This window comes from Protomyctophum parallelum (assembly GCF_964188405.1).
Source record: "Protomyctophum parallelum genome assembly, chromosome: 7".
In the NCBI taxonomy this organism is placed as follows: Eukaryota; Metazoa; Chordata; class Actinopteri; order Myctophiformes; family Myctophidae; genus Protomyctophum; species Protomyctophum parallelum.
Window position 1 is genome coordinate 32606345 of NC_139705.1, and position 60948 is coordinate 32667292.

At 41.5% G+C, this 60948-nt stretch overlaps 5 protein-coding genes across 7 annotated transcripts in view; 2 read left to right on the forward strand and 3 right to left on the reverse strand.

The window, feature by feature from the left end:
- ddost (dolichyl-diphosphooligosaccharide--protein glycosyltransferase subunit (non-catalytic)) overlaps positions 1–2436 on the reverse strand; it is a 17205-nt gene extending 14769 nt beyond the window's left edge. The window contains exons 1-6 of the mRNA XM_083768472.1: positions 2121–2436; positions 1353–1463; positions 1153–1239; positions 909–1012; positions 659–753; positions 146–239 (exon numbers count right to left, since the gene is read on the reverse strand). Of these exons, the coding sequence (XP_083624598.1) occupies positions 146–239; positions 659–753; positions 909–1012; positions 1153–1239; positions 1353–1463; positions 2121–2379 (750 nt within the window). The 5' untranslated portion in view covers positions 2380–2436. The remainder of the gene's footprint in view (positions 1–145; positions 240–658; positions 754–908; positions 1013–1152; positions 1240–1352; positions 1464–2120) is intronic.
- Positions 2437–3260: 824 nt separating this feature from the next.
- On the reverse strand, positions 3261–18245 carry zbtb17 (zinc finger and BTB domain containing 17). 3 transcript variants are annotated; one of them, XM_083768786.1, is made up of 15 exons: positions 18102–18245; positions 16525–16773; positions 15662–15847; positions 14009–14326; positions 13714–13800; positions 12907–13190; positions 12150–12292; positions 11392–11692; positions 11182–11269; positions 10568–10684; positions 10324–10444; positions 8843–8973; positions 6984–7250; positions 6658–6741; positions 3261–5707 (listed from the first exon to the last, which is right to left on the reverse strand). In XM_083768786.1, the coding sequence occupies exons 2-15, from the start codon at positions 16727–16729 to the stop codon at positions 5262–5264; spliced, it is 2778 nt and encodes a 925-aa protein (XP_083624912.1). In that variant the 5' UTR covers positions 16730–16773; positions 18102–18245; the 3' UTR covers positions 3261–5261. The 3 variants fall into 3 exon arrangements, with proteins under 3 accessions (XP_083624912.1, XP_083624911.1, XP_083624913.1); XM_083768785.1 differs by having other exon boundaries at positions 16525–16790; XM_083768787.1 differs by having other exon boundaries at positions 16525–16816.
- Positions 18246–18997: 752 nt separating this feature from the next.
- On the reverse strand, positions 18998–25306 carry hspb7 (heat shock protein family, member 7 (cardiovascular)). The gene is made up of 3 exons (XM_083768837.1): positions 24756–25306; positions 21259–21383; positions 18998–20240 (listed from the first exon to the last, which is right to left on the reverse strand). The coding sequence occupies exons 1-3, from the start codon at positions 24919–24921 to the stop codon at positions 20061–20063; spliced, it is 471 nt and encodes a 156-aa protein (XP_083624963.1). The 5' UTR covers positions 24922–25306; the 3' UTR covers positions 18998–20060.
- A 13967-nt stretch (positions 25307–39273) lies between these two features.
- clcnk (chloride channel K) lies at positions 39274–59526 on the forward strand (the record flags this gene model as incomplete). Its single annotated transcript, XM_083769774.1, has 18 exons — positions 39274–39433; positions 39822–39953; positions 40188–40316; positions 41492–41631; positions 43938–44012; positions 44392–44473; positions 49342–49467; positions 49808–49892; positions 50312–50413; positions 51229–51313; positions 52508–52666; positions 53254–53323; positions 54137–54244; positions 54363–54579; positions 56034–56167; positions 58101–58171; positions 59098–59184; positions 59488–59526. The coding sequence occupies 18 exons, from the start codon at positions 39274–39276 to the stop codon at positions 59524–59526; spliced, it is 2001 nt and encodes a 666-aa protein (XP_083625900.1).
- LOC310861175 (peptidyl-prolyl cis-trans isomerase NIMA-interacting 4-like) lies at positions 55050–55436 on the forward strand (the record flags this gene model as incomplete). Its single annotated transcript, XM_083768519.1, has 1 exon — positions 55050–55436. One exon carries the CDS (start codon positions 55050–55052, stop codon positions 55434–55436), a length of 387 nt encoding a protein of 128 aa, XP_083624645.1.
- Positions 59527–60948: the final 1422 nt, after the last annotated feature.

The following is a 60948-nucleotide window of genomic DNA, read 5'->3' on the forward strand; positions in this document are numbered from 1 at the left end:
CGTGGAACAGTTCTACATAGACATACAATTGGTCTTCGTTTATGTACGGAACCGTGAATAGACAATGACGTGATTTGACGCCAGCATGGTTTATTTGCACAAGCTGTAGTTTTAATGAAGATAAAGTGTAGTGTAGTGTTACTACCTGAGAGATAGGTCTGTCGGGGAAGAAGGAGTAGGAGGTAGAGGAGCCAGTGAGGATGTCAAGAACAAGAGGGTTCTCTGGGTCTGCCACCATGCTGGAAAAAAGGGAGGGGGGGGGGGTAACATTTATACATACATTTATTGTGAGTAAATCAATAACACTGCTCATTTCTAGTTTCTACACAGCAAAATCCTCTCCGTTTATTTCTTCTCCCTGGTTTTTAACTCTGAATGATCGTCAAAAGCCTGAGTCATAAAATAATTTGCCTATTCAATCTGTCTTCCCGTATGCTTGTTTTTAAATCAGACCTTGTAAAGCACTTTGGTTGACCCCTGGTCATTGTAAATGTGCTTTATAAATAAAGTTTGAGTTGAGTTGAACTCCGAGTGTACAAATGTAATCAAATAGAAACCCTTTAACCGTTTGTTAATTTATCCTTTTGTCGAGTCTGAGAGAGTGTAAAAATGTAACCAGTCAGGATTACACTGTGTAATCTTTTAGCGATACACTTACCCAACGCCCTTGAAAAGAATTGGCTTCTCGGTGGGCGTGCCTACAATGGTGGGAGCTTTCAACAGGTTCTCTGGGTCAGCAACAACCAGGGTGTGCTGCAGAGAGGGAGACGTTTGAGTCAGTCCTTTGGTACAGACCATTAAAGCAGAACTCTTTTAAATACATCATCCAAGACAAATCTAGGGCCTTCATGTTGTCTCAGGATCAATCTTGTGGCAGCAGAGCATAACGCACGCCACATTCTACGCACCTCGCCGGGATCAGACACGTCGTAGTTGTGATGGTCGATGACGGCGGTCTTCTCTTCGTCAAACTCAATGCCGCACTCACTGCCCAGCTCTCTCAGAGGATCACCTACAGATGCCAGGATGAGCATTATATTACTGTACAGAACCAAAGATTTAACTAAATGTGCAATACAAGCACACACACACACACACACACACACAGGATCTTGAAGGGCCTTAAATTGGCCAAAGCAACAGGAAACTGACCAATATCTGAGTTGGCAGCGACCAGGACATTACCACCACCATCGATGAAGGATGTGATGGTCTCTACATTGATGTTGCCGCCAAAGTCTGAAAAGAATAAAGTGGAATACGGTCTTAAATGAACCCTTGTATTAACATCTGTCGCTATATATACAAATAGAAGCTCAGAACAGTTGATTTAGGGGTCTAAGGACATTTACCTTCAACTGATGGTGAGAAGATGACCAAATGGTCATAAAGAAACTGGCCATATTTGATAAGAGACAGGGTGGGGTCGTCTGCTGTCTTGAATGATATGTCAAATCCACGGTCTGAAAAGGAAGACAAGATTTCAGCTGTACTGTACTTGACATCTCATCTACATTTTGTACGGCACCGGTCAAAGCTTTGAAAACATACGTATTCTTGTGCCTTTTTATTTAAGCAAAAATATATAGAGAGTACTTAAAGAGTACTTATTATAAATGCAAGATAAATATGGGCACTTTTGGCAAAGTGGGAGAAATGGGCATGTTTGCAAAGTGTAAATCTGTATCGAGCTCAGGGCAACATGCACAATTGCACATGCTGTAAACATTGTACAGTGTACACAGAATGCTAGCAAGCAACACATACGTCTCATCGTTTTTCCATCAGTTGATTAGAAATAGAAACGGGGGGGATAGGCCCAGTTTCCACCTAAAACAGTGCCTAGTTGTCCTCCCCAAAACACAGGACCAGACAGTTATAGTTCTCCCTTTTCTTATTCCTGCCACTGTTGAAGTTACAGATGCATTGAGACGGGTAGATACTAGACTTCCTGGACCCCGACAGTCTTGGAATGGATGCATTGGGGAAGTTTACGGTGGTAGCCTGATGATGATTTATCATTTATAATAGGTAATCGTTGCCGTACATAGCCATACAGTTAACTGTAACTGTTACAGTTATTGTGTTATATAAAACGACAGTTTATAGGCAACAGCTACCTGCCAGGCTTCGGAAGAAGATTGAATGGGTGTCTCGGATGTTCATGTTGTCCAGCAGGACGAGCGTCCTCCCGTCGGCCGCCGCTGAGCGCACCATGGCCGCCAGCACCACCAGCAACACCCCGCTGCTAAACATTGCGGACCTCCGTGCGCGCACAGCCATGGTTCCTGTGCGTTTTCTGGACGGTGATAATAATGATGCAGCAGAACTGGACCGGCCCGTCTGCGAGACTGCTGCTGTCAGTGTAAACGACGCCATTTTGCTGCAGACAGAACAGAAGTCGACGTCAGCGTTAGCAGCGGGCTACACGCACACTTTGACCCCGGCGATCCAGCCAATGGCGTACGAGAACGCGGCAGTCGCCCTGGGCTGCCGTTCAACCAATCAAATGAAAGCTTTATTCTAACAATGTAGTATCGAGTGGTCCTTGGAATAAAGACATACACTAGTCTACTCTAAATATATGAATATATTCATCTACATGTTGAATTCCTGATTAATTCCTGTTCTGTTCTTTGGCTATATAGAACTTGAAGTGTATATTTGTACGTCTCTAAATGTTTTGATGAATTGAACAAGGTGTGGACCCTCTTGTAAACAAGTGCAATGCTTTATTGGTCGTCCACTCACAGTTAACAGTCTTTGTATTGAGTTGTGCTTGAAATGTACTGTAATTCTGCAAATGGTTCAATAAATATTTCAATCAATAAAAATACCAGTGGTGGAAAATGTCTGTTACAAGTAGAAATTCCTGAAGTACAAAAGTATTGGTATCAAAATGTAATAAAGTACCAAAAGTAAAAAGTACTCATTGTGCAGAATGTCCCATTTCAAGTTTTCTAATATTTTCTAATAATATTTCTAATATTCAAATCATTTGAAAATAGCAGATCTACTATGGTACAAGGTCACAGCATTGTGAGCGTGTAGATCAGGGGTAGATCGTGATCTACCAGTAGACTATTATACAATAAGTATTATACAAAAGTAAGTTGTTTTGAGAGTAAAGAATAATGGCAACATTTTCCATACTATCGCAAAGTATGTGTTTGGAACAAATACATGTGATAAATGTAATATGTAATGCAGTAATACAATGCAATAAAAATGTAATTTGAGAGGAAAAGTTCATGGCAAAATATGTTTTATTTGCATTTCAAATATGTAGCCTACAAACAGGGCTATAAGTACATGATTCTGCCCATCTGTGGATTATAGTAGGTGTGGTATAATTTTCACAATCATGAAATCATGATTGCAGGAAGGAATCAATATGTAAATACATCTTTGCTATAGACACTTGGTTGAACATAAATAAATACATTATCAATACAATACAATAAGTTCCATAGAGGGAAAAGTAATTTATTCTGGACAAGAGTTGGAGTGAACGTATGTTAGCAAATGTTATGTTAAGCTTACTACGTTAAGAGCTCTTTGAAGGACACATAACAAAAACAATCAACATGCACAGCATTTAAAATGTCTGCCAGCAGCACATGACATGCTCATGACAAGACATCTGGAGGCTGTCCTACTAGTAATGTACAGTACATGGCCTCTCTGTACACTTTGATTTCCATGAAAAATACTTTCAACTGAGTATTTTAGTATTTGGACCATTTGAAGAAAATAACACAGGACAATGTTTCTTCGTGATTCGATTTACCCATTTATATTGTTGAATTAGTTATATCCAGGAAGGATTATGTCAAAGTCTGTATTTCAATATACAAAATAAATACACTAAGTTATAGGCCATTTTCTGATTCCCATAGAGATTTCCAAAAACATTTATATCAATTATTAATATTTTATAGAATCCTGGATGGTTTGATTCTAGGCTTAAAATTATTTATATAAATATTTTTGGCAATCTCTATGGGGTCGACGAATGGGGTCTGGATCGATGGAGCCAGAAAATGGCCGCCACTGCTATGCCCTATAACATGTCCTATAACAACTAACCTAGTAAATAATCTAGAATTATGTGCCACCATGAATCAATATATATTATGTATATATATTTTGTATGTGTTTTTGTCAATTTTATGTTTTTCTTTTTTAGATAGGTCAGTGCAGACAGGAAACCAAGGGTAGAGAGGAGAGACATGTGTGATGGGGTCAGATTCGAACTAAGGTTATTGAAATAATGAAAACGAAATACAAAAATAAATAAATAAAGGGTTTCCCAAAAACTACAGTATATCTAACTGGAACAGCATTGTTTTTACAAAACTAAAATAATTGAGAAAACATCTAGTTTTAATCTGGCACTAGTATTTTTGGGTGGATATACAATATACTTTTTCTGACCTATTTGGATCTCACCCCGACAAATAAACACTAATGAAAAAAAGAAACCCTTTACAAACAAACAAAACTAGCAAACCCACTTTAAAAACGAATTAAAACAAACCCTCAAATTGAAAAGAAAAAAACAAAAAAAAACAAATAAATTGTATAATAATAACCTTGATTCAAACTTGGATCCTGACGCTCAAAATGGGTAATAATGGTCTGTGCATATGAGCCACCAGGCAGGCACCCCTTAATCAATTATATTTGCCAAACCACAGACAGAAATATAAATGTACAATACATTTCATGGCTGAATAATGTAATGTAAATGTAAATTACCCTGTAGGTAAAAAAAAACAAAAAACCACTGACTTCTGACGGTATACTGGGCATTAACTTAAGATATAATATAACAAAATACATACATAAATGGATGCACCTGGGACGTATCCTCAGTGATGTATCCCAAGGTCATCAGGGTTTCGGGTCTCGCAACATCATACCCCTCACTCAGGTGACCCAGCCGGGAGTGATCAAGTCCCGACTTACGTCCCAGTAGCTACCCTCGATAAGTCCCATTAGGGAAAAACCAGGGCCACACAATCCGTTCCTCCTGAACTACTCTGCCGGGACTGGGAGGTACCATTCTGGCACATGGAAGGACTAGGCTCTGTGGGTTGACACCTGTCCGGGCCCCTCCTACGTCTCACCAGGTCCACTCCTAAGACAATTATTATAATTATTTGCTTTACAAATGCTGCAACTCATTCCATTTACTACTCCAGTTTTAAGTTTGAATTGGCTCTTTTCTCATATTAATTCCTAAAAGTGCTGCTACTCTATGACTCGCTCTCACACTCCATCCCCTCTTCTCTTTGCTGCTCCTCCTCAGTGACAGCAGTGTCGTCTTCCCCTCCCGATCTGGACTCAGTTCCCATTGCCTCCGTTTCCTCCTCCTGGGGCTCTCCCTCCTCTCTCCCTTTTCCTTGGGCCTCCGCATCCACTGCCACTCCCTCGCCTTCCACTTCCCCCTCGGCTTCCTGGGTGCGGAAGATTAGTTCCCCTCCTTGTATGACCTGTGCGGTGGTGGGTTGCCAGGTTGCGGCGGTATCCCCCAGGGCAGTCGTAGCAACAGCTGCCGTTGTGTACTGGTAAAAGTCAGAGTCCGCCTGGAACATGACCAAGGCCTGAGCTGTGTGGATGCGTACGTGTTGAGCCAGAGAGCTGGCATCCAGGAATTTGTCGCCACACGAGTCACAAGCAAGCAGGATATGAGTGTTGGGGTCTGTGTGGAGAAAAATATGCAACGATAGAAAGAAAATCATCAATTACTATTAGATAATGTACATCTATAGAGCTCATTTGGTGGTGGGGGTTATTTATTGTTATGTGAAGATTTAATGATTTCATGCTTGAGTCCATACGGACACTATGACTTTTGATGTGCATTTTCAGTTAACGGTTGATAATTATGAAAATGATCAACCGTTTTACTGTTTTCTCCATTATTTCCATATGTAAATGCCATCCTCTCCATGCCATCCTCTCAATACAATTCAGACAAATTCAGACAAAATGTATTGTATTTGTATGTAATGTATTTGTACATATATTGTTGTACAAAATGTACAACAATATTTATGATTCAACCGACCAACTGTTTCAGCATTTCTCTGTGGTCCAACAATTCCCATGATGCATTTTGTGGGCAAGCACAAGCATAGCACACCCCACACAGCAATGAAATCAACCCGATTCATATTTGGGTTGATACAATGACAATATCACGGTTTGTAGTTTTCACATTCACAGATTATACTCCAGTGTCATTACTCGCCCGTCTGTGTGACTGCTGTCAACGACACCATTTTGCTGCAGACAGAAGTCGACGTCAGCGTTAGCAGCAGGCTACACTTTGACCCCGGCGATCCAGTGAATGACGTGCAAGAACTTTTCCACGCAACGTGCAGCGTTTCTGAGACTCTCAGAAGATGCTCAGTTTTATGAATACTAATGGGACATTATTCCAACAAGAAATAATGTAGAAAATGAGGATAACCAGTGTTAATTGGAAAAAGGAGATCGGAATCTGCTCTGTACCGTCTACACTCTAGAGTCTAGACCAAATCTCTTCGCCAAAATAGCCGAAATACAAGCTCAAAACATGAGCTTGTAGAGGCCCAGAATAGGATTCAAGTCGTTGAGGTGGAGACATGTTGTCTCTCTACGACTCACCTGCTTCTTGCACCTTCTCCACAGCCTTAGTGATTTCGGCTTTCAAAGCCTCCGTTTCGTCTGCAGACACAGTCACCGGAACCACTGTGTATGGACAGATTACAAGAGTAAGTAAAACTGCACACGCACGCATGCACACGCATGTCATCACCCAAAAGTACAGGATGGGTGTTGTCTCCCGCAACACGTCGCAGCGCGAAAGCATGCTTTCACAGAAGACATGCACACGGGCTTCTATGGAATCCAAATGACTGAAATCCATGCGCAAGCGCGTGCATGCACACACACACACACACACACACACACACACACGCACACAATCTGACCTGTAAGCTGTGTTACAGCGCTGGCAGCCAGGGCCTCCGTTGCCAGGGTGACGATGTCTTCCGTGGTCACCGTGACAATGTTTATCTCGTTGTCAGAGGTGCAGGACGCGCCGGCGTAGTCGTCGACACACTCGTCCATCTCGCTCCCGGCGACCACCAGCCGCTTCATGCCCGCCTTGCCCTGGTGCACCGTCTTCACGTGGGAGCGCAGGTTGTCCACGCGGTTGAACCCACGGCCGCATTTGTCACAGAGAAAGGGTTTCTCTCCTGAGTGTGGTGGAGAATAGAGGGCATTCATTTCCATAAAATATGTGAGCAGTTTATACATTTTAAATGTCGTTTTATAAAGTATAAAGTGTCTAAAGGTATAGCCCATGAAAACTATGTGTATGAATATGTAAGTACCGTTTGCGCCGGGTACTTAAAGGGTCATTCCACTCGTTTTCAACATTTTACTATGTCATTAATATACCATAGAGCTGTTGTGTGGAAATAATAAAAAAGGTCCCCCCCTTCTGTGGTATGTAACAAATCATTAACATGGTGAATCACATCTTGATCATCAAGATGTGATTCACCATGTTAATGATTTTCTTCAGACCTCCAGTTCTAGGAAACACAGAATGGGGGGACCTTTTTATTATTATTTCCACACAACAGCTCCAAGGTATATTAATAACATAGTAAAATGTTGAAAATGAGTGGAATGCCCCTTCAATTAAGTACCCTGTGCAAACGGTACCTACATACTGATATATTTAAGTACAGGGATACATCCTCAATGTTTACTGACAGGATCAGATATAATCAAGCGTCGCAGTCCCGCCCCCTCGAGAGACCCGGAAAAGAAATCCCTGTTCATTTTCCTCAGACTTTTCAAAAAGTATTTATTTAAAGACGTTTACACCGTGGACAAAGCCAACTCTTGTCGTGACAAATCATGACAATAAACAATTGGGCCAAACAAAGAATTAGAAAGTAGAAAAAAACGGCAGGTTACAACACTTTTTTGTTGTTATTCTTCTTTGTAATTATTTGTTTGGTCCAAAATATTGTTTGTTGTCATGATTTGTCACGACTCGAGTTGGCTTTGTACAACGCTTAAAAGGTCTTTAAATAAATACTTTTTGAAATGTATATGGGAAAAATGCATTGGGAATTTTTTCCTGGGCCTGGCGTCGTCATGAAAGGGGGCGGAACTGCGACGCTCTATAGGGGTGAATATTTGCCCCCTTCCCTCCAATTTCAGCGCAATTAGAAATGTCATGGTCATATTTGCCCTTAGCTACTGTACGTACAGTATACAGAAGAATCAGGGGTCATCTTAAAACATTTCTTTCCACCCTAAAACATGATCATCAGGTATTATTATAGTATAAGGAGGAAGAACTTTTTCCAAAAAGTGTACAGTATTTGTTAAAATAATGCTTTTATGTGGACACGCCCACCAGTTCATTAAGTATGCCTGGTGGGTGGTGATGGGTGGTGATCCACCTGAACTGAAGCCGCACCCACAGCTGTAGTTGTATGATAAAGGGGGAGGGGTTAGGAGAGGGGTTGATAGTGTTACTACTGTTTATTTCATTGGCCCGTTTGACTGTCAAGGGTTCAGCCTCCAGGAAAAAACCCTAAATACAAAGTTAATACACCATTGCACATAAAAACGACTCCAGGGTGTCTAATGAAGTACTGTCACCTCATAGACACATGAAAAACCGGAAAAATACAAGAATTGTGGCACCCCATCTTTAAATGTTCACAGTCGTATGCATGTCTAGGTCTCAGGTAATTTCCCCAGAGTATAATACCAGAAGCAACATTTAAAATGATCCATACGACTGTAAACATGTCTGCAGTACCTGTGTGAATAATGATGTGCTTGGAGAGGTCTCCCACGTTGACGAATGCCTTGTTACACATCTGGCACTTGTGTGGACGGATGTTGTCATGATGTCGAATATGATTGGCAAGTTGACTAGACTGGACAAACCTGTCCAATGAGAGAAGAAGAGGCGTCTCACTATTGGTCTACTTCATTTGTACAGAGACATGACTGGGTAAGCAAAACTCTTGGAACATAGCCAAAATAGCCAATCTTTACGCGTCATTACGCGTCGACTTGCCATCTGACACCACATTTTTTGCCATGCCCAAAATAGGGCATAGTAGTGGCAGCCACCATAAAACATTTGATTGTGTGTCAAAAAAGATTTGAATGTTTAATTACATTATATATTATATTTAATAAATACCCTTTTCTTTGCAGTTTTCATATATTCTGCGGCAGAATCCATTTTCTTATGGCCATGATTCACCAGGAGCCTGAATGGCTTCGTTCCAGCCTGGAATTTCCAGGCTTAAAATAATTTATATAAATACTTTTGAAAATCTCTATGGGAAAGATGAATGGGGTTTATATCTGTGGATATATATCTGTATATGCCCTATACCAGAGAGGATGCCAGGGGTAAAGGGGTTAACTGCCATACTCCGGTTTGGAAAGCCTCATGACACGTGTTCTATTATTATCACAACCTCAAAATTCTGTGAAATTCTCTAGAACTAACCCTAACCCTCTCTTCGAGGAATTTTTAGGTCATTTGTCACTGTAAATCTCAGTGATTTCCGTGGGTAAAACCTCAGCTTTACAGAGTGGCCAAAGACGAATCCATCTAGCTCAGGGCTTAATTGTAACATATCTTTGTCTCCTCAAAAGTAGACCAATCACAACTCATCCGTGACATTACAAAATAGACAAACCCATTATGACAGTTTGAAACATAGCTCATAATCTGTGCATGCAAATCCTGTTAATCTCTTAATCAACATCGTTCTTGTGAAGCACTTTATCTGCTTCTAGATGAAGTATTTATAATGCTCACTACTTCAATTTGGCTAAATGCACTGCATGCCCATGAGGACTGCATTTGTGTGGCTTTGTTCACAAACAGTACACACACGCACACTTATTGATAGCTAAAGACTGGAGGCCAAACAATCATAGACACACACACACATATATATATATATGAGGCCTGTCCCCTCAATGCTAATTTAAACCCTATTTGGATACAATAATTGCTATCTGTGGTTCTGTATGGGCTGTGGCAATATGTTTGACAAATAGCTGGCAGCAACGTATTGGGGGGACGGGGGACGGGGACTAAAAATAACTAAAATTGTTCATTTTCTGGAACAATGAACTTTAGTTCAAAATGTTGAATTATGAACTATGAACGGAACTATTTCATTAAAAAAAAAAAAGAACTGTGAACTGAACTATCCCAACACTGTATGTATGGCCATTCATACAGCACTTTCCATCTGTGAAGAAACTGACCTTTTGCCGCAGCGATCGCAAACGTAGGGTTTCTCTCCGGTGTGCTGGCGGACATGGGCAATAAGCGAGCTGGCCTGGGTGAAGGCCTTGCCACAGATAACACACAAACAGGGCTTCTCTCCTGCAAAGATGAATTAGATGCGATCATGCGACAGAGTGGAATGCAGACCCTTGTTGATACTGAATGCAAAACGTGACTGGAATGGATACCTTTTTTTCTTGACAAATGACAAATTTGAAGTACCTGTGTGGATGCGTTCATGTCTTTGCAGGGCCCCGGGGTCAGCAAAAGCTCTCTGACAGTGCATGCAGGTATAGGGCTTCTCTCCACTGTGAACGCGCAAGTGTCTTTTCAAGTTTCCTATAAAATAAAAAATATAAACAAAATGGTTAAGTACGACTGCTTTTCTTATCCTTCTGCAGGTGCCTCTTTCTTCTCCCTTTCTTTTAGTTCTTGGTTTCCCAAACACTGGGTCGGGACCCATTTGTGGGTCGTGGACACATTTTTATGGGTCCCTTTTATTTTGTGTTACCAAAATTTAGTTTTTGATCAGAACATTTTCGTGCACAAACGTGCACAAAAAAGGAAACATTTTCATGAATTAAAAACAAAATTCAATTATGTTTGTAAAAAAATCCATACATTTGAAAACAAATGTTTAAGAAGTAATGAAAATAGCTGATCTACAAGTTCACAACCCGGTGGGAAGGGACATGTTGTGAGCTTGTAGATCTGCTATTTTCACTAGTAGTTTGGGTCCTGGGCAAACGTCTAATCTATCTTTTGGGTCTCGACCTGAAAAGTTTGGGAACCACTGATATAATGTACTCTATTCTGTTCTTTCCATCAAATCGTACCTGAAGTGGTAAACTGTTTCCCACACTCTTTGCATTTGAGAGGACCGTCTGCTATATGAATTTTCAAGTGAGCCTTCAAATTCCCCATCTGCAAAACAAAAACAATGCATAAATAACCAGATAATGGAATATATTAACTTGAAAAGGCACAGACAATTAACTAAATGTTAAGCTCTAATGGCACAGTGAGCTCCATCAGTTTGAGTTCACCTGGTTGAAGCGCTTGTCACAGTGCGGGCACTTGTTCCCCTTGTTGGTGTCGTGGGTCTCCAGGTGTCGCATCTTGGCCGTGGGGTCGGAGAAGGCCCTGTCGCAGAAGTCACAGATATATGGCTTCTCGCCGCTGTGCACCAGCTGGTGCCGCTTCAGATTGCCGGACGTGGTGAAGAGCTTGCCGCACTCTTCGCAGCTGTAACGCGCTTCGCCCGTGTGGCGCTTGCGGTGCAGATTGAGCAGGCTGATCTGGCGGTAGCTCTTGCCGCAGGTGGAGCAGCAGAATGGTTTCAGTGGACTAGGAGGCAACGACAAGTGGAAATTATGATTATTATTTAAATAAACTTTTCTATGGCTACACTAAAACAGATGCTATAGAAAAAGGGACTTAAGTCCTCCGCTATGCTTCCGTCTTGGAACCATAGCGCCCAAGACTGCCTGTTGGCAGGAGGTGGGGAACTTATGTTATTTTGCATGTGTTACTGTATGACATCTCCTGGTGAAACTAAGCAGGTGAAAAGAAGCGGCTAGCAATGTCACAGGTATCGAAGGTAACATGTGTTTGCCTCCCAAACAAACAAATCAAGTGGGGGTCAGTAGCTGCAAGAGACTGCAGTACAAGTGGATGTGGGAGATGGCAGAATGACTTTACTGGGAGGAAAACATGGGATTAAATTCCCAAAACTAACATTCTGTGTAAATCATAATTTTAGGTATGCCTATGAATTGGAAGGCTGATTAAAACAAGGACACACCTGTGTGTCTTTTCATGCGCTTTGCAGGCAGCAGGGTCCGAGAAAGCCTTGTGACAGTCACGGCAGCTGAACGGCTTCTCCCCCGTGTGAATGCGGATGTGCCTCTTGAAATTGCCTGTGTGAGTGAACTTCTTGCCGCAGTCCTGGAAAAGAAGCCAGCGTTAGCATGGCCAGGTTATTTATTTACCATAACAATTATCTGTCTCTAAAACCATTGTCTGACAACAAATCAGAGAGTCATCATTACCACAGTGCTTTGGTGGAAAAAGTACTCACATTATTTACTTAAGTAAAAGTATCTATACTGCAATGTCGAAGTACTTTGTTACTAGTAAAAGTCCAGAATTCAAAATAAATAAGAGTAAAAGTACAAAAGTATTGGTATCAAAATGCACTTAAAGTACAAAAGTATTCAAAAGTTTTCAAATGGTTCGAATGTGTAAAATAATCTTTAGGAAATAGCAGATCTACAAGCTCACAATGCGTCGCAAAATGTATATAGCCCTTATAGGGCTTTAGTGGTTAATGTATGTTTTGTAATAATAAAGTAATAACAAAGTAACTCCTAGTACCTAAAGTCGTCAAATAATTATAGTGGAGTAAAAGTACAATATTTGGAACCGAGATGTAGTGGAGTAAAAGTATTGGAAATTGATAATACTTCAGTACAGTAGAAATACAAAATGCTACTTAAGCAAAATGTAAATGTTACTTTCCACCACTGATCACATGCATACGTTATACATGCAGTCCTCACATCGCATTTGTGCGTCACGGAGCTATAAGGCTTGGACTCGGACCGGCTACTGATGGCGCCTGGCTGTCCCTGCCGCTGCTCTCGTCCGCTACCCGAATCCTCCGTCTCCGTCAGGTCGTCGAGGTCGTCGTCTTCCTCGCCGTCCATCTCCTCGTCGTCGGCCTCGTCGTCGGCCGCGTCCTCCGCGACACCGTCCTCTCCTTCCGTCGACGCTGCCTCCCCGAGGGCCTCCGCCGCTTTCCTTTCCTCCTTATTCGGAGCCATTTCCTCGTCTGAGTCGTTGTCTATATGACAAGGTGAGCACATGGATATAAAACTGACTCAAATGTTTCAATACTGCAATGTAGAAATACTCCGTTACAAGTAGAAGTCCAGAGTTTTCCAGGGTATCAAAATGCACCAAAAGTAGAAAGTAGTCATTATGCAGAATCTCATTTCTCAAGTCTTTTGAAAATAGCAGATCCACAAGCTCACAATGCGCCGCAATGCGAAGCAATTGTGAGCTTGTAGATCGGCTATTTTCAAATGGCCGAAATGTATATACAGTAGGGCTGAAGTGGTTACTGTATGTTTTGTCATAATAATCAAAATCTACAAAGTAACTAGTACGTTTAAAAAAAAATGCAGTGGAGTAAAAGTACAATATTTGCCTCTGAGATGTAGTGGAGTGTCTACTGGAAATTGGTAATACTCAAAAACCACTGAAAACTGACAAACCCCCCCCCCCCCCCCGGCTCCTCCAATGAAATCACCTTCTCATTGAAATGCTGTTCAAGGGCTTTGAATAGTTACTAATGGCAGTCTCACCGGGTGGGAAGTTTCGCCGAGGAGCCCTTCTAATTCTCCTCCCTCGAGAGCTCATGTAGGACGACCTGCCTGCCTTAACGGGTGATTCTGGTATAAAATACAAAATAAAATAAAGAAAGTTTAGTTTGTCATACAAACATAATTATGATTGCTACGAGATAATATAATATTCATGAGCGTACATACAAATCTCTCTCTTTCTCTGTGCGTGCGTGCGTGCGTGTGTGCACACACATCTCACTTAATGAAAACGGGTAGTAAAATGATGTCTAAATGGAAATGACAGAATACTGACTGGGTGTGTAGTCGGTGTCTGAGGGGTCATCCTGAAATTCAGGAACATCTTTTGCCACGGTTTCTTCCGTGTTCTCTGTGGTGGTTTTGTTTTGCGCAGCGGGGGTGGCACTTTTCGGGGGTCGTCCTCGTACCGAGTGCGTTTTCACGGGGCTGCTGGGAGCAGTGGGAGCAGTTTGCGGTGAATCACGAACAGGCTCCTCTTTCAAGCTTTCTTGGATGACTTTGGATGCTTCGTTCTCTGTGACCGGAGTCTCATCCACTCGCGTGGCCTCCTCCGACAGCTCAGGCGCCGGGTTAAACTCGCCCTCCAAGTTCTCTTTTGTCGTGAAAAGAAAGTGAAAAAAAAAGAAAAGAAAAAACAGTGCCATGGAATTAAAGCCTTCTCTTTTCCATTTTTTGTTAATAAGAAATAGACGATAAAACGATAAACGATCCTGTATTTTAATACATGGGATGAAAAGGGCTACATATTACAGCCTGCCGAATACCAGATGAGTCGCCCCTTTACCAACTCGCCTCGGGCATACAGCCAGCGGAACTGTGCGGCCTGGTATTCCTAAAGTAACCTAAGTAAATTATGCTTAAACGGTTAAACCTAACCTGATGGTTTAGGGGCGACCGTACCTGATACCAGCCTGACAGATCAATGCATTTACAAACTTAGACCATTACGATTTTACAGCTAAATCCATGGATTGTATGGCCCAAATGGCATTCAGTGTAGCCCTGCTGTGTTATAATCAATGACTTTGAAATTAGCAGGATGCCAAGTAAATTACCAATATCAATATGCTTTGGCGTGGAATCTGTAGATCTGATGGCGTAGCCTAAACTAAACAGTAAAATCATCAGTGTTCATTGTAGATTTGCTACTCTTAGAGAATAGTATATAAATGTAGCCAAATTAATAGTGATGCACGATATAATCGGTAGCATATTGAAATCGGACATAAAAACTCCATATCGGTTTTGGATCGGTCTCAATATAATCCAGATTATTTTTACAGATATTGATGACGCAGTAATAATGTGACCGTCAATTTGTTTTGTGTATTTCTAATGTTTGAAGGCAGCGTAATCCGTATAATATCGGAATTCGTCAGAATCGGTATCAGCAGATATATGACCCTGCAAATAATCGGAGATTGGTCATAAATAATTTCATAATCGTGCACCCCTACAAATTAACCATTTGAAATAATGGTTGTTATCAAAGGCATAACTCAATGTATAAATGCTGTTTTTTTGTTGAAGCAGAAGCGCTGGACGGAGATAATTATTAGGGACAAGCAATATCGGGCATTCCGTGCATGCAACGCAGTTGCAGCTAATACGTTTAAATACAGGGTGTGTTCGATTTAGGTGTGCCAATGTGCTATCATAGACAATACTGCTGACTACTGTCTATCCATGCTTCAATGTTTTTGTACATTGGCACACCCATGACTCTGGGCACACCTACTGTAAATCTCTAACACGCCCATTATTAATTTTATTAGCTGCAGCTGTGTTATTTACTAGCCTGCCATGTCTTTGTCCTTCTGGATGTTTTTAACCTGTACAGGCACCACAAAATCAGCCATGGTTTCATGCCCCTGGGGATTTTACTGTGTGTGTGTAATGGCCAAAGAATGTTGAAGCCTCCACTCACCAGCAGTAGCGTCCGGTGCTGCCAAGGGAGGGGGGGCTGTGGGCACCGCTATAGACTGGTAGGCAGAACAAGCATTTACGATCTCGTGCATCTGGAGAAAGTGGGCAACAGCCACCACATCGTCCACGTTCTGCAGACTTAGACTCAACTTGGCGGTGTACATGAACTCTAGAACTTGGCCCAAACCTTCAATAATAACACGAGACACGCGCACATGTGCACGCACGCACACGCACACGCACGCACACGCACACACACACACACACACACACACACACACACACACACACACACACACACACACACACACACACACACACACACAAAGGTTGAGAACCACTGCTGTACATATACAACCTAATCCAAGGTCCTTACTAGGGATGTACCAATGAGACATTTTGGCCGATATTGATATCCAATAGGCTATAATGAATTGATGTTATAGCCGATAATCAATATAATCGATGTCGATATGATCTAATTCTGTATAAATACTTTTGGCCATTCTGAAAAAGGCTTTTAAACACAGAATTTGAAGAAAAAAAACAAAAAAAAACAATGCCTCTTTATTCTAAAACTAGGGATGCACCGTTTCTTTTTAAATGTTGGCCCATATCCCAACAACATAAACAGCTTGAATGTATAGTTTTTATTTAAAAATGTTAACTTGTTGACTCTTGGAAAACACCGACAGAATCATCCTTGATCATCACAAAATGCTTTTTCAGGCTTTTTCAACATAATTATTATAAAATAAACAATATATTATTTTGATATAGATTCAATACCGATATTGCATTTTAAGGCCAATATCGTCCGATACCGATGTGTTGACCGAATAATTGCCCATCCCTTGTCCTTACCTGCTGCGTTGCTGATGTCCAAATGCACCACATCTTTCTGGTCCAGAAAGAGTGTGCGGAAGTAAGCGCTGCAGGCTGCCAGCACCGCCTTGTGGGCCTTGAAGTCCACTCCGTCAACCACAAAGGTACAGTCACACAGCAGGCCCAGCTGTCGCTGCTGGTTGAGCTGCTCCAGAACCTTCCCGCTGTGCCACGGAAAGTCCATCCTCCTGCAGGGGGTTTTGGACTAGTCTGATCGGCAAGATGGTTCTGGAAACATGTTGACACTTGACAGTCAAGAAGTGGGATGTTACTGTTGTGTTCAGAAGGTGGGGACATTAACAGAATGTTAATGTCATTAACATGAATAACATTATGACATTAACAGAATGACATTAACTTAATGTTAATGTATGTCATTATAACTCTATGATTAGAATGGACAATTCCAGTGATGTAAATACTAGGTTTTCAATGCAATGGGTCCAGGGACCCAGGGGTGGTCTTTTAGAATGGATCCCAGTGACATTTTATGAGTTCTACTTCAATGACGTTAGAGTACAGTAGCCTACTGTGTGAGTACACTCAGCACAGTATTGCATCCCAGGACCAGTGTGACATGATTGCGTCCTTTCTGAATTTAGTGGGTCTAAGGATGCAGGCTATTTGCATCATTGCAATTCACCATTACTTTCTCAGAAATATATGGCCCATTTCCAAGATCCAAAGAACTCATATTTATGTATGAATGTATTTATGGAGAATCTATGCATCTCTTTACAAGTATGTTGCTGTGTTTTAGTACTACTAAGCTATGCAAATTGTTCTCAAACGCTTTCCTCCAAACTCCAATCCATGTATTTGGCTGCAGAGTAGCCTTGATCCAGCTGTGACATTAATTTCATTTTAAAATAGATGCAATGCATAACAGCCATTCTAGGGCTAGACTAGCCCTCCAAGCAGAACCCAAATGCTACTGAAGTTTCTGACATTTGTTCGACCCAGTGCATCAACAAAATATCAAAAAAGTTTTACGTAGGGTCCCGAAAGGGGCTAGGGCTAGACCAAGGCGTGATCAATATTACAGAAATATCACCAACAATTTAGCTAAGCTTTATGTAAGAATCAAGATGGAAGTAAGTAAAATACCAGAAAAAAGAGAGCATTCAATTGTAGGCAATGGCAATGATGATTGATGATCACAGTCTAATGTGATTGTGATAATAATCATGGTCTTGGTTTAAGACAACTAATGTCAACAAGGCGACACGCGTCGTGGGCAGAGAACGTAATGGGTTTTTTTACACTGTAATATCGAATAGGAAACATTAATTTCTTGATATTTCAGGTTGTAATGTTCCTAAACTTTGAACACTTTGGTTTGACAATGCAACTGATTGATTACAATTCCTCAATCCTTGTGCCTTTTCTATCAGGGATTAATTTAGTGTGCCTGGACTCTGCATGCAGTGAGTGGAGCAACAAGATGGCGCGTTCTTCTAACACAGGGCCTTTTTTATTATCCCCGTCATTGTAACAGCCTCGTTCTCCTAGTCGGTTTAAAACGCCATTTTAATCGAGACGAGCGACAGAATTACCTCTTTATAATCGTAGCTTTCACGGCTTCGGATGCTCTAGCACACGTTGTTAAGAGCTGTTTTCTCCCACAGTTGTTGTTGGAATAAAGTCAATCGAGTTTTTCGGCGATCGATCTTGCCCCACAGAAGCAATCCACCGCCATCTTCCACTCTCTGATCGATTGATAGTGGCCGAATGGATATTGGTGGTAGGATTTAAACCCCATAGCTCGGAGGGACGGACGTGTCGCCATTGGCTAGTTGGTTGTCTGGGAGACAATATTATTTTCTCCCAAAACAACTTCGGACAGTAATGTAAAGTTTCAAGTAGTCTTGAAACTTACTGTAATACATTGACTGGTAAAATATATACCGGTAATACGTTATCACATACGACCATTTACAGCTAAAATGTATTAATATAATATATAACTGTTATGTCTGTGACGAGCCAAGACAGCAACCAAACTAGCCAATAATAGCGCGACCGGCTCTCCGGTCTATGGGGTCGATTCGGTTTATTATAATTTTTTGCACGGGTGATGCAAACAATAACCACGTGATGGCGCAGTAGACAAGGCCTTTATAATCAACACTGCGACAAACACAGACAGCCTGGGTTTAAAACAAACAAAACATATCCACAGATAAATATCTGAAATATATTAAAGTAATATATTATTAATCACCCATTTTCAACCCATCTTATTAACCTATCTCTTCTAATGTTCATTATGGTACTATTTCTCTCCACACTCACTCTGTGTTTCAGTTTCAGATAAACAGGTGTCTGATAAAACAGAAGTTCTAGTTTTATGATCAAATGTACCAACCTAACTCCCATTCCCTGAAATAGGAATGTGATAACAATGTTACTCTCAGCTAGGCCTACTAATATGTTCAGAGAAGACCACAGGTTCGGTTCAATCCAAAAAGGAAACATTTATTTATTCACACAACTAATATACAATCCATTATTAAACAACCATATTTTTGTGGAAGTGAGTCCTATAAAGATGAGATACATTTTTCTAAATCAGAAGTAGAGTAAGTTAACTTTGTACCAAGTGTTTGAAGTATACTGACAGCTAAGCTTAATACATTTGTTGTGTGTGTGTGTGTGTGTGTGTGTGTGTGTGTGTGTGTGTGTGTGTGTGTGTGTGCGTGTGTGCGTGTGTGCGTGCGTGCGTGCGTGCGTGCGTGCGTGCGTGCATGCGTCTATCTAAATGCTGCATGATAGGCCCTATATATGTTTTGCATGATGAAAATGCAATAGGCTATGCTCCCATGGTGAGCGACAATTTACAATCAGTTGAACAATAATCTTGATTATTTAGGTGCCATGTTCCCAAGACAAAATATAAACAAGATGTCTGAACCGATTGCCAATTTCACAATTACATAAATGAGACATTTTAGATGTTTTTATTCATTGTGCGGACATAGAACCTTTTACATAGAGGTGGGCACTCTCATAAACCAGTGTTTCCTAAACTTTAGCTCGATAAATCCTGTCTCTGGAGTCAGGACACTGAGGACACAAACTTGCAAAAATGCATTATGAACTAACCACTAAAGCCCTATTTAATAGTGAAAATAGACGATCTACAAGCTCACACCACGAGAGATCAGCTATTTTATTTTCACTATTTCTTATGTTGTTTTTTTGGTGGAAAATTTCTGAAATGATTTTGGAAAAAATGTGGGCATTTGTTTAAAAAAAATCAGATTTTCTTTTTTAGAAAATCATTTGAAATAATGAAAAAAACAAAAAAGATATATAGCAAATTCTCAAAAATGACATACCATTCACGACACATAAATGTGACCACGATGGGTCCTGACCCACTGTTTGGGAAACACCGTCATGAAGCACAGGGCCAACACCACAGCAGAATGTACAGCAGTGTTGTTGGAGAAGAATAGGAAGTAGCATACAAAACACAGGAAGTGAAGGATTAGGGAGCTTGTGGTGGTCTTTTATATCTTGATCTCTGTTCGGAAGGTCTGCGTGAGCTCATGTTTGGCCGGGTGTCTGCGTGCTGTGACTGTCAGCGTCCCCTCAGTGCCCAGGGAGGATGTCACCGAGGTGGGGTCCACGTCCTCGGGCAGTTGACACTTGTGAGTGAAAGTGTTCATCACTGTGCCATCCTGAGCCAGCTGTCAAGAAGCAGACATGATGCTATTATATCACATATATCGACACTGCTCGCTGGACTTGTGTGAGGCCGGGCTTTCCCCTTAAGGCCTATCCTATTCATAGTCCAGTTTTCGGTGAAGAGGTGACCACCGAAAACTACAGCATGACGTCAAGCCGCGGTGGTCACGGCTCACACAACACATCTCTCTGTTTCAGGGACAAATTAGCCATTGGGCCAGTGGGGCCGTGGGCCAGGGACCCTTCAGGGAAATTGGACCGCACAGTATAGGTTTGACACCCTGATAAGGGCTCATTAGCCATTGATTTTGTAAAATTTAGGTAAAAAAGATGATAAAAACACGAAAATGTCACACGCACCTGCTATGGGGACCCTGCAAAAATTCCCGGCCCAGGGGCCATCGTGGGGGTTAATCCGTCCCTGCTCTGTTTTGACTAACCTCTTTTTCGGTGGTCACCTCTTTACCGAAAACTGGACTATGAATAGGCCTTTATTCTTTGAGGTGCTGCAGTTAATCAAACTAATCAATTGAATTGATTATAAATATGATCAATATTTGACTTTAATAAACATAATCAATTTAGTTCTTTTCACTTCTCAGTAGAATAAGGAAATCATTTATAGTTGTAGCCCTACATACTTATTTTGTGTGTTCAGTTATTTGTGCATAGCAGCCCATTGCCATCAACACACACTTGTTTAGTTTCACTGCTGACCCCTACTGTTTGGTCTGGTCCTAGGGATCTTTCAGCACCACTGCTATAGGTGACCTTGACCAACCTGTAGGAGTTGCTACCACAGTGATAAAGACTTTGAACCCCTATGGTGAGCAGAAACTTTACCAATGTGCCACCCAAGTCCCATTTTTTACTTTTTCTTGTTCAAAGATGCAAACACCTGCAGCTTTGACAGTAACATCAATTCACAGTGATTTAAATAATGAATGTAAGGGTAAATTCAGTGGGCCTATCACAAGAAAGCCATGGATTGGGATCATTAAAAATTATGGGGTGGCCTACCTTTTCTGCACGGACTTCTATCTGGTTATTGGAGGTGGTAACGATGACATCTTCAGGGGAGAAGTCTCGGACATCCACTGTGAACTGGTAAGAGTCTCCCAGAGTCTTGATGTTCCCAGCTGGGCCTGGAAAGAAAGATGGGAAAACGTATGAAAATTCCCATGCAATTATATGTGATTCATTATTGTTTTGTTCTGTATTTGAAGGGCACTAGCCCCTCCTGTTCCCAGCTTTGTGTGTTTGTGTACTGTGTACCCCATAGCGATGATTTGATTGGCTGAGCACCCCATAGCGATGATTTGATTGGCTGAGCAAAGTAGTATTGAGGATAAAAGGTGAGGACGGAAAAGTGAGGACTTCACATGTGTGTGATTTCTTTTTGCATAAAACAATGCCCACATTACCTGGCATCCACATTTTTGAGGGGCGCCAGCCCCTCCTATAACAATACGACACAAACACAAACATTAAATGCCATTGACAATGAATGGAGAATTTACGTCATGTAGACAACACAAATATGAAATTTACGTCATATTAAATTCCCATTAACAAAGCAATAGATCAAATAAAATCACGTTTATTTATAAAGCCCATTTAAAAACCATTTTCATTGTACCAAAGTGCTGTACAGAACATCTCATCAGCATGACAAGCACAGACAGACAATAGATGATAAAAGCGCCCCTTACTGCACACGGGTGTGATTCTTATTTGGCTATTTCAAGATTTGTCTAAAATCTTCACACATTTTCAAAAATAGCAAATTTACAAGCTCACCACCTGACTTGAAGAGCTTGTAGAATTGATCTGCTATTTTCAAATAGCCAAAGTATGAAATTGGGCTTAAGTGGTTAACTACCATTTACATTCTGTCCAAATAGGAAAAGATAACAAAAAAAACTACAGGTTAGTTAAAAGTTCAACCGCAGGCACACCTGAGTGTCACGAAGATGCCAAAAGCCGCTCATGGCCGGTGTCTCTTCCGGGTTTTTAGACAGCTGGTGGATGGAAATGAAGCTCCGCCCACAGCGGCAAGCTTTTCCGGGAATCTGGCCGACGCTGCATTCTGCCGCGTGGGTGGAGCTTCATTTCCATCCAATGGGGTTGCCGCAACGAGCGGCTTTTGGCCGCGCATGGAATCCCAAGTGTGTTTACACCCAGTCCGCGTGTTGTTGCATTATAGCCTGATTATCAGACTGTATAGCTTTCTTGATGCAGTCCACTCAGAGAGTGGGCGGGGTCTTTGGGCTGGATCCAGGCTAGTATTATGCATTATGGATGAGGTCTTGTTACAGGCATGCATAGTCGCACACATGACTGTTAGTTAAACCTCCAATGGAGTGAAACGTCTCTCTCAAGGTTAATGATAAAGGGGTGTGCCTGTAGCAGCTGACCACATGCTGAGACTTGTGTTGTACTGTATGTGTGTGTCCCTGCACTCATGCCTCTATTGTCCTATAAGCAAAAGATACATTATTTATTTTACAATGTGTCTTAGGAGAGTAAAACTATTTTTAACGTCTTTGAACATTTTCAAAGGTTCCCCCATATCATAATATGTGTGGCTCTTTAATTAACTTTGCGTCATCGCATAGCTTGCTCACGGAAACAATACATTCAAATAGTTAATTTCAAAGTGTTGCCTGCAGGCCATTGACGTCTGTTTAGTAACCAGTGACAGAGAGAGCTAAAGAAGAAAAATGATTTCAGGCACACATACCACCAAAACTAGACATGAGTGTGTGTGTCTGTTCAGCGGTCACCAAGCAACCATCTGGTTTACGTATGCAGTAATCATCCCAGTCATTCTCAGTGTGTGAAGTCACCTCACTGGCAATGAGTCCAGCATTCCCCGGTTCCTCTGTGTGTGTGTGTGTGTGTGTGTGTGTGTGTGTGTGTGTGTGTGTGTGTGTGTGTGTGTGTGTGTGTGTGTGTGTGTGTGTGTGTGTGTGTGTGTGTGTGTGTGTGTGTGTGTGTGTGTGTGTGTGTGTGTGTGTGTGTGCGCGCACATGTAGCTTTTCCCCCTACTCACCCTTCTCTTTTCTCCCCAGCACCTAAGGGCATGCCACGAGGGCCAGTGGTGGAAAAAGTACTCAATTGTTTTACTTACTTTAAGTAAAAGTATCAATACTGCAATATAGAAGTACTCCATTACAAGTAAAAGTCTGGAATTCAAAATGTACTTGAGTAAAAGTACTAAAGTATTGGTATCAAAATGTACTTAAAGTACTAAAGTATTGGTATCAAAATGTACTTAAAGTACCAAAGGTAGAATGTACTGTACTCGTTATGCAGAATGTCCCTAAAGTTTTTGAATGTATAATAATCTTTTGAAAATAGCAGATCTACAAGCTCACAATGCGTCGCATCACAACGCATTGTGCGACGCATTGTGAGCTTGCAGATCGGAAATTTCAAATGGCCAAAATGTATAGGGCTGCCTGAAGTGTTAATGTATGTTTTGTAGCCTAATAATAATCAAATCTACAAAGTAACTAGTAACTAAAGTTTTCAAATAAATGCAGTGGAGTAAAAGTACAATAATTGCCTCTGAGATGTAGTGGAGTAGAAGTAAAAGTATTGGAAATTAGAAGTAAAAATACCTCAAAATTACAGTACAGTACTTGTACAGAAAATGTACTTACAAATTAAATGTTACTTTACACCACTGCTGAAGGCACTAAAATATCCTGTTCTGCCTCACTGCTACCGAACCCAAACCAAGCCAACCCCTCCCCTCCCCTCCCCTCCCCTCCTTTTTGTGCCTTTTCCAACCCCTGCGGAGAAACCACAACATCATACACTTGGCAAGAGAGGCCCTCAGCTCTATTGAAAGTTCAAATGTCACACTATTATGAATTCATAAGTGGCTGCCCACAGAGTGCACACAGAGTCACCACACTGGCTGCTTCACATTAACCACAAACCACTATTTCAAATAGTTTATCTACGAGCTCACAACACATGTTAAACGGTGACACTTTGTGAGCTTGTAAATCTGCTATTTTTGAACATTTTGAAATAGACCTATAGCCTATATCTCCATACTGTAGACCTATATTTAGTTTTAAATCATATCCTTTATTTGAATATATTTAAACTTTTGAATATGACATGCCTAAAATCGGGAGGCCAAAACGTGGTTTAAAGCCACAGTTATGGATCACATACAGTGCACTGATTTGTTATTTTAAATATGTACAGTAAAAACATCACTTCACTTTGGACATATTTTGTTCCATGACTGCACAGAACAATCCTGAGTGTTAAATGATTCTAAAAGTGGAAAAAATAGACCATAATGCAGTCAGTTGACAGCAAACAGTGTCCCATTGTGCTATAACCAACATCTTATGTGTGCCAGAAACAGCTGTCTTCTCTACAGGCAATATGCCTTTAAGCTGTCACTTCAGTCTGCAGTTCCCATCACTTTTTAACACAGTTTTATGCGTGCGATCACAGTGTGTGCCAGAAGAATCAGTGGCCGGACTTACTGGAGAATCCCAGGGCGTCGGTCCCGGGCCTCAAGAAGGACCCAAAGTCGTCGGCAAACAGTCCTCTGCTCTTCTCCATGTGGGGGTTGCACGAGGACGAGGACGAAGAAGAGGTCTGGTGGAAACTGCGCTCCGATCGGTAGGCAGAGGAGTTGGTCCCACTCATGGATGGCTGCGAGTGAAGGTGAGCGCTTCTCAGAGTGTCCCACTAGGAGGAGGAAGGAGAGCGCTCAGAGAGACAGGCGGGGGTGAACCGGACGACTGTTCTTGATGCTGCTCCAGAAAGTCTCACTCTCTTCAGCCTCGATGATGGATATGGGGCCTAACGCTGGACGTGTCCCGTCTCCTCCTAACTCACTCACAAGCTGCTCTTTTAGTAGTCAAGTGTTCTTTTTCAACCTATTTGTGTTGTGTGTTATCCAATTTGCTTTTATCGTTCCACTTTGTGTGTGCTTGCTGTGTGTGTGTGTGTGTGTGTGTGTGTGTGTGTGTGTGTGTGTGTGTGTGTGTGTGTGTTTTCTCTGTGTGTGTGACTGCATCTGCTGCATCCAGCACTCTATATATTGTATTGTTTTTTTCCCTTTTTTAGCTGTGTGCTGGTGACTTGTGGGCAGGGTCGTGGGCACGTGTGCATGTTGTTCAGTGTTTAGGAAGGGTAACAGTGAGCTATATTTATCATGGGAGAGAGAGGGTCTGTGGTCGGAAAAGTTCTCGGCAATGAAGGGCTTGAGGTTAAGAGAGAGGGAGCGAGAGAGAGTGAGAGAGAGAGAGAGAGAGAGGGTGAGTCAACAGTTGGCATTCCAGACACACACCAGCCCTGAAATAGCTCACCCATTCTTGAGATAAGGGACAAAACTTTTTTCAAACTAGATTTTTTTTTTTTTTAAGATACATTCAAATCAAATAGATGTATTTGTAGACACAGGTCTCAACTACCAATCTTGAGAAGGAACAGGTTTTTCACATAACATTTCTTTCTAAAATGGGACATTTATGCACTTAATACCTGATTCTTGTCAACTCCGTCAGACACACTAAAATCCCTTTTAATTGAATTTGATAATTTCAACAATAATATAAAGTCCTCAGTTATCTTATAATGGCTTTCAGTAATCAAGTTAAGTAATACAATTATTTTAATATTGTTTTGTTCCAATATCACACTATTATGAAATATCCAATTTCTCAAATCCGTCATTTCAACCTTTATTTTCAATATTATAACATGAAAACCATGTAAAAAAAAAAAAAAAACATCATTACGTATCATTTCAGTTGGTGTTTCAATACATAAGCACAAAAGATTTAACATTGTATTTTCTATTTCTTTGGAAATTAACAAAAACATCACGGGACGAACGTCTGACGGAGTTGACGAACATCTGACGGAGTTGACAAGTTTAACTGATTTAGGTTCTAGACCACCTAGGATCTTGATTCTGGTGACTAATCCCACATTTTCAAGGATGAGGAATACAGTGGTACTATTTATATTGGCCCTGTGACCATGGCAGCCATTTTCAAAATGGCCGCCACCTGCTGTTATTTTACAATAACTCAAGTTCTACACCACCTAGGATCTTGATTCTGGTGACTAATCATACATTTTCAAGGATGTGGGATACATTGGTACTATTTAGATTTGTCCTGTGACCATGGTAGACATTTTTCAAAATGGCCGCCAACTTTCTGTTATTTCCCAATAACTCAAGTTCTACACCACCTAGGATCTTGATTCTGGTGACTAATCCTACATTTTCAAGGAGGAGGAATACAGTTGTACTATTTAGATTTATCCTGTGACAATGGCAGCCATTTAAAAAAATGGTGGACCTGCTATTATTTTACCAATTTAGTCAGGGAATATTATCAGAATAATGTTAAATCTGTGAATACATTTCTTACCAAGAATTTTTTCACCAATGTGTTTGTAAAGGTGTCTACTAACATATCCCACATTGGTTTCTATTGAAATTTTTTGACAGCTGCTGAAAGCTGGGTACCATACCAAGTGGCTATGGCCAAACTAGGGGTCAAACCCCTTGGGCTAAATTCGGCCATATATCCACTTGCCCAAATGTGCTGACCTCATTTTGTGATGACGGCTATGGCCGTTTTCAGCCCAAGGAGTGTTCTTCGTGCATAGCTAATGTTTGGAATGCATTCAGAATCATGAAAACTCCCTAGTTTGACATGTCACATGCTACTTAAAGCATAATGAACATTTTGCCTTATATAGGTTGTTGATGGTACCCCAACTTTCAGCAGCTGTCAAAAGTTCCCCTAGGGTGGTTGAATATAAAGCAATGTGGGATATGTTAGTAGACACCCTTCCAAACACATTGGTGAAGAAAATTCTTGATAAGGAATGTATTACCAGATTGTATTAATATCCCCTGACTAACTCATCTTCTAGACCACCTAGACCCGACTTCACCAACAGAGACCCGATTGACAACTAAACAACAAGTTTGGACAGCCCCACCAATTAGTGTTACGGAAAATAGCAAGTGTCTACCCTAGGCCCAGAGGGAGACACAGAACTTAGATGCGGCTCACATGTTGCACGACTCCTCAACAAGCTGCCACCAGAGATGAGAGCTGAATTCTGCCGCACAATGCTCTGCGGCCCAGGAGCAACCAACACCATGTTGGAGTTCTCTGAGTGGTTGAAGCACGAGTCCTAGCCATATAGCCTGTGCAAAGGCAAACACCTTGAAGACCTGCTTGAGGTGAACAGTGAGCAGTGAACAGTGAGCGAAAGACTGAAGACAGAAGATCTGCCTTCAGGACTATCAGGCAGGATGTGCAGACACTGAAGGCATCAGTGTCGTTCTGTGTCCCCAGCATGTCAACCAAAGCAATGTTACCAAATCAAAGGAGCCTTCACCTCAAGTCACCTGGGGCTGGGTGAGAAATCGTATCCTGTATCTAGCCTCACAACTAAATACAGACACTTGGCCAGACTGCCGTTTGAAAGGGTTAAACCCTTCATCCTGATTGGGGAAGACCACCCCACCTAATCACACCAACCGAACAAGTGAGGTTGGGGCCTCCAGGTGGGCCAGCAGCCATCTGCACAAGACTGGGCTGGACCCTGCAGGAAAGCAATCTCCAGCCAAGACAATGTAAGTTGACTATAACAGAGCCCCAGAACATAGAGGTCATGAGAAGGATGGAGAAACACTGGCAGGAGGCCACCAAGATCAACACCACACTGCAGTGGCCAGTGAAGTCAAACTGTGCATCTGTACCTGAAAGGGACAAGTCAAAGGCCAGAAAGCCCACCTCCTTTTAATGTCCTGTCAGTAGCAACTCAACCTGCACCTGAAATAAGCCCTGACCCCTCCCAGAGAAAGTTCATCCTTGAAAATGTAATGATTAGTCACCAGAATCAAGATCCTTGGTGGTCTAAAACTTGAGTTATTGGTAAAATAACAGCAGGTTGGTGGTCATTTTGAAAAACAATGGCTGCCATGGTCACAGGACAAATCTAAATAGTACCACTGTATTCCTCATCTTTTAAAATGTATTATTAGTCGCCAGAATCAAGATCCTAGGTGGTCTAAAACTTGAGTTAATGTAAAATAACAGCAGGTGGCGGCCATTTTGAAAAACAATGGCTGCCATAGTCACAGGACAAATCTAAATAGTACCAATGTATCCCACATCCTTGAAAATGTATGATTAGTCACCAGAATCAAGATCCTAGATGGTGTAGAACTTGAGTTATTGTAAAATAACAGCAGGTGGCGGCCATTTTGAAATATGGCTGCCATGGTCACAGGGAAAATCTAAATTGTACCACTGTATCCCTCATCCTTGAAAATGTAGTCTTAGTCACCATAATCAAGATCCTAGGTGGTGTAGAACTTGAGTTATTGTAAAATAACATCAGGTGGCGGCAATTTTGGAAAATGGCTGCCATGGTCACCACGAGACAAATCTGTGATGGCCCTATAGCCAAATTTTTTCCTTAAGGCATGCTCTAACTGTGTGCCAAATTAGAATATGTCCCATTATTCAAAAACTATAATTGTATTGTTTTAGGAACACTTTTGTCAACTCCGTCAGATACATGTCAACTCCGTCAGACACAAAACCTGACGGAGTTGACGTCTGACGGAGTTGACAAAATGTCATTTGTTTTCATCTTAACCCTCTGTAGTACAATGTAGCCATTTTGTTTTTGCTTCATTTGTTAGCTAAACCTAACCCTAAACTTTTATAATAAACATTATTTTGGAATTCTTAACAAAGATCATAATAATGTCCTGACGGAGTTGACATGTAAAAGCTGTGACCTCATTGATATCAACATTGTTTGTTTAAAATATCAAACAATTGAATGCTTGTCAGACCAGGTGCTCCACTGTTGCAACAAATACAAACGGGACTTGGAAAAGGAGTCTTCAGGCTAAATCTGTCGACAATATTTTCTGATTAATTTAAGACTTTTAAAAAACCTGACGGAGTTGACGGGAGACGTGGGACACACATTTGATATGAGATATCTAATGGAAAATATAAATTAAAATTATTGTGTACATTGTTTGCTATGTTGTTGACAATCTACTTTAATTTAGTATGTATATTTATGTGATTGTGACAGTATTAGACACTTTTTTAGCAGTTTGAAATTATGACCACTTGCTGGGGACAGGCTAAATACAGGCGTTTTTGGGTACAGTGCCTGCTTTTAACTAATTCAGATGGCATATGAAAACAATTATAATGAAATTAATGGCATAATAATACACAACTGTATTACATTTAACTTTGCAAGTGCTTTTATTTTTATTAAATTAATTTATTTTTAACAATAATAAGGCTCTTATGTGTGGGACATGTTTTTTCCACTTTTGTCCCTCATCTCAAGAATGAGTGATATCTTCTCGTCTCTTTCTGTCCCTCTTAACTCTGCTGTGCTCTTAACTTAGCATTTTACTGCCAACCTTCTTGTCCATATTAATGAATACTGTCTGTTGTCATTGCAGAACCACATATGATGGTCCCAGACCTCTCTTCGCGCGGTGCGTGCGCGCACACACACACACACACACACACACACACACACACACACACACACACACACACACACACACACACACACACACACACACACACACACACACACACACACACACACACACACACACACACACACACACACACACACACACACACACACACACACACACACACACACACACACACACAAAACAAGCATGACAAAAAAATAGGAAAACATTTCATATAAAATGGTAAAATCAACCCGGCCTTTAATGTCACTCCAACACCAGCATCTGTCCCTCCCTGCGTACTTTTCTTTCATTTGATTTCAGATGATAAGATGAAGTAAAAACAAAGGTGGAAAGAATGCTTTTCAAAACAAAAGGCATCACCGGGTAATGACGTCCTCGGGATTTGGTGGCATAGCTTTGAGAGAGGATATATTAGCTATTTATATCTGTATAGGAACCACAGCGCATTATGACCGGTCTCCACTTTTTCCATTTGTGATGCAGTGCTGCAGATAAACAATACAATCCATTTATGTAAATAAGTGCCCATTAGCGATTACTTATGTACAAGTACGTGGAAGGCATGACAAATTTAAGACCCCACCTCCACTGTAGAAGTCAGAACCAATATGTGAATCAATGAATAATTTAACAAATTATCTGTCGTAGACAGTAATGTCTATACGGCAGCAATGTTCCATCACCATAATCGAGGCATTTGAATCCAAGGCGTTTAAAAATGGCAATGAAGTCTTGTTTGCTCGCTCCCTTTGAAACCATGGATGAAAGGGCATCCAATTTTTATAATTGACGGCACACAGTGTCACATCCTTCTATCCCCATCAGCCTAAACCCTCCAGCTCCCTGTTGCCGTTCTAAATCGAGCGCTAGCAACTCACCACCTCACGCTGCACGCCCCCGCCCCCACCTCCCAACACACCTTACCACCCCACCCCGTGGGTTAATCAAGAGCCCTGGCTGCTATTCTGGAAGGGGAGGGAGGGAGTGTGTGTGTGTGTGTGTGTGTGTGTGTGTGTGTGTGTGTGTGTGTGTGTGTGTGTGTGTGTGTGTGTGTGTGTGTGTGTGTGTGTGTGTGTGTGTGTGTGTGTGTGTGTGTGTGTGTGTGTGTGTGTGTGTGTGTGTGTGTGTGTTGGAGGTTGATCGGGCTGAGCTGAGAGGGTGTCAGGGCAGAGAGTGTTCCAGTACGACAGCTGAGAGAAAGTTAAAGGAGCGATGGAAAATGTGAGAGTTGGGGGGGTTAATGGAAGATGACGAGATTGTCGACGTAAAGGAAAGCAGTAGATATTCATGCTCTCATACGATGTGTATCTCTACCAGGAAATGTAGCCAGTCAATGACATCAGTCAGTCACATACTGTACTGTATATGGCGTAAGAGTTTATATTTCAGCCCAATCCAACCGCCAATGACTTCCGTTACACAGTTAAAGAAATAAGGCGCTGATACTGTAGGTCCAGCAGTTTGCAGGATTAGCTGAGGATAATCACATAGATAGACTCGCACACGGTAGAAAACACCACCTTGCCTTTGGCTGGGTGGAGATAACAAGATAACAGGCCTGCAGCATTTAAAGTAAACCCCTCTAAAACAGCCAACAAAGCTAATACTGAGCCATTTTGAAATGGGGTGAAAATGGCTTGCGATCATAAAATGACTGTATGATCAAATGTAGGGTGAAACCAAACTCTCATGTTATATTCTGAAACAGCTATTTTCTGAATAATATCATCCTGGAAGGTGTATTATGAACTTGTATTATGCAAGGTCTGCAAAACTGTGCTAACAGAACACCACATAACATAACAATAATAAGGTATACTGCATATGTGTAGCCATGTGTCAGTGTAAAAACAGGTGAACAGAACTTGGTTGGATTTACGTACAGTAGCAACTCTCTACTCCATCCCTGAACGTATTGTTCAGGCAGTACAACCTCCCTCATGAAAACCAAAGTTTGTCGTACGACGGTGTAGGCTACTAGGCTTTCAATTAAGTTATACATAGGCCTCTAGTACACTGCAGTCCATTGGTAACCTGCCCAGGCAGCACCGCTGAGCCTAGACTATAGAGCTTTGAATCGACTATGGTGCGTCAGGCATTGTCCAGTGTCTATATACGAACACAATGAGCAATATGCACACACGCCATTTTGGAAAGAACTTGGGGCCACTTCCCTACTTCCTTCACAGGTGTTACAGATGATGATACTAATGAAGGCTCTGTTCCATTATGGTCAAACAGAGTCAGGGTGCTGCTATTGTGCATGTTGGCTCACTGGAAACACTCTGCTACACCAGTGGGTCTCAAAGTGTTCTTGAGTGGGTTCCGATTTGCCACTCGATCTGCCATTCACTTTATGCATGCGCATACCCTCTCTATAACTTGCACGGAAGTAGGAAGATTTATTCTGTGTTCATAGATCCCATTGGCCCATGGTCGAGGGAGAAACCCGGCGGTCGAGGGCGGCACCTGTCAGCAGGGAGTGTTGGGTGGGAGGAGTAGGACGGAGGTGCTACGTCCTCCAGGTGGGGGCTCGATCCTCACTGGAGCCAGGTGTGTACAACAGAAGTGACAACACACAGTAGTGTGTGGGGAGGAATTCATTGGCATAATGACTATTAAAATTGGGGAGAAAAAGGGCTAAAAAAAATAATTGGATACTATTGGTAGAAAAAAAATAGTATATAGTACATTTCTCCTGCCCAGATAAAAAACCAATTTGTAGCTGTCTTCAGCGCTTATGTTGGAAATAGGAGAGGTGTGAGTGCAGGGGGTATAGTGACAGGGGTTCGTAATAAGGTTAGGGAATTTGGGAGCAGATCAGGAATGTAGAAATTCGTAGAACAGCGGTTGAGACGAGAGAAAAACAGACCGGGGGATTTGTGTGTGTGTGTGGGGGGGGGGGGGTCTGGGGGACTACTAAAAGTGAATCTGACCAGCTGTCTGTAATCCCTGTGTCTCACTGGTGACATTGAGTCACTTCCGCAAAGGTCACAGATGCCATTTTGTGTTATGTGTATATACGCACATGCACGCAAACAGAGTCACACACACCTCCTATTCTTGTGTTGTGTTGGTCTCAGCTGCCATGTATTGCATAATGTTGCTGGGCACAGGCAGAAGTACGTGCCACAGTCCATGGTCTGAGCCTGGGTTCCAACACGTTGACCAGATATCCCAGTTTGTCCAAGATTGTCCCAGTTTCAAGCTGGATGTCCTGTTAAAAAATCCCGGTGCTATGGGCTGTTAGTAGGGCGATCTTCTGGACTCTTCTGGTTGATGTCTATTATTATTACTATATTATTATTATTATTATTATTATTAGTAGTAGTAGTAGTAGTAGTAGTAGTAGTAGTAGCGACTCTAGGACGCAGTTTACTATGAAAACCTGCAAAACCTGTCAGTCAGTCCGTCACGCCATGTGACACGCTCCATATATGGCCAATGCAGAATTAATTCCATATGTTAATCTGACCTCATCTGACCCTGTACGCTCAAGACACTGCCCCCACTGCCACCCTTAGACCTCCATATGTGGAGCTGACCTGTTATGACATTCCATTATTTTGATCTGACCTCCTCCAACCCTGTACACTCAATACATGCTCCATATATGGCCAGACCTCATCAAACCCTGTACACTCAAGAAACTGCCCCCGCTGCCACCCTTAGATCTCCATATTTGGAGCTGACCTGTTCTGACATTCAATATGTTGATCTGACCAAATCTACACTCAAGACACGCTCCATATATGGCCAGTACATAATTCATTCCATATGTTGATCTGACCCCTCGCCCAGCAGTCTGCTGCCACCCAGACGGATGAATGCAAAAGGGTGAGCTCGCTTCTCGCCTTCAGGACGTCTTACTGGTAGTAGTAGTAGTACTAGTTTTTAATGATTATATAGATATTTATCATGTTCTGTTATACTCAATATTACCTATCCACCATCCGTAGTGATGAAAGGTGCAAGGTGTGCAGTGCACTAAAGTAATTGAAAATGCTATGCCTGTGTGTGTGTGTGTGTGTGTGTGTGTGTGTGTGTGTGTGTGTGTGTGTGTGTGTGTGTGTGTGTGTGTGTGTGTGTGTGTGTGTGTGTGTGTGTGTGTGTGTGTGTGTGTGTAAATGTGCATACGTGTCTGGGGGTTTGGAAATATAAAGGCCAGTCCACACCATTGCAACCAGTCGCAACTCCTTGCAACATGCAACTACTTAAAGGGACACGTCACCCCTTTTGCAACCAATCTTATTTTAATGATGTTTGAGAGACAAGAAACACTTTCCTGGGGTTTTTATGTTGTTGGTAATATTTAGATATTTTAGTATTTCAAAGTGTCCATGATTGAATTGAAAACGGAGGACCTTTATGTAAACAAGCCTAATAGTGCTTTTGGTTTTATCCTCTTAGCAGATTGTGTATATGTATCAATCAAAGTTGCAAGGATTGCATTGGTGTGGACTGGCCTTTAGTTACAGGCAACAGCTCTAAGACAACCTAACTACTTGAACCCATATCCTTATCTGGAGCTAACATACAGCAGGAATAGCCACTCTACAAGCTCACAACATGCACTGTTTGCTTGTAGATCATCTATTTTCAGCGAAGATATTTAGCGAATAGCGAAAACAACAGGGGGGCCTATCAGAGCCCATAAGTGGTTTTTAAGTACTGTAGCTTGTTGGCTCACTGTTACTGACTTATTAACCTGCCACTAATGAGGCATGGCAAATGTATAATTATTAAATTATCATAATGTGCCTTTCTTAAAAGTTGGTGGGAATGATCAGTGAGCTAATATATTTTTAGCAACGATCTTTTTGTATTAAATTATGAAATAGGATTTTAGTGGTAAAGGTTATTCAGTTGCATACAAATACAAATATATATGTACAGAATTTCTTCTGAATCCATCCCTGTGGGTCTGTTTTCACCACATTGTGCTGTATCCATGGAAACTATAAAAGTTGTGAAAACCCAGAGGTGTTTCTTTCTGTGCGTGTGCGCGAGTGTGTGCATGTGCATGTGTGTGCACTCGCATATAAGGCCAATGATTGCCTTCACCTTGGAGAGGTGACCCACAGTGCTTTGGCTGCCACTATTATTTTGTTCTTGGGCAGGCTGCTCTTTCAAATTGTCACTCGAAGGGTCTGAGCACTCCGTGATCTTTTCAACTGAATCAATCTGAGAGCGTCATTGTTATGAGTGACATTCTGGTCATACCCATCTATTGTAGCAGACTTTCGGTAAATTGTCCATTCTCTATTTGTTTACCACAATGTCCAGTAGGCTCACCAATCCAATTTTCACCTTTTGATTAAATTGGCTTTTTGTATAGAAATAAAGCTATAGCTTTCCTGTCATTAGCAGAAAGAGGGTAGTTGAGGCAGTGTTCCTGTCATTAGACGAGAACTGCAATTGGCACCTGTTCTTGTATAAAGCTATGCTTGGATATTGTCCTAAATAATCTCACCTTTTCTGAAATGGGACTCTGAACCCTACCACACCTGGTCAAGTCATTTCCCAAAATTCAAGGTACCAAAAGTTAACTCTGAACTTGGTATCTGCCTTTAGCTGCTGTGGCCCTAATACATGGGATGACCTGCAAATGACATTACAATTGACCACATTGGTACCCTTGAGTCGTTTTAAAACCTTGGTGAGCATACAGACCCCCACAACATGTAACAGTTTTTAGATCATTTTGAATTTTGTCTTAGCTTTCTATTTGTAAACCTATGTAATTCACATGTATACCTTTTGGTTTTTCTTTTCCTGATCCTGATTCTGATGTATTGTGTGATGTTTTTCTATGTGATTGTATTACTCAACGACACTGACAATGAGTTTGACAATGATTACTCAGTGTAATTCGAGAATAAATAAAACTTGAATGAATAAAGCAAACTCACTGATTGAAATGCTATAGCCGGATATGGCCCATAGCGCTTACCCTACCCCCTTAGATAGCATTTCTGTAGACTTAGATAGCATCTGATACAGACTTATAGCATGTTATGTAGACGGCACTATAATTGCATTGTATATAGTCATAGCACGCCATAGTACATATGTACTGTATAGCATAGTAGTATATATATAGCTTATATGTATAGTCTCATAATATAGATATTCCACTGTTACTTTCTTAGCTTACGCATGTTTTATGATAAATGCTTTTGTGATGTATTCCCATGCTTTTGTTCCTGATTATTGTAAGTCGCTCTGGATTAAGAGCGTCTGCTAAATGCCTAAATTGTAAATTGTAAATTGTAAATTGATATGCTTACATGAGCAGCTCACAACGCATCACCGCACAAGGCATTCTGTGCGGTGTAGATGTAGATCTGCAATTTTTTGTGCGTGACATGTATGCAATAGACCATATTCACAAGGTGGCCATGTTGGCATTTTGCATTGAAAAAGCAGCGTGGCAACGGGGTGGCATGTCATTAACTTAATGGCAGGATGGCAGCCTATTAAGTATAGGCTATAGATTTCTCAGTTTGAATTACATTGCGCTCACCCCAGAGTTGTGGGTGACCAATCAGAGCCCACTAGTCAAAGTGAGACTTTTTTGCTGTTGGAATCGGTTTGTACCCGCTCCTTGGAGATAAATCATCTGCACCGGAAGTTCCAGACTATCTCGTTTTAGATATATTTAACATTTATTTTAAATATAAAAGGAATGGTTTTGGACGTGCAAGGTTTCCACCCGACAGCAACGATATGTCAAATATTACCATTAGATAATAATTACAACATCAAATAAAAGTTCTTGGCAAGCACTATAGAATGTGATATCTGGAATATAACTGCCTATAGAGCCATATGCCCTGATAGGCCAGCAGTATGTAATCATAGATGCAGTGTCAGTGTGTCAAGCTGTGCTTAATTTGACACTGCAGCTATGATTGACTCCTTTAGGCTTGTTCACCATTAGCCTGGGAAGCTTTTTCGCGTTTATGATCCGGTCGGGAGCGGATTATATTTTACGTCATGTTGTAATCACTGGTTTGTAGTCATCAGGCTGGAACCACAACCGAATTAAGAGTACATGTACCCTAAATAATTCCCTGCGATCATAATTTTATACGGCCTATACCCAGTGACCACAACATGACGTAATGATATCATCCGTTCCAGGAATGTCTAATCGCCACTTTTAAACAATTACACTGTGAAGTGAGGGGTGCTCTTTTCATCATACATCATAGGTCATCATATATCAAATTCCGTGCTCAGCCAATCAAATCATCACATCACATTCCGTGCTCATACACACAAACAAAGATGTGAAAACCAGACCCATATACTGTCCACACAGTCTGTTTCAGACATTCACCAATGTTCCTTCAAAGAGTTAAAATAATATGCCCTCCCATAATGTCTATATGCTAATTCCTTCAGAGAGGTCAGTTCTGGCAATAGAAAGCAGCCACATGCACACACACACAGCACACAAAAGCAACTTCAAGGTGAGTCCCCATAGTTATTTGATAATGGTTATAGCACTGCTTTATTTGGAAAAGATGCAGAATTACATAAAAATGAACAGTAGCTATATAAATTACGACTTTCAATCTTGCATCTGTTTTTTTCCGCAGTGTGACACCACCATGCATAAAATAGTGCTAAAGTGGTTGAAGGTGTGATTGTTTTGGGTTAAAATAACTGTTACTTCGGGTCTCCCCGTCTGCCCAGCTCGTTAACAAAAATCACACCCGTGTGAATTAAGTGAGGGGCGCTAATATATTAAATTCTAACTCATGTTGATTAGGTGATGTAATGGTTATGTAAAACAAATGGTGCCAACACAAACATTAAACGCCATTAACAATAAAGAGACAATATGACGTAATGAGGCACATTATGACGTAAATTTTCCCTTCATTGTCAATGGTGTTTACAAAACAAACATTTAACTAAAGACAAACATTAAACCTGTATCCCTCAAAAACAAAAAAAGAGCTCTTGAACTGGAGCACTATAAAATTGACACTGATAAATGGGTTCTCTTTCCTGATTGGATGAAATTGGTGTCCCACCTGAACAGGTATTTTCTGTTTACCAAAGAGCATATTAGTTTAGACTAGTCATTGGTTAGACATGGGTTAAGATTAGGTTTAGGTGAGCTGCCCCGTGGAAGGTTAGGGTTAGGGTGATGACAGGCCTGAGGCTGTTACTGAACAAACACTCTATAGTCTATATTGTATACTATATCACTGATTACGCTATCAGAGCATAGAGCTTGATCCTTTTAACATATAAATGCGCCACGTCTCTGTCTGCATGCATGTGTGCGTCTGTGTAATGCACGTACTCGAGAACCGTTTGACCCACTGACTTCACATTCGAGTCTTCGACACACGCAATCCACACCCCCGCAGGGAGTGCAGTGCCCAGTATAGCGTCGGTCGGACCCACAGTTCTCCAGAACCACCACAAAAGGCTCTGGTCAGGCTCTGCCAGTGGGCCTAATGAGGCCAACTCCTTTCACCTGGGCCAGGCTCTACCAGTGGGCCTAATGAGTCCAACTCGATCCTTTCACCTGTGCAATTTGCAGCCTCTGCCTCAGCCAATTGAGGCTCAACCAATCAGGCTCTGCCAGTGGGCCGAATTGATTGCCAAGTACACTTTTCAGTTTGCCCACTTCTCACAGCCACCTGCCAATTGATTACTTAACCACTTTTCACAGTCAGTTTGCAGTCTTCAAACACAGGCACATACACAGATCACCATGTGGGACACCGACTGACAGTTAAAACGGGTGCTATGACAACATATATCATTAGGTTCCCAAGTTGCATCGTTCCCAAGTAGGCCGGTGGCCGACTGAGAGTCTGCGATGGGCACGTACAGGTCTATTCACTTAAAGATGGGGTGCCGTGATTTTTGTTCTTTTTCTGTTGTGTCTATAGAGTTGTGTCTATAGAGTTAACATTAGCCTACTCTAATAGACCCCCAGGTGTGGTTATAATATTGAAATATGTCTTCCCTGTGTATTTTTGGTTTCTTCCTGAAAGCTGAAAGCCTTTGAGTCAAACGGCCCAATAGAAATAACACCATTTTAGTGACGTCATAACCCCTCCCACATTATCATACAACAACAGATGTGGGCGAGGCTTAAGTTCAGGTGGGTGGTGCTAAGGTCCAGACCATACTTAATGAACTGGTGGGTGTGGCCACATAACATAATTTTACACTTTCTGTAGCCTACACTATTTTGAAATAAATCTTCCTCCTAGTATAACCATAGTACCTGATGATCATGTTTTAGGGAGGGAAAGAAATCACAACACTCCATCTTTAGTACCTTTAGTTCAATACTGTTGCACAACACAATTAAGAAAGCTTTTAATAGGCTACAATGAATAAACATAGTATATGTGCTGTGTGCGTGTGTGCGTGCGTGCGTGTCTGTCTGCACATACATGATGTTATTAACGTGGTCGTAAACAGTTCAAGGCCAAATGAAGAGCGTCGAGGTGGTTTCTGGACCTGAAAGCAGTGTGAATGTGAACCTCTTGAAGCGGGACAATCTAAGCCAGACAACACGTAATGACCGCCCTCACCTCATTGATCCATGGAAAGCACAGAAACCATGGCAATGGACCCGCACGCTTGTCAAAGGTACAGATTAGTTACATTCGAGAAAACCTTCGCCATTATTGTGTCTTCTAAACATGTGCACCGGTTCTCACCTTTCATCATGTTATTTTGACCTTGAACAACTAAAGCAAGACATGAAACAACTTGAGCCTTTTACATGACTGAGATGTCAAATCATTTAGATATAGTCCTCGTCATTGTTATCAGATCTGAACCAAATCTTTAAAACACAAAACAAAATTCTAGCCGAGAAATAAAATCATTATTCAGATCTATAAAAGCTCATGTAGATCTGACATTTTAGCTATGAGTACAAGTGGGCCTTGAAATTGTGACCAATGGTGTGGTAACTAACTAAGTTAACTAACTAACTAACTAACACTAACAATGTGTGACTGTGTATGTGTAGGCTGTATGCTGAGGACGAGGAGTGTGTTGGGAATGCTGGGAAAAATAGAATGGTATGGCTTTGCTGCTCTGGGCATTCTGACCGCTTTCCTCAGCTTCCTCATGGACCTGAGTGTAGCCAAACTGCTGAGAGGTATGACTGACTGACTGACAGAGACACACACACACACACACACACACACACACACACACACACACACTCTCTCTCTCTCTCTCTCTCTCTCTCTCTCTCTCTCTCTCTTCTCTCTCTCTCTCTCTCTCTCTCTCTCTCTCTCTCTCTCTCTCGCACTCTCCATCATTCTCTCTCTCGATCTTTATCCCTCGCTTCCACCCCTCCCTCTCATTCTCATCCCCTCTCCACCTGTAGCTCATCAGTGGCTTTACGTTCAGCTGGAGGGTCATTGTCTGCTGCAGTTCCTCTGCTGGACTCTCTACCCGGCAGCGCTGTGCGCGCTCTCTGCATCTTTCTCTCACAACATCTGTCCATTCTCCACAGGTTCGTATGACTGAGCGTCGTTAAATGAGCCTTTCACTGTAAAAAAAATCTTTACCTAATCTTTACCTAATCTGCCCTGCAGCAGCTATTACAACTGACATGATAACATACTTCTCCTTCTAAAATGAGCTCATGGCATATAGAGAATTCACAAGTTCTCTTATCGTTCCAAGAGGCATTTAAAATGAGATATGTGTAGGCAAAAGGGGACAAAAAGTCAAACATACGTGAGTGTGGATATGTCAAATATAAATATATAGAATTTTGGGCTGCACATGACATTTACCAAGCAGCAATAATTGACATTTCAGTGGGCATATCTACTACTATAGCCTATCTCAGAGTTAAATCACTGATTTGACTATATAATTGTACGTGCAATGTTGATATCTTCAAGTCATCTTTTTCTATTTATAAAGTTCTGAGTTGCACAGTCAAATACTTAGTGTTCATTTATCCATTGGAAACTCTCAGAGTTACCACTCCACCATTTCTTATGTCCGACTCCCCACTAATGATTATAAGATATGGCACCATTCCTGTCAATTCACTCTGTCTCAGAGGAGGGCTGTGGACAGTATACAGAAAGCTGCCTACCAGTGACATCGTGTTTAGAAAGGCAGGTTTGGTTGTTTCAAACAAGATTGCATTTATTTTTCAGCATGCTAACTTTCGGAGAAGAGAAAGGCTGTATTGGAACTCTCATTGATGATGTCATTGGTAGTCACTAGTCAGGTTTTTGAACTGTCCATGGCCCAACAATGAGAGATAAGAGTGAGTAGACGGAAATTGCATCTTATAATTACCATATAGTAAGGGCCAATTATATGAAGATGAGGCTGAAAATGGCTAAATCCATTTAGACCTGAGCTCGATTCTACAAAGTGTCTTCTAAATCATGACAGTTTTCTGAAAAGCCTATGTTTCTGTATCAGTGGTACCGCACATGCTCATATAATATAATATTCCAAATTTGCGCTACATTTTCACGATAAAAAAAAAATAGCAGATGTACAAGTTGAGTGCCACGCTACGAGCTTGTAAATCTGCTATTTTTCAATAGCTAAAGTATAACGTAATGCTTAAAACACCAAAAGGGGTTCTCCTTTAACACTGAGGATTTTACTGTATGGATGGCATGAAATTTGAAGCATACTTTTTGGTGTTTCTTCAAGGCTCTGGGGTTCCAGAGGTGAGGACCATGCTGTCTGGTATGGAAATGCCCCACTATCTGTCTCTTACCAACATGTTTGCCAAGTTTCTGGGCCTCATCTGTACACTTGCAGCTGGCAGCACCGTGTTCCTAGGCAAGGTGGTACGCTACCTTTTTCCAGATTTGTTTTATTTATTTTATTCACGTTATATTATATTATTAGCATTATCTTTTATCCCATCCATCCAAAACATTTTTTTACAGCTGGGCACCGTAGCACCATAATAGATGGTGATGGTAAGGCACAGTTGTGCCTTATAAACCACAAGCCAGAGTCTGCTGGATAAATTCTGTTAATATTATTGTTGACAGAGTGAAATTTGTTCTGTGTAGGGTTTTCATTTGTATAATTGTATATCTTACAGTCTTTCCATATCCCACAGTTTTGTGGTAAGGGGGAACTATTTTGCTGTACTTACAGTACGAGTGAAACAAATTAAATGAGAAATTTGTTGTGGTCAGGCAGAAACCTCATATCGCCATCACATGTTTCAATAGCAGATGATAAGGGTAATCTACCATATGGGCACCTTGGGAACGTTCCCAAAAAATATATAACGGCATAAAACCGCCCCAAAACATTGTAGACCTTGTAGATGGACAATTTTCACTATACATTCCAACCAACAACAACAAATTGATGAATGCAGACGGCAAGTGGGGTCAGGTAAGGAACATAAATTCATTTTCTTTTGGCCAGAGCTTGGAATGTCTCCAAATGGATTCTGCAGAGACAGGTGAAAGAAATCATCAGTGGATGCCTCCAGCATAAAGTGCCCACTGAAGCAGAAAAAGAACTTGCCGGTCGACATGTAACATATTGTCTAGCCGGCGAGACAGATTGTTCAAACTATTTCAACTAATTTACAGTCTTGACGTCACTGCTACTGCTGCGTCCTCCTCAATTTGTCATGGCCCTATGACAATTATCTCTCTCTTCAATAAAAGGTTGCAGGTTAAATTATTTAAATGACATTGTAATAAAAGTGACTTATATTAGTCAGATCATTATTGTTTTGTCACATTCCTCAAGACAAACCAAGGTAACAGACTCAAAGAATTCAAATGGGCTACATACATATTTTATTTAGCAAAGGAAAAATAATAGGGTTTGCAATTGCATTCACATACATAAGGGTTCTCAAGTATCCTTAGCTGCTCGCAACAATGCAAGAAATGGCTGCTGAGACCTATAAAATGTATAATGAGCTTAATTTGCAAGGTGTGCTTTAATCTTCTCCAACCCAATAAAATATGTGATCAACAGTATGAAATGGAGCTAAATCCTTCACTTCAAAATTATTAGACAATAGGCAAGAAGTGCAAAAAGCTAAAATATCACATTGAAGCTTATCAAGAGAGTGGGAATTAAGAGGTAGCCTACTCCAAAACAGTGCTATGATATACAAGGGTCATGGTCACATCAAGGACTCCTGAAGGTGTGTTGAACACTGAGTGTGTGCACAAGGGAGGTAGGACATTTTACATTTGCTACTTTGATGGTTCATTGATTATGAAAGGGTTGCATAATAGCAAATAAATCTGTTTAGTACTAATCTATAAGGCTGTCCCACATGCAGATAAGCGCATAACCTGAACACGATAGGCCTACTTGAGTGACAGAGAGGGTCATGGTATTTTTTATTGCTTCTAAAACAGCATGTATTCCCAATTCTTCCCAACATAAACATGTAAACATGATTTATATAACATCACCGGAGTGAGTTAACAGTTGTTTTCATCACTTCCTGTTGTTTGACGTCAATAAAATGGCCAATGTTCATGAAAAGCTCATCCTAGCAGTGGAGTACACTCTTCCCAGGTGCTCTGAACAGTTTCACTGTTACCCAGTAGCCTACCATGTGCCTGCAAGGCGGTCACATCTGTAGAGACAATTCTCGTTGTGACACATCTCATCCACAGCGGTGGGAAAAACAATTATTGTACAAAGAACAATTTACTAATGTGTGCTGGAAATAGATATCTATATCTATATCTGTATTAGAGATGTCCCAATACTGTATCGGTATTGGGAAAGTAGTGGTATCGGTCCTTATTTGTCATATCGGTGCATATCGGTATCGGTGAATATGCCAGTCTAGTAACCACCGATCCGACACAGGGGTAAGGGGTTGACACTATGGCAGGTAAATAAAATGTTGGGGCATGTGGAGTTTGCTTTCGAGTTGCCCAAACTGCAAGTGCACATATAAGGAGTCTGCTATAAACACAATACGAGATATATAGCTAGATAGCTATAAACACAACACGAGATCACAACACTGGTATCGGTATTCGGTATCGGTATCGGCTAAGACAGACATTGTGGTATCAGGATTGGAAACGGAACGAAAAAAGTATATATCTGTATATACATAAATTCTGACATGGTTGTATGTCCATTCCAGGGTCCCTTTGTGCATCTGTCCACCATGGTGGGATCGTACCTGAGCCATCTCTGCACCCTCATTCAAGATAAGGAGGCATGACATCAGAGAATAATAATTAATTTAACCCCATTTCAGCATATAGTGTAAAGCGAATCGTATATGATGTCTGTGATAATTTTACAGCATTCCCTTTATCATACTATAATTCTAACAATGTCTGAGTGTGTGTCCGTGTGTGTGTGTGTGTGTCTGTCAGAAACAGTGCCGTAACTCCTTACACCAATCACTCCCACTTTTCACACATTTGACCAGATGAATATGGAGGGCGTAACGAAGCCCTTTTTCTTCGATTTGACACATTAAGGATTATTAATTAATGTATTAGTCAATTACAAACGCACCCGGGGGCAAATATTTCACAACGGGTAAGGACTAGTAGTTATAACACTACAGAACTGCATGTCTGTTATAGGAGAAAAAGAACATTGAGGGACAAATGATGGTTGTTGCTGCTGCTGTTGGTGTAGCAAGCTGCTTTGGAGCTCCTATCAGTGGTGAGTAAAGCCTGATTTGTATACACCGTCGTAAACCAGAGTATAAATGAAGCAAGAAAATAACAGTAACAGCCAACATACATACAGTATAAAGAATAGAGCTTTGTTCAGGACGGTTGATTCTAGTCCCTCTGTCTGAGTGATAAAGACCCTGACTGGCTTCACAAAGCCCTGACCTTAAGAGGCCACTTCACCCCTTTTGCAGCCAGATCTTATTTTAATGATCTTTTTTAGGACACAAGAAACACTTTCCTGGAGTTTTTATGTGTGCAATACAGTATGTGTTTTTAGGGAGTCACAGTGTTGTCGGACTAATGCCTGTCAGACTGTTAGTATGTCTAACCAACGTATGCACCCCTGTGAGAAAGGGCCACTGACAGTCTTTTGTCCGAGCTGGGTACCTTTCCCTTGTTCGATTTGATACAGAAAAGGACTCTTTCACACTTTCGCACTTTCAACACCGAGCGAGAGAATGGCAAAAGCTGGGTGTAGGAAAGCCACGCTGTGATTGGCCAGTAGTCGCAGACCCCACAATGCTGGGTTGATGACTGACGCAGAGGTCAAGACAGTGACGTATCACGGCGACAAAGATCAGGCGTGAACGGCACTTCCGCTCTGCATACTTCGCATTTATCACGGTGTATGACTTGGCCACCTGAACTGGCGCACAAAATTGTGCGCTCCATGGGCACAAATTTGTGGGCGTGGAATTCTCCGAAATGTAATAAACAATATACCCAAGTAAGATGACAGGCTGTTATCCCATAGCTGATGACAGAATGTTGCATCTAATATTATAATAATAATAATAATAAACCTTTATTTATATAGCACCTTTCAAAACGAGGTTACAAAGTGCTTTACAAAGAATAAGAACAAATGCATTTTAGATATTTTAGTCAAGTAATTTTGTCATGAAAATCTGGTCTCACTTCCTTCCTGGACTACAAGTCACACCTCCACGCAGCCTCCCCCATAGATATATATAAGAAAGGCCAGATGGCTCACTGGCTCACTAGATGGCTGCTGGCCATGGAGAGCGATGTCGCTACGTGGCGGCCATCTTACTTCGGGGCAGCATAACATTGTGTCTATGGGGCATGCACTTTTTAAATAACCATAACTTGCTCAGTTTTCAACCGATTTTCAAATGGTTTGGTTTGTTATAAACATCAGAGACGTCAGCATACTTAAATGCTTTTATATGACGTTCATATAATAAATAAAATAACATTAAGCAGATAAGCATCCTGAATAATAACGTATCATAACTGAATCATAATGTTTATAATAAACCAACCTGTTTGTAAATGCGTCAAGATTTGAGCGAGTTATTAGTATTTTTGTTTGAGCTGAAATAGAACATACTGTACTGTAGCACCGAGCCAAGATGGCCGCTACGTTGGAGACTCCGCCTTGAGCCATCTAGCCTTTATACAGTAGGCCTATATGTCTATGGCCTCCCCCTCTCCAAAGGATGGGGAGTGCACCAAAGCATTATGGTCATTGTAGGAATTCAGCAATCCAGTCAAACCCTAGTCAAACACACAGACTTCATTATTTTTCTGGCCGTAGGATGCAAATTTCAAATTGCGCTACTGTTATCTACTACAAATACTATTAACATTGAGTGCAGTCTTCCAGTGGTGAAATGTCCCTTGAACCCGAAACACCATTGGAATGAATTGGAATGGCAAATGTGAGCCAGGTCTAATCTGTGCCTGACCTCATTGAAGCTCCTGTGGTTCAATGGAAGCAAATCAGTAGCTTCCACTACTACTAGAACATTCTCCACTATTTTGGGATGATTTCTCTCTAGTTGTAACATTGATGCTGCGGTTTGCTTCCAGGTCTGACTGACACTTCATGTGGCCTGACTTGCATTTGGCATTCCAATTCCATTGTTCGAAAGGGGTATAAGGTCAGGTCTCGGCGGGTGCCTGCATGCCTGCCTGGTGGCTCAGCCAGTTAGTAGTGCACAGAGGAGACCATGTGAGGACCCGGGTTTGAATTAGCCCGTCTTGCACGTCTCTCCCCTATCTCTCTGCCCTTGGTTTGCCGTCTCTCTATACACTGACCTATAGCATCTGAAATAAAGCATAAAATGGCAGAAATAAAATGTCACGGCCAGGGCTCTGTGCAGGTCGGTCAGGTTATTTTCCCTATTCATCTAAACAAGCCATATCTGTGTGGGGAATTGGGGATGCGGGGGGAGCACAGGGGATTGTCATTCTGAAACAGCAAGCGCCGTGGCATTCCTCCAAACCGTCGCCTCAAAATTGGAAGCACAGTTGTCTGGAATGTATGTAATTGTAGCTGAAGCATTAAGATTTCCATTCACTGGAACAAACGCCACTAATTAGAATTAGTGATTCTAATTAGTGATTCACTAATTAGAAATGATGTGAAATTAAAATCATTAAACGCGCAGGGGAAACTGCCAAGTGATTTTAATATAATAATAACTTCGTATTATGATCAGTGCCAATGGTGGTTGATAAGGTAGTATACGGTAGGCTAAGACTAGTGTCTGGTTATTGTTTTTTTTATTACCAAACAATATACTATAACTTTGCTGTTTAAATAACATATATTCTGTACAGAGCTAAAATAAATAAGGTTATTATTAAACTGGTTACTGCAGTAATGGTATATAAAATAGTATACCTGGTAATTAAACTGTTGTGGTTATAGTTCACCTTTATGTAAAACACAAATCTGTCCTCTGTCTACTCTATACTGATGAGTTAAAAAGAGTCTCCATTAGCCAGTCGATCAGATCTATCTCTGTGTGGTGACATCTACATTCAAAGTATGTATGGGTTACAACTGTGTGGAAACAATTCAGAAAAATAATAATATTGCAGAATCAATGCAAAGACTAGGGTGGTCCTTAATATTGGGATGAAGATATGATTTGCCCAATATAAATTGGGGTCCCAGAGATAGAAATGCCATTAAATGGGTGGTCCGTAGACTAATGCATGTTAAACTGGGGGTCCTTGAAATTAATTTATTTTCTTATGGGCCCAACCATAATATAAGGGTCCCTAGCATATATTTTCAAATGGGGGTCCACGGGTTCATTAGTGTCAATTTGGGGGTCCTTGACATGACAAAGTTTGGGAACCACTGCTGTACAGACACGTCAGTAGGGAGATCTCTTTTTATTTGGGTAGACATGACAATCTTGGCGGGAACCCCTTATGGTGTTTTAAGCCTTATGTTATGCTTTAGCTATTGAAAAATAGCAGATCTACAAGGCAAGCTCATAGCGCGACACCGAGTGCCGCGCTATGAGCTTGTAGGTCTATTTTTGAAAAATCGAGAAAATGTGGCACAATTCTTTGAATATACTGTATATTCTTTTAACTCATATCTTTGCTTCTGGGGGGTTCCCTGGAACAACATATTTTTACATATTTTAATCTCTACAGCTGGCAATTGTAAACAACTATAATCTCCACCAGTGGGTGCATGTGTTTGGGTCTGACGTACTAACAGTCTGACCCTACCCAAAATCCAAACCCTAAACATAACCTCACAGGAAGCCACGGGTTAGTTTTAACCTGCCACGCATGTCAGGAGCCACAGGTTTGTTTTAACCTGCCACAGGTTAGTTTTAACTGGCCACGCATGTCGGGAGCCACAGGTTAGTTTTAACCGGCCACGCATGTCGGGAGTCACAGTGTTGTCGGACTAATGCCTGTCAGACTGTTAGTATGTCTAACCAACGTATGCACCCCTGTGAGAAAGTCTTTTGTCCGAGCTGGGTACCTTTCCCTTGTTCGATTTGATACAGAAAAGGACTCTTTCACACTTTCGCACTTTCAACACCGAGCGAGAGAATGGCAAAAGCTGGGTGTAGGAAAGCCATGCTGTGATTGGCCAGTAGTCGCAGACCCCACAATGCTGGGTTGATGACTGACGCAGAGGTCAAGACAGTGACGTATCACGGCGACAAAGATCAGGCGTGAACGGCACTTCCGCTCTGCATACTTCGCATTTATCACGGTGTATGACTTGGCCACCTGAACTGGCGCACAAAATTGTGCGCTCCATGGGCACAAATTTGTGGGCGTGGAATTCTCCGAAATGTAATAAACAATATACCCAAGTAAGATGACAGGCTGTTATCCCATAGCTGATGACAGAATGTTGCATCTAATATTATAATAATAATAAACCTGTATTTATATAGCACCTTTCAAAACGAGGTTACAAAGTGCTTTACAAAGAATAAGAACAAATGCAGTGCACACCATAAACAGCAGTTTACAATAAATAAATAAATAAATCACACCCGTGTGAACTGAGTGGTGCAATTCTCTCTCTCTCTCTCTCTCTCTCTCTCTCTCTCTCATTAGCAGGCAACAGTGCAGCACTATCTCCCTCTCTCTGTTTCTGGCACAACAGCGCCCCTACTGGTACTCACAGTCATACTGGTGCTCATAGTCACATAGGTAGGTTAACGTCACATAGGTAGTCACATAGGTGCATAGGTGAAAACGGACATTGCTGTTCCTTGGAGTGGCATTCCAAAGAGTTGGGGCTCTGAGGGCAAAGGCCCGGTCACCTTTTGTTTTCAACTTAGAAGTTGGGATTTCTAAGAGCGCCTTGTCTGGGGACCTTAGTGCGCTGTGGGACATATAGGGCTTGAGTTGGTCAGAAATGTAGGATGGGGCCAGATCAGAGATGGCCTTAAAAGTTATTAGTAAGATTTTAAACTCAACTCTAAAAGTGATTGGGAGCCAATGCAGGGATGCCAGGATTGGTGAGATGTGGTCGTACTGTAGGCCTATTAATATTATATTAATATTCTATACAAAGTGATCACCCACTCCCTATCTCTTCCTCTCTCCGTGTAGGTGTGTTGTTCAGCGTCGAGGTCATGTGCTCACATTTTGCCTTGAGGGACTACTGCCCGTGTTTCTTCTCGGCGGCCTGCGGCGCATTGACCTTCCGTCTCCTTTCCGTCTGGAGCGGGGAGAGAGGTGAGCGCTGTCTCCTGACATTATTATAATACCTGCTCGCAACATATGCCCCTTATGTCTGCTCACTGATGCGGTCATATAATGCCTGACCCGACTCATTGACATGGTTTTTCTAGCTCTCTCAAGTCAAATGGAAATCCAATAAAAACTGTCTTAATTATGTTGTCATGGCGATGGCAATGACACGGGTGATTGGGTTTTGGGAATATCGGCAGGGGCGTTTAAGCTGATAGACTATAAGGAACAATAAGATAAACGCAATAAAGTGGAGGATGATTTGATTTGGAAAAGGCCACGGGAGAGCTCAGTACAGTGACTCTAATTCGTTTTCTGTCCACAGAGACTCTTGAGGCATTGTTCAAAACGGATCTCTCGGATGCCTTACCTTTCTATCCACTAGAGATTCTGCTCTTTGCTTCACTGGGGTAAGATTATTCACAAGGGTACAGTTGAACAATAATATTGTCTGCATTTAAATGCTATACCTTTTGTAAGCTTATCTAAAATACTCAATTATAATTGACTATACATTTTCATAGACAAGAGAAAGGCTGTTACTAGTAAATATAATTAATTCCTGCTTGTACCATGCACCCTACTGTCTATAGCCCCCTGCTCCACATGACTGGCCTATACTGTTGTAGGCAGTACAAACTCACAACACACCACAATGCATTGCGTTTTTATAGATCGGCTAATTTAGCTATTTGTTGTACAATGAAGTGCATATAGGGTTTAAGTCTAAGCGGTTACGTAAAATGTCCCCTCTGTTTCTTCTCACAAATCAAACCCTGAATAAGCCTGGGGTCTCAGTCTTGTGGTTGCTTCTGTCTCTCATATAAAGGTTGCTGTGTGGAGCTGTAAGCTGTGTCTATCTTTTCTGTCACCGCTGGATTCTGCACTTCACCAAAACCAAGCCACTCCTGATTAGGATGTTGACGACAGAGTGAGAGATAATTTTCATCCTCTGAGAGGACAATACGAGTGCAGTGATGAATCAATCCTGAGGATAATCCATTTATAGCTTGAACAGTTCAGATTGTTTTGCCCCCTTAAACTGGCACAGCTAGGGCAGGTTTGATCCCCTGCTAATTTGTTCTAGTGATTTAAAAACAAAAATCAAAACAACCACAGTTATTAAGTGCTTTATCAGAGTAGAAATTCTTATTCTGCAGAGATTCTGCTACTTATAAAGCTCATTAAGATAAGATTAGTTTAGATCATGTGAAACTGGAGATCAACATGCGTGTGTGACTGTGTCAGTCAGTGTGATTTCATGCTGATTTTGAACTTCATGAGGCCAGCCTGTGCCATCTGTCATCTGACATGACTCATTTGGACAAGGATTCATTCAAACCAATGTAAGCCCTATTGATGCTATGAAATTATTAATGTTAATATTTCAATACATTTAATACATAATGTGGAAAACATTCTTGGAGATACTCCAAGTTGGCCCACTGGCTGCATGCACAAGAACTATGGTGCTGATCACTTCTGTGAGATTAGCTCCGGAGTCCGGACAACATGCAGCCTTCTACAGAGCCACGCTGTGTAAACACTTTGCCAAGAGATGATGTTGTGATATGATGGATGAAGTCATTTTGAAAATGAAATGGATTAGTTTGTTATTTCTGATAATTCAGTTAAGGGACTCAGGGAGTAAACTTTACACTTGAATAACTTGAGTATGAGTGATCATTCTGAAGACATGCCCTGGCAATAACATTGATGCATTTGTGTTTGAATGTGTCTCACCAGGAAAGGTCTGTACTCAGCCATGGTGGCCTTTATCCTCGCATCTGTGACGTTTCCCCACTCTGCTGGTCAATATATGGCTTCTAAGGTGGGGGAGATTATTTGTGTCAATAAACCTGAGTGTTTATACTCTACATGAAATTTGGATAATATAAATATGCAATCAAAGAATTATAAAAATGTTCTATAATCCAGTAAACCAAATCCAAGTTAACAGAAAATCAGGACAGAGAACTGACAGAACTCATCTTTTTATCAGCATGTGTTCCAGTTCGAATAGTGTCTGCTTTGTTTCATCACTACCAATTTCACTTGCTTATCCTGCCACCTACTGTATAGGAGTCATCTCCAATTTAACCAAATGGACCCTTATGTGGGCTTTTGGTTATCTGTCTGTATACTCTCAAGAGTTACAAATGTACAATTTTACACTGAGGGTCCTATCCTGTGCCACACCTTAACCCTTATACTAGACTAGTAGCAAAACAAAGGTAGATAAGGCTTTCAGAATAATATATAGGCCTACAGACTCACTTGACATAGGTCTACAGACCAAAAAGAAAACAATGCAAACACAGGGCTTAAATAGACAGGGTAACAGGACACAGGTTAACTCAAAATCAAATCAAACACAGGACAGGATAGGCTAACAGGCAAACAGAACACAGGTGACTAAAGGCAACAATAATCAGGTTGGTAAGACAGAACAGGAAACACCAAACAAGGGGAGGCAGGAAGACACAGAACAATACTACAAAATAAGATACACAAAGCAAGGCAATAACAGAAAACCCAAAGCAAACAGAACACATGACCAATACAGAACATACTTAAAAGACAGAAACATAATGATCTTAATAAGATCATGACCAATACAGAAAATACAGAAATATCTTAATATAAGTCCAATGACCTATACAGAACATACTGAAACGACAGAAAAGTCCGAAACCTAATAAGGACTAGTAGTATATTGTCATGCCATAAATGGTTACGCTATAAATGGTCGTGCCAAATATTAGTCCATCAGTGGTTTGGAGCGTCACAGTTCAAATGCAAAGGCAGAGGAGAGGGGCATGACAATATAACTAGCCGATCTACATTGACACGTTGTGAGCTTGTAGATTTGGCTATTTGAACTATTTTAAAAGGTTTTTCTAAATGGTAAAAAAGGCAAATAAGTTTAGGGATAATTAAGGGGTATAAATTGGTGGCACAAGATATAGGCCTCTGAGTATTTTATTTATTTTTGAAAATGATGTGTGGTGTTTTCTCCCTGCAGTACACCATGAAGCAGCTCCTCGTCTCCCTGATAGACAACAGACCGTGGAACTCTCAATCCCACAATGCCACGGTGGAGCTGGATCCAAACCCTGGGGGGGAGTGGCTATCATCAGAGCATCTGCCCCACCTGGCTCTGGGTGTTTTCCTACTTATGAAGGTACGACAAAGGGTTAAAGGTGTAGTGAAATGAAAAATACGTTTGTTTTTGTAAAAAAAACTTTTCTATATCAAGCTTTGGTAAATTGATTGGTGACAAATGCTGTTGCAGTGTAGGTAACTGCACAAAAAATATGCAGTAAACCTGGTCTCTATACTGCCTCCCCCTGGCCAGCTGGGGTGCCTGATAGCGTGTTCCTTCCCTGTGCTGCGTCCAACCGGGGAGACTACCCCCTGTCAGGTGAAAAGAAGCGGCTTGGACTCCTCATGCATAGAAGGAAGCATGAGGTCAGTCCGTTGCTCTCCCTAGGTTGGCAGAGTGAGTGTAGCACAGAGGATTACATTAGATAATTGACACAAATAAATGGGTTGCAAATATGGGTTGCAAAAATCGTGGGATACAAATGTAGGCCAAGTAAAAAAGAAGCTCTTGCACTCAGATTGATGTTGACTTGTGCACTCGATCAGTATACTAGCTGTGCAGGTGTGCTGATCGTGTTTGTTTACATTGTGTACGTTCAATGGCTAGAAAGTTAATAACTTTATAATCTGTATAATCACATCTTTGTTTCCATTGTTAACACCGAGTTGTGGATGCTGGTCCTAGCCTGCACCTTGCCACTACCAGCAGGCTACGTCATGCCAGTGTTCATCTATGGTGAGTGAAGCAAGATTAGCTACACTACACATACACTGGTTAGATTTCTGGTACCTTTTTGTGTTCTACACTACAACTGTTCTATTTGTACATACTAAAGTTAAATTAACACTGACCGCAGACCGGACACCGTACAGGCGCACACCCTTGATGACTCAGAGTAGGGTTCGAACCCTCGACTTTCCGCATGGAAGGCGTATGCTCTGACGAACCGATACACTAGGGCAGCCCTCCCTCAGGATTTCATTGTGTATTAATAAAATCTCTTTGCTGTATATTCTCACCATCTGAAAAACAGATTTGTCAAATAAGAGTCCATCTATCTGGGAAGCTAACTTTAAAAGTGATTTACTCATTTTACTGTCAAATGTGCAATAGTAGCCTACATCAGGTAGCGGACACTTCAGGTAGAGAAAACGTGTGTACTCTAAGCTTCTAGAGGGTACTCATGTATCAGACAATAGTGACGGATAGTTATTAAGTGAGCAAAATGTGGGGTCCACTCCTTTTTGTGTGGTGCAACCACTCCAAGAAACAGCAATGTCCGTGTTCACCTATGTGTTGGCTCACCTATGTATGTGACGTTAATGAGCACCAGTATGATGACTAGGAGTACCAGTAGGGGCGCTGTTGTGCCAGAAACACAGAGAGAGAGACAGTGCTGCACTGTTGCCTGCTAATGAGAGAGATAGAGAGAAGGAGAGAGAGAGAAGGGGGGGGGGGGGGGAGAGAGAGGGGAGTTGCACCACTCAGTTCACACGGGTGTGATTTTTCTTTGCATGCAGCATGAATTCATGCTTGTCTGCTTCTCAGGTGCAGCTATTGGGCGTTTGGCAGGGGATTCACTTGGTTATGTGTCCACCAGAATGTCTTCAGGCCAGGATTGGGTTGCTCTAAATCCTGGGGGCTATGCACTGGCTGGTAGGCCTAGATAAACCTGCTTATTGTAGCTAACATAAATCAATTGACAATGCTAACATTCTGTCTACATATGAACTTGTTTTGAACACAGTATAAAACACGACATGTCTGACTGCAGGTGCGGCTGCGTTTTCGGGGGCAGTCACACACACCCTGTCCCCTGCCCTTTTGGCTCTGGAACTAACAGGGCAGTTCAGCCATGCAGCTCCTGTCCTCGTTGCCACCTTACTGGCCAACGGCCTGGCTCGCTCTGGCCAGCGGCCCTCCTTCTACGATGCACTCTCCATCAGCAAGAAGCTCCCACACCTGCCATCTCTTCTGAAAGCCTGCCCTAGGTGAGAAAACACCTAGTGTTTGGTATTTTAAATTATAATTAATGGCTTATTTTTCTTTTCCTTCTTTGAAAGCATCAATAAAAACCAGCAGTGTGCAGAATTCATTCATTCACTCATTCATTCACACTTTCTAAAAGTTTTTTGGGTAAAATATCGATTGAATAGGTAATTACAGACAAAGATTCTGTTGGGGTGAATCATTCACCCCAACCAAATGGCTAAACCTTTTGTAGGTAGGTAACCTGATCTTGCAAACTGCTGGTACAATCACTACCAATGAACTTCTTGTGTGTAAATGTTTTCCACATTCTACAAGCTGACAATGTGCCGAAGAAGCTCATCATGCAGGCCATGTCCATATTTAGTTATAATACAGACAGAAAGATCCATGACATCATCAATGCAGATATATTTGACTATTTCGAGTGTTGCTGCTTGACTTTCAGAACTCAGTTGTGTACATTATAATAATGGCTCCAAAAGGGAAGTGTGGAAAAAGTGGTAAAGGTGCAGCTGCACCAGGAGGCGGAGATACCGACAAAAAGGAAAAGGCACAAAAAGGAGGCACATCCGTGAAGGTGCGGCATATCCTCTGTGAAAAACACGGCAAGTGCACGGAGGCGCTGGAGAATCTGAATGCCGGTCGTCGCTTCAGCGAAGTAGCGTCGCAGTTCAGCGAAGACAAAGCCAGACAAGGAGGTGATCTGGGTTGGATGACACGAGGGTCTATGGTGGGACCCTTTCAAGACGTGGCGTTTGCCTTGCCTGTCAGCACCATGGATAAACCTGTGTACACAGACCCCCCCGTCAAGACCAAATTTGGCTACCATATTATAATGGTGGAAGACAAGAAGTGACACTTAGGAACCTCTACTCTTCACATGTAATGTGGCCAAAGTTTCAGAAGCGACTTTCTTTAGCACACTGATGTAACTAGAAAGTGCCCTTATGGCGTGTGCACTTGAGGTGCGCTATTACCTCGACACCCTGGAGTCCAGGGTGTAGAGAGTGCAGAGAGCAGACCTGCACACTGTCCAGGGCCTGGACAGTGTGCAGGTCTGCTCTCTGCATCCGGGATGTACACTGCCTTGACCTTTAAATAGAGCTAGACATCAAGTCCAGCACCGATAGGAGACTAACAAGGGGAGTCGTTAACTCGCATCCTGCACCTTCTCAACAATTACATGATCAGATGTATTATCCTATAAGATGCATAATATTACCACAGTATACATTACACACAGGACACTGTAACCCTCCCCTATCCTAGGGTAAAGTCGACAGACAGACCGACGGACAGACAGACAGACAGACAGACACACAGACGTTCTTCTTATAGACAGCTGGCCTCCTTCAGAGCCATGCAGAAATGCAGTCACAATAATTGACCACATGAATATTAAATTAAAGGAAAAATAATATCAGCAGCTACTGTAAAGTCTTCTTTCTTGCAGGATTAGATCTGTGACAGTAGGACATAGTCTGGGACGTAAAGGGATGGTGCTTGAGAAAACAGCTGGGCTGATGGAAGTGCAGCGTGTTCTACATTCAAGCACTGCGACAGAGTTCCCTGTTGTTGAGTCCTTTGGTAGGTAATAACACCTTGAGTCAAAGCATATCCCATTTCTAAACTGTTTGAGTTAGGCTTAAGCTTTCGTTATGTCAAAACTCTACCTGTGTTGAGTCCGGTGCATACAGTGTCAAACGATATTAAGGTACTTTTAACTTTTATTACATTTTTCTATGAATGTGCTGTGAGATCAGGTTGTACATTTACAGATGGGTCACAAATTACTCATGTGAAGTGAGGGGGCAGTCTTATCATCATACATCATCATACTGATGTATTCCAGCCATTCACAATTGGCGTCCTCAGTTTTTGTCCTCACTTTTTTCCTCAATTCTGTTGCTCAGCCAATTAAATCAACGCTATGGGGTACACACAAACACAGCCTGGGCATAGGAGGGGCAAAAACAATAACACTAGAAAAAGTGCTTCTCAGAGGCACAGGTCAGGTAGATTATTGTGGTTCCCTGGTGGCGCTATAATAGGCCGATGTCACTTTAATTACTGTTCCTAACACTAGCCAGTTGAGCAGTCTTTGTGACTGAAGCTCCGCCATCGATCTGTGCCCAGAATTCTTATACCATGGAGTCATGGTTGGAGCATGATCAGATGTAGATCTGTATCAGACAGGACACCTGTTTGCAAGCAAGCAGATACATTAATTATTTCTCCACTCAGTTATTCAGGTTTATCCTTTAATTTGTCAGCAATGTGTACATGCCTGATTTTTTTCCCTTTTTTTGTATCCCTTGGAAGAGGGAACCTTACAGTCTACAGAGACATTGACCATAAATGTTAACAGCAAAAATGGGGTCCAATTCTTCAGTGCTACTGCTGAGGTCCTATTACGAGCCATTTTCTGATGTCTATCTGTCACTGAAAATGCTTTTCACAGCTTGACAGCCAGTCTTGACAAAAGTGCCACTTCCCAGAAAGGAAGAAAATTGAAGAAATATCCCACCTCAAAAACTATAACTACACCAATTGCATGGAAAATGGAAAACAATCCCACCGACACCTTTACAAGTTGGCATTTTATCAGTGATCATATTCAAAAATGTTCTTTTATTTCCCCCAAAATAGCAGATCTACAAGCTCACAACACGGTGCATCAGCTATCGACGAAATACAGTATAAATCAGGCTTAAGCTTTAGGGCACGGTCACACATGCACTTCATTCATACGCATGATTCATTAGCGCCAGCTTCCCCATTCTATGGTGGAGATTTCTGTTGCGTGTTGATGACGTAAAGGTACTTTCAGACCTGGCATTGATTAACGCAGGCGTTGTCGCCTGGATCAACGACAGGTCTGCTCCTGATCTGCTACAGAGGGGTGCGACAACACAAGCGTAAAAAAAAAGCTCAACAGAATCCAGGTGTAGTCAGTCGCGGGCGTGTGCACGAAACGAGCATGCGCACGATAATTTCACAAGACCGCACCCACGTAAATACGTTTGCGTTGTCGTCCATCAACTTCTCTGCGCATACAGAAAGAAAATGCAGGTGTCATTGAAAATGAATTACTAAGGACTACCATACAGGTCCTTATGGTTTTTAATCCGAAAAACGCAGCAGTGTGCAGGTACCTTAAGGCTTTCAACGTGTCTGAAGCTTGCAGTTCAACATTGGTGAACTTTGACCAGGAGTCAACCAATAGGAAAGAAGCAGTTCACTTGTAGCTTTCTTTCAGTGAGACAACGTAATTTTCTTGGCATGTGTTGGCTATTGGCTCCATCACTTTTGAAGCGCATATTTGACCGTACCCATAATGTTTAGAAGCTAATCAGTCTTCCTGCTGATGCGGTTGGCAGCGGTGCAGTTGCCATCGGCATGTAAATATTTGCAACACAGAAGTAGACGCATTATACTACAGTAGAAAGTTGTTGATACACTGAACTGTGACAGATTTGTTTTTGCCTCCCCTCTCCTTCTCTCCTTTTTCTCATTCTAGGTTCACAGATTCTACTGGGGTCCATTTACCGCTCAGACCTGCAAACATTTCTGCAGCGCACTAAGGATGAGGTGAAAGCTTTCATTCAGACTCTTAGTTAGCGGATAACTATAATCGACATATTCCCCTTTTGAAAGGCTTAGAATGCAAGCCCAATTAGGGTAGAGCTTCGTCATCAATAATCACTGCTTGCTAACCAAAATGCTGCCAAATGTACAGCATGGAAATGAAAACATGTCTTTGGAGCATAAAGGGAATTTATGTAATATAGCATGAGAGCCCAGCAATCATGTGAAATTATTCTGCTTCTTTCTAAAGTGCAACAAACTTCTATCTTGATTCTCACAATTCCTTCAGGCTTTGAAGGGTTGGTGTTTATCAAAAAATAAGAAAATTATATGTATCATAAGTAGAGCATCACATCTTCACTGTCGGGTAGAAAAACCTAGCTTTTCAGTATTTAATGTTTTTCATAAATGAAAGTTGTTGTATGACAGTATCGTGCAAAAGTAGTGAAAATAGCCAATCTACAAGTTGACAACAGAACACTAAGGTTGTAAATCAGCTATTTTCGCTACTTTACATTGTTTGATATTTTTGCCTACACTGATGCACCAGCCAGAATGAATGCCAGATTAATTGGTCAAGTCTGTCGGTGGGTTTTACACATATTTAACTAATGAAAAGAGCTTGAGACAAAATTATAGCTACATGATATTTGGACAAGGCTTCCACCTGACAGTGGCAATCTGAAATACAGGGGACAATCATCATCACATCAGTATAATCAGCTGCTTGTATCATTCTTCAGGTTGCAGAGAAACAACTGGCAGATATTTGTACTATCTATCCAACCTCTGTGCAGTTGTCAACTCACAGCACCATACAGGAGGTGAAGAGACGTTGCAAATCATTACCATTCAATGCTCTACACGTCCCTACATTTGAAATGACTTTTTCCCAAAAAACTTTGTTTAATCTCTGTTGCACCATGCAGGCCCACGGCATCCTGAGCATGCTTGGTTCTCAGACATTGTTCGTGACAGAGGGAGGAAGGCTAGCTGGGCTTATCACTTGGCCCGAGGTAATGAATATTCTAACAGTGAGAAGGAAAGGAGAAGAAGAAAAAAGATTCATGAAAAAATAACATTCTTGTCTTAATGGAAATGTGATTCATGCCTGTGAGACATACGTCATAGTCACGCTATCACACCTGCATGTGGGCGTATTTGGCTACTGTATGCACTCGAGTCAACAACACATTATGTTGGACTGGTGCTGGTAAAAATAAGCGTTCATAGATTCAAAGCTGTCATCTCGCCTTCCCTTCCTTCCTGTCTTCCCCGCTCCTTCCATCCCACCCTGCCCTGCTGTCTCTGTCTTCCAGATGAAGAGAATATTAGAAGACATAGCCAAAGACATCTGAGTTGTGGTGAAGTTGGTGGGGGGAGGGGGGGATTTCCCTCTCATTAGAGTAAAGTCTCTAGGCTCTAATAAGGAGATCTCCTCTCCCCCCATCATAATTGGTTCCAGAAAAACACTGTCATTATCCAGAGGCCAAATGAGCATCTATCAGAGCTTGTCTATGTGTGTTGTTGGAATGAGGGGATATGCAACATGATCTGCTTTTCTGACTGGGAGTTTGTCTCCTAGCACAGGACAGCAGTATTGGAAGTCGTTATTGTGTGTCGGTGCTTTAGAGTTAGATGAAAAAAGAAAGAAAATAAATCTCAGTAGGTATGTTGAAACATCAGTCAATGGAAATGGGGTAAACACAGCCGCAGTTAATTAAATTACAATGAATGCATTAGGCATGCCAAAGAGCAAGCACTGACAATAGTCAATAGTATCAATGCTTGCCTATGGCTAAATCAAACATAATTATGCACTATTAATTTGATTAGCTGCACTGTGTGTTAATTTACCCTGTTCTAATGCCTGTAAAATATAGTCCATTACTGTCTGTTTCAATACTGCCAGTTATTTAAGCCCTCCAGTTCCTTTTAACAATTGCCATTTTGATGGGTAAACACAGCTAAATGTAACATTAATTGTAGATGTTTTAAAGGACAACTTTAGTTTTTTTCAACCAAGGTTCATGTTGTTATTAGAGAAAGTAAAAGATGAGTGTTATTTTTTTTCCATTTGCTGCTTTCTTTCGTTTTAGGGATTTTAGCTGTTCTGTACAGGGGGGCGGGGGCATTCGAGCATGGTGCTAAATATGTATTTTTTTACAAAATATTATGGAGATTTATTTTTTTATTATTTACTATAGCCCTAATAAACCCCAGGAAATTACATCTGGCCACAAATAAATCACAGGATCTACTGAATGTGAAGGTAGCCTAGTGGAGGGAAGCCACACTGTGTGTCATAGGCTCAATGTCAGTTTGACACATTCAGTAGATCTCGTGATGTTTTGTGGCCAGATGAAATTTCCAGGGGTTTATTAGGACTATAGTAAATAATTAAAAAATAAATCGCTATAAAATGTTGTTAAAAAATACATATTTAGCCCCATGCTCGAATGTCAAAAACAGCTCAAATCCCTAAAACGAAAGAAAGCAGCAAATGAAAAAAAAAGAACACTCATCTTTTAGTTTCTCTAATAACAACCTAAAACATGAACATTGGTTGAAAAAAACTAAAGTTGTCCTTTAAGTGTAGGTGTGCCATAGCACTAGCAGCGTGGACAACTCCTGAACACTTAACTTCATGTACACAGAACCATTCGCACTTATTACCTTCAGCTATTTGAGGGACAGAAGTATCACTTGTTTTTTGATTGATTGAAATATTAATTAAGTTTGCAGAAATACAGTACATTTCAAGCACAACTCAATACAAA

What these genes read in the sequence shown, in the direction of transcription:
- zbtb17 (XM_083768786.1), bottom strand. Translation starts at nt 16,729, where the DNA reads ATGGACTTTCCGTGGCACAGCGGGAAGGTTCTGGAGCAGCTCAACCAG. An exon ending in GAAACAGTTTACCACTTCAG is followed by an intron (nt 10,685 to 11,181) that starts GTACGATTTGAT and finishes TTTATTTTATAG; the next exon opens with GAAACTTGAAAAGACACTTG. An exon ending in CGCTGTAACACAGCTTACAG is followed by an intron (nt 6,742 to 6,983) that starts GTCAGATTGTGT and finishes GTCCATACACAG; the next exon opens with TGGTTCCGGTGACTGTGTCT.
- hspb7 (XM_083768837.1), bottom strand. Translation starts at nt 24,921, where the DNA reads ATGAGTGGGACCAACTCCTCTGCCTACCGATCGGAGCGCAGTTTCCAC. An exon ending in CGACGCCCTGGGATTCTCCA is followed by an intron (nt 21,384 to 24,755) that starts GTAAGTCCGGCC and finishes CTTTCTTTCCAG; the next exon opens with GCCCAGCTGGGAACATCAAG. An exon ending in TAGAAGTCCGTGCAGAAAAG is followed by an intron (nt 20,241 to 21,258) that starts GTAGGCCACCCC and finishes GCTTCTTGACAG; the next exon opens with CTGGCTCAGGATGGCACAGT.